Source organism: Sarcophilus harrisii, chromosome 4 (genome assembly GCF_902635505.1).
Source record: "Sarcophilus harrisii chromosome 4, mSarHar1.11, whole genome shotgun sequence".
Taxonomy (NCBI): domain Eukaryota; kingdom Metazoa; phylum Chordata; class Mammalia; order Dasyuromorphia; family Dasyuridae; genus Sarcophilus; species Sarcophilus harrisii.
In genome coordinates this window covers 54,267,158-54,339,246 of record NC_045429.1, presented here as the reverse complement: position 1 = coordinate 54,339,246, position 72,089 = coordinate 54,267,158, and the positions used below count along the sequence as shown (strand labels likewise).

The 72,089-nt window shown below is 34.3% G+C and overlaps 2 protein-coding genes across 2 annotated transcripts in view; both read right to left on the bottom strand.

The window, feature by feature from the left end:
• Positions 1-9,111, bottom strand: part of LOC100933316 (dimethylaniline monooxygenase [N-oxide-forming] 5) — a 14,001-nt gene extending 4,890 nt beyond the window's left edge. The window contains exons 1-5 of the mRNA XM_031968414.1: positions 8,936-9,111; positions 7,091-7,282; positions 6,447-6,609; positions 3,895-4,037; positions 125-324 (exon numbers count right to left, since the gene is read on the bottom strand). Coding sequence (XP_031824274.1) covers positions 125-324; positions 3,895-4,037; positions 6,447-6,609; positions 7,091-7,282; positions 8,936-9,070 — 833 coding nt within the window. The 5' untranslated portion in view covers positions 9,071-9,111. The remainder of the gene's footprint in view (positions 1-124; positions 325-3,894; positions 4,038-6,446; positions 6,610-7,090; positions 7,283-8,935) is intronic.
• Positions 9,112-38,313: 29,202 nt separating this feature from the next.
• Positions 38,314-53,035, bottom strand: LOC100933054 (dimethylaniline monooxygenase [N-oxide-forming] 5-like). Its single transcript, XM_012547622.1, is given in 5 exon segments — positions 38,314-38,665; positions 41,217-41,289; positions 43,698-43,854; positions 44,423-44,611; positions 52,901-53,035. Coding segments are annotated over 5 exon segments (906 nt in total).
• Positions 53,036-72,089: the final 19,054 nt, after the last annotated feature.

Sequence of the window (72,089 nt, the reverse complement as noted above, 5' to 3'; positions counted from 1 at the left end):
CTTTGATCTTTGGTAGAATGTATAGCTTTAGTTCACCTCTAAGGTTGTTAATCGACTTGCTAACTCCAGTAAACAAAGAGGACTCTTAAAAAATAACCAAAATAAAACAATTTTTTGATTATACCTATGTTCAGGCTGTAGACCATAAACATTATGGTCAAATCTTGCATTCAATTTGTTCTCTGCCCAGTTGTTGATTATGGAAGTTGTCAGCATTCTATTGATGAAGCTGTGAAAACGAGTGAAGAGTACAGTATCCAAGGGTTTTCCATTATCCCAAACACGGTTCCATATCCATGCACCTCTCCTTGTACTGAGGAAAACCTGGAAGATAGAGACACAGTTAGAAAATATTTTTGTTTCAATGCTATATTACCATTTCAGAAATTTTATTCAGTTGATGGAGAGCCAAAGTTCTTATCTAGCCCCCTTATTTTTGTCTCCCACCATCTCCTTTCAGAAAAAAATTTAAATACTGCACATCTCCTAAGTTTGCTCCACCACTCATTTTAATAATAACAATAAGTTATGACAACTAGCATTTGCAAATATCCCATTGTATCCTCACAACAAGCCTGTCAGGTAGGTGCTATTATTACTTCCATTTTATAGATGAAGAAACCAAGGTAGACAGAGGTGAAACTATGATCACATAACCAGTAAATGTATCAGACTGGATCTGAACTCAGATATTCCTGACTCCTAAGGTCAGCTAGGTGGTACAGCAGATTGAGCACTGAATTTGGAGTCAGGAAGATCTTAGTTCAAATCTGAATTCAGACATTTATTAGCTGTGTGATCCTGGACAAGTAAGTTATTTCTGTTGCCTTAATGCCCTCATCTATAAAATGAGCTGGAGAAGGAAATAGTAAATTACTGTAATTTCTTTGCCAAGAAAATGCCAAAAGGTGTCACAACGAGTCAGATACAACTGAAAATGAGAAAAATTTCCTGATTCCAGATTCAATCCTTTATATTCTGGGTCATCTATCTGTCACTAGGAATAGTTCCAGCAAGACTAAGAGATGACTGGAAAACTTTATTCCCACAGTTAAAAAAAATCATAACATAAGTGAGTATCCCTGTAAGTTAAAAGTTTCCAGAAAAGGATTTTTATTTATTTTTGAATTCTTAGCTGAAAGATTTGCAAGTACTTTAATAATCCTTGATCCTTGGTATTTCCCTTCAACTGGGGCAAATTACAACTCATCTGTATTTTCACATCACATGTGATCTTTGTCCTTGTCCTCCCATTGATCCCGCATTGAGGACTTGTCTAACGTACTGGATGTCATTCTCCAGTTCTTTAACATTTCATGCAAGACAGTGCATCCCTTGACATTTCTATCAATTAACATTTAGTTTCCTTAAATAAGAAGTCCACTTCCTTTTTTCAACACATATCTTTTTGTTACTTCTTGCATGTAAATAATTATTCCTGAATAATATGTTATATGATATGATTGTTACATATAATTATATGAATCACATTATATATACAATCTATAGATTATATGATATGTAAACTATATATGTATAAATATATATGCATACATATATTTATATACATATACATATGCAGTGGCATATATTTATCAAATATGTGACAGTTCACTTATATCCACCATGCAGCTTTCTTCTTTGCCTTTTGGGACATGTGAAACTTTGACCTTCAGGTGTAGCAGTATTTTATGATTCATAGCCATATTGTATCACCTAGAGAATACTGATGCTTATGGGGGTTCAAAGAGATGCTTTGGGATAATTTGTAATTCTCCAGTGGAATCCAATCTAATCTCTTACTTTCAGCTCTGGATCTAGTTCATTGTCTCCTAAGTTTTATATATTGCTGGATTAACTCAATGCCTAATCAAGAAATATAACCCAGGCAAAAGTTGAACTTGGCCCATTTCTTTTTTCTTATGAGTATTATGAAGTCCCTCTATGAATTTTATTGAGAAAGAAAAAAAATAAAATGAAAATATCATTGAAATATCTTGTTAAATGCACATTTAAAATAAAAATAAATGTAAAAAGAGAAGACCCTGCAGTATTTTGGAATTTTATAAAATCAGAACAGTGTTATCCACAAAAAGAAGCCTATGTCATATAGACATATGTGCCTATCTGTCTGTCTGTCTGTCTGTCTCTCTCTCTCTCTCTCTCTCTCTCTCTCTCTCTATATATATATATATATATATACAAACACACACATATACATACATAAAGTCAAAAGAATACCTTGTCATCTATAGGGAAGCTGACTTCAATCTGAATGCTATTAACATCCCCCAGGATATTGGCAATAATCTTTGTTAAATATATATCTCCCTATTTAAGACTTTACATGATACTGATAATTAAAAGATCATTGAAGGAAGTAAATTGTGCATTTATATCTAACAAGGACTCTTAGATAAAATTACATTACTGGGAAACACTTTGTTAGAAAAAAAATTAAAGTTAACAGAGTCTAATCATTTTTAATAATCAACAAAAATTACTTCATATGTTTCAGGCCATTGGAAGGAAAAGATACAATTTATAACAGTAAATTGGGAAAACCTATCTGAATCCAAATGCATTATTTCTACTTTCAGTGATGATGTGTGATGATTAGGCTATAGAAACATGGTTAAATATGTTTCACTTTGCTCAATTGTTTTCCCTTTTTCTAATTAAATCCAATTGAATGCAGAATGAGACCCAGATTTCACTTTTTAAAATTTGTTTTTTTTACTTTTTTTCATTCTAGCAGTTTTTCTCTTCTGATCTGATTCTTCTTTCACAACATGACTAATTTGGAAATGTATTTAACATGATTGTACATGTATGGCTTATATTGGACTGCTAGCTGTCTTGAGGAAGAGAGAGGAAAGAGGAGAGAGAAAAATTTGGAATTTAAAACATTAGGAAAATGAATGTTGAAAACCATCTTTACATATAATTGCAAAAATTGCTACTAAGTATAAAAAAGTCCCTAAATAGATCACATCAGAGTTCTTATAATTACAAGCAATGTTTTCCTCATTTTTTGGCTTCTAATTCAGTGTTGTTTTTAAAAAAAATCTTTCCTCCTATTAGCAGGTATTGAGACTGAACACAGTCAGCTAGTTGTTTTTGATTGTCAAGATATAGCTATCTTATGCAGAAATTAGGTTCTAAAGCCAGGATCAAGGGCAAAAATCATTGAAAACAAAATGACACTTTCTCAATTCTCTTAAATTATTTATAAAATATAGTAGTTAAGGGAAATTGGTATGTTATAATTGTAACTTCATGTTACAGATTAGCTCTAAGAGTTGAGTAGTTTGGGGTGCTAGTCAGAGCTAAGCATCATGTGCTCTGCTTATCTCTTCCAATTTCATTCCATTTTCCCTTTCATCTGCCCTCCAGAGAGTGAGATCTGAGGGAGTGAGGAGAATTATATTGAGGAGATTGGTTGACAGGTTCTAACTATTATCTATCTCAGGATCACCCTAGTACATTATTTAAACTGTTATATTCTCTCTAAGTTTCTACGTATCTGTCTTTTTCTCTCCTTCTCTTCCCCCAAATATGTACAGTTGAATTCACACAAGTTCAATAATATGTCTCATGTTTTCTACTATAGTAAATCTCAAAAAACTTACCCATCAAATTATTCTTACTGTATTTCTCTTCTGCAAATAAAGTAGGGAAGAAAAATTTCATAGATGGTTAATATTACTTTAAGTTACTGGGAATCCTATCTTATGTTGACCAAATCGTACATGAGAAAATAGGTGAAGTTGTTCAAGATATTTTTCTAGCAGATAAAACCTGGATAACATTATCTGCTTAGTATTGAACAGAAATTTATTTGAGGTGATGATGGGTGAGTTGTTCCAAAGAAAGGTAATTATAAAGCCAAACCTGTTTAGCCACGTGACTGAGCTCGCTTGCCACATCTGCTCCTGAATTTCCAATGCCAACCACAAGAATTTTCTTTCCTAAAAACTTCTCAGGACTTTTATACTCCCAACTGTGAAAATAAAGGCCTTTGAAACTTGTGATGCCTGTGAGGAAAAAACACCAGCTTTCTTACTGCCATCTCAACAGTGGAATCAGAAGGGTTTTATCTTTACTAATCTCTTGGTTTGTGTTTTCTCTTATTTAAGTAGCTAGTCTTTAGACAGTGTTCACAAAGGTTTCTTTTATAAATATATATTGTTAATTTTATTTTCATAGAGATCCTGGAAGGTATGATTATATCCTTGTTTTACAGATGAAGAAATATATTCACAGAGAAGTTGTGACTTGCCCAAGATCACAGTTACTAAATCTCTGAAGCAAGATTAGAATTCAGTCCTACCTGACTCTAAATCCAACACTTTATTCACTGTGCCAAATTGTTGCTTCTATGTTTTCCAAAATGTATTTCTTAATGAAAAGTTAAAAGTTAAAAAAATAAAAAGTGGGAATTGGTTGTTTTTTTTTTTATTACCCATGCAATTTTATGTCCACTTAACTTCATATCCTAACCAGATGTCCACTCAAGACATTTCACCATCTTTCTGTCATTATTACCCCACACAAATCAGTCCACTTGACTTTAGGTCCTGCACTGGGAAGAGCTGTCTTGATTGGTGACAATATAAATTTACCCATTCTGTTATATCTATCTGACCCAAGGTCAGACCATGCTACCTTCCACCTAGCCATCTAGACCATCTTGCTATCTATCCTACCACTGCAATAGTCTCCCTTCTATAACCTTAACATAATGCACACATTCAGCTTTACTTTTGCTCTGGGTTCAGTAATCAAATCAGTAATATTGCTTCTGGCATTCCAGCTGACTATTCTATGGATTAACTTACCATCTTTTGTAACTGACTAGACCCAAAGTCCCTCTCCTAGTCAGCACTCTCCTTTATTGTTCTCTCTCCCTATAGAATGTGGTTTCTTTATAACAAAGGCTGTTTTGCTTTTTTTCTGCAAATGTATCCCAAGGGTTTATCATAGTGTTTGAAATGCTATGTTTAATAAATGGTCATTCATTCAGAAAAGAAGGAAGCAAGTTTATCACAGTCAAAGTTCAATGACAGAGCTTATATCCCAACAAAATATAAATATTTCTTTTAAAAATCTTTAAAAAATCCTTTTTTCAATCCATATATTATTTAACAATTAAAATATCTCAACATAAGGTTTATAGCAATACTGGTTTCCATTAGAATGCCAAAGAAAGCATTTGATGAATGGGTTGTTATGCTATGTTTGAATTATCATCAAAGTACATTTTTTTGTTTTGTTTTGTTTTTGTTGAGGCAGTCAGGGCTAAGTGACTTGCCCAGTGTCACACAGCTAGCAAGTGTTAAATGTCTGAGGTCAGTTTTGAACTTAGGTCCTCCTGAATTCAGGGCAAGTACTCTTATCTACTGCGCCTTCTAAATGCCCCATAATTTATTTTTTTATAAAGTACAACTTTATAAAATAACATTGAAGGAAGACCATTATTATGTACCAATGAACTTGAAAATGATTTTTTCCTGGAACTTTGTATAATGGTGAATAATCAACTTTGCCAGCACAGAAGAATCAACTTGAAGGCAAAACTATTATAATTCAATGATATTTAAAACTCCCCAACTCTGATCATTTTTTTTTTTTTTTAGCAATAGAGATATGAGAACAGCATCTTTAGGTGTGACATCTCTAGGTACCAATCTCATAGGGGAGGATTGTCTCCCAGAATCCTATTGAGGAGTTTTGGAAATGCTATTGTTTCAATGGTATTAATGTCTAAGCATATTGGGAGCTTTGCTCACATCTTCCTTTTCAAAGATCTCTGTACTTAGAAACTAAGGGGCTTAAAGAGAAGTTAGATATCTATTACTTTTCAGAAACCCATTTAAATGGACCTATATTCTTATCAATTTGACTATTCTTTCTAAGGATCACAGCCTATCCCTGCCTACCCATCCTGATATGCTTTTGATAATATCTTCTCATAAGATCACCACAGCAGACCCACCCAATGTGCAGTTATATGGCATAGTCAATAGAATACAGTATTTGGAATCTGTTCTAAAAGCCAGTGCTTTTCTAAATAATTTCTAGCTTCAGAGCTAAGCAAGGAGGCTTGAAACACTATTTAGTCTCTCCTGAATTATGACAACTTTAGAATGGTTGAGAAATAATGTTTGCATGAACACGAGAACTATAAGAAAATATAAGATGTAAAGCAATGGTATTATAAGAAAAGATCTATGTAATTAAAAATCTATATGTAATTATATACATTATATATAGAGAAAATTCTTGAAGTAAACATTTTTATAAGGTAATTTTTGTAATAAAAATTTTACTAATAAAATTTTTATTTTAAAAAGTTATTAACAACAAAAGTGATTAATTTCTTGGCCATTCTTTTGGACAATATAGTATATTTGTCTTGTTCACTGTACTTCTGTGTTACTTACCTGGAAAGTTCTCTAATGGAAAGTAGGGATCATTATAATAACCAGTGCAAACCATGATAGCATCAAAGACATAGGATTCCTGCTTCCCATTGGCATCTACCACAACATCCCATTGGCCAGTGGAAGAGAAATCAGAGCGCTTCTTCACGCTGCATACCTTTGACTGAGAATAAATGGAGAAACTCAGGTTATTTTGCCCACCTTCTTCAGTTTCCATTTTGCAGAATGCTAGGTCTCAATCTAGTACATCACAGTTCTTATAGCGTGAAAAGCTTCATTGCTTACTTGGGGTTCCTCCAAATGTCCTCTTTACTAGAAGAGTAAATTTCTTAGCACAATAAAAGGTTGTTGGTCTGTTGTTAAACAATGATTTCTATGAGCCCACATTGAAAGAACTATAAATTTTAACTCAGTTTCTTGTATAAAATTCTGACTATGTGACTATATTTTCCCCAAAATAAAAGTAGAAGAAAACCATTTGCATGCTTTGTGAGAGGATAATGGGAGAGTCTCAGTTATAACTCTTTGTAGAAAATCACCTTTTTTTAAGGATAAACTGAATCTGGTCATCTCTTTCCTTTCAGTTGTATGGACTTTGTTGATAAACAATATGCATGGAATTTTCATATTCTTTTCTTACTTACTAGGAAGTGGATGTATTTCAGAAGATCAAAGTGCTTGACATACATCTGGAGATACGTCATCATTTTGGAATTATGCAAGTAATTGGGGAAATGATCAGGAAAAGGATAATCACTATAGGCTGTCATCTCCTTGGAAGTGTTGCAGGTTGCTGATCTGTAGACACTGTAGGGCCTTCCAGGTTCATAGTTTTCCTACAGGTAACAAAGGACTTCATTGTATCAATTAAGGAAAAGTGATGCATACCTAATAAAGAACATTCCAAATATGGCAAAAAATGAGGATTCCAGATTTATTACTAAAAGAGGCCTTAGGGAAAACAATTGAAAAATATGTTAACAATCCACTTAACTTATTTGAGGTTTTGGCTCCATTTTCCCATAATTAGAAATGTGTCCTAAGGAAAAAGTGCCATTCAGGAGGGTCTAGGTGCCCCAGTGGATAGAGGGCTAGCCTTGGAATCAGTGTAACCTGATTTGGAATCTCTCTTCTGACCCATATTGGCTGTGTGGCTCTCATCATACTCTTTAACTTCACAGGAATCAGGATTTCTTTAAGACCATAAATTGAAATCACTGATTGTTATTGGTAGAATGAGCTTCCTTCACATGAGTTTCCAAATCTAAAAAAGTCATAGTAACTAGAATCTGTTAAAGTGTGTGGCTGTTAAATACAAAGAACTGTTTCAAGGAGCATCTCTGATTTCCCTGGAATATTCAAATAGGTTATTCATGATGAACTTATCTACCTATACAGACAATGGGGGATTCTACTTTCCATCTGGGTCAGTGAATTTGTTTCACTTGGTAGGAGGGCAATTAGTAATTGCATTAACAATCCCCCCCCCCCCAAGATAATCTGTAGTTTTATGGGCAGTTAGGTGGCATAGTAGATAGAGGGCTAGGTCTGAAGTCGGAAAGACTCCTGTTCCTGAGTTGATATCTGGCCTCAGACACTTTTTAACAATGTGGGCAATTCCCCTCTGTTTCCTTCTTTATGAAATGAGCTAGAGAAGGAAATGACAAACCATTCTTGTTGGAACCTTTACAAATTGTTAAGTCATTAGAGTTGATAGAGACAATAATTATCTAATTTAGCATGGTTCAGTATGATTAATCTGATCCTATGAGGAAATGTTATGGGCCAGAACTTGAAACAAGGTACTAAGTACAACTGATAGACAATAATGCTTCGGTTCACACCTTTAGAGAGCTCTTATAAGCAAGAAATATTTGAGTACTCATTGGAGTTCACACGTTTGGGAGATTTCAGGGTTTAGTATGAGATATCTGAATTCACACCTCCCTTGAAGCTCTTAGGGCTAGAGAGCATGCTGGGAGATATCTCACAATCCCACTCTTGGAGAGGCAGCATAAATAGAGCTTCAGTGAGCCACTTGAGAGAGTTACTTGGGAACATTTCCAGGGGTCAGAGAGGAGCACTCTGGGAGGAAGCCCACAAGCCTTCTCTCGGAGGCAAGAGAGATTCATTGCATCTTCCACCTTGGTGCTGGCTGGAGGTTGAAGAAAGCAGAGGCAGAAACAAAGGACAAAGCTGCAAGACCTCTTAGAACCAAGGAGAGAGAGAGAAGCCTCTAAGAAAACTAACCGGGCTATATATATTAATTTTTCTTAATTTTATAATCTAACACTAAAAATATAGTCTTAAATTCCTCATGGCCCTAGGACTGCCTGACTGTTTTTTAGCTGATGAACAATGGGTGCCAAATTTATTCATAATTTCAATATTTTTTGAGGTTCCATGATGCCTTTCTACGAATATTCTCTGCCTTGTTTCACAACACGTTTCCCATTAGACATCAAGATCAGTAGCAAATTTGAACTTACTTCATATCTCCAGAGTCCTCCAATGTCATGACTTCCTTCAAAGCAAGTGGGTTCCAGTCCTTCTTCCAGACACACTTTAATGGCCCCTAGTCCACTGACCCCAGCCCCAATCACTGCAATTCTTTTTGCTGGCATTATTGTTGGAGCAGGAAGAATGTCAAAGAGGAGTTTTAGTTCTACCTTTGAGGAAAAATACAGGATTTTAGTCTCTTGCACCTTATTCTTTCTTTCAGAATCAATTGCATTTCTAGGCTTTGATGCCTTTTTCCAAAGCCTTCTCTTTTGGGCTCTCTAGAATCTGTCAACAAGTAATGAGAAATTTGAAAATTCTACTTTTGAGTCTTTTTACTTTTGCCTCAGTTAGAAAATAGCAGAAAAGAGAATTTTCAAAAGCAGGAGTTTTGGGTATAAAATGTCCAAAGCATTGGGAATTTTGGCCAATCCTCTTTGAACAAATAGTTGTTGACTTTTTGAGTAATTCCATTGCCCTCAGATGTCTAACCTAATGGTTTTGTAATTATTAATAGAATTTCTAGAAAAATTTGATTTGATTAATACAGATATATTTTTATGCACACATAATTTTTTTGATCCTTCTGGTAAAATGGCTTACTATTGATTTCTCTGAATCATTAAGGATGGTCAATTTAATTTAGCTCCTTTTTTTTTTTTCTTGAGGTAACTAGGGTTAAGTGCCTTGCCTAAGGTTACACAGCTAGTAAGTGTTAAAGGTCTGAGGTTGGATTTGAACTCAAGTCCTCTTGATTCCAAAGTCAGTGCTCTTTCCACTATCTACCATCTAGCTGCCCCCAGATCCATATTTTTCTAAACCCACCTACTTTATAAACTATCAAATTTACTAAATCTTGGTTAAATGACAAATTACAAGCCTCTCTTTTTCCATTGTCTTTCCACATTCCTATTGGTCTGCAACTTTAGATTTTACTCATTTTTTGCCTTAATCATGGATTTGATATTGATCTCTTAATCCCCTTTAATGTTAGTGCCTTCCTTCTAAAATCATGTTCAACCTCTTATATGTGTGTGTGTATACACATGATTGTTGACAAGCTAATTGAAAGCTAGATAGCAAAGAAGTAAATTTCTGTAATTCTAGGAGTGTTTCTGACCTTCTTGTTATTGTTATGTTACATATATGGGCATGGCTATGGGGTGACTTATCAATTACTATATGTATAGGAATTTTAAAAAAATCATCAGTAGGAAATTTCTGTAATTAAGTCTTCTAGGGAAAAGGACAAAATCATGACCCATGTATATTAATCTGACAACACAAGGAGATTAGTGGAGCAAATAATTTAAAACAAGGAAAGCTATGGATTCTTCTTTGACCTTAGAATGTCATCTGTAAGTTCTAGTTTTCTAATGGGTTGAGAGCCATGGAAGTCCTAGTCAACAAGCATTTATTAAATGCTTCCTAAATTTATACTATGCTAAGACCAGGATAAAGCAATGAATAACAGGCTCAGAAATTGTTTATATATTTTGACCAAGCAAAGACTTTATTTAGATTGTGATCCTTGCTGGAATCAGAATATAAAAATCAGTAAGGGAAAGAGCCGAAAATCATGGAACTAACACTTAATGATCCTGGCCTGCATAGTTTCCAGAGGGGAAACAACTCAAATATCTCTTCTGGTACTTATAATAGTAATAAACAGTATATAAAAAGTAATAATAAGTAACAAGTACAGGAAAGAAAAAGGGCATGTTCAGACCTATTGATTTACAATAAGGTAGGCTTACTGACCTAATGACTAGAAACCCAGGATGTCTGTCATGTTCCAACCCTAGCATGTGGATTGAGCACCAGCCCTGAAGTCAGGAGGAGCTGGCCTCAGACATTTAATACTTCTTAGTTGTGTGACCCTGGCCAAGTCACTTAACCCCAGTTGCCTCAGAAAAAAACACAAAGCAAAAAAATAGAAATAAGATGATGTTCACAAAATTTCCTATACACTGGTTTACTTATGTGCATAAAACAATAGACTTCCATTATGAATCATCTTATCCTCTCCAGAGAAAAACTCAAGGCTTAGCATGAGATATCTAATGTCAGGGATAATGAGGAAAAAAGGATTTGAGACAAAGGATATCACTGGGTCTCAGTCACTAGAGAATATGGGTACAGTTGGGTCTCTGTTGTCAAAAGTTGGATGTGACGTGATAAAGCACCTTGAGCTTCCTGTGTAATGATTCTCAGGATTTGACAGTAGGAGAAATGTCCTTCAGAGAGGCTGTCTTAAGAATAAAAATATCCATGTGAATACATCCAACCATTCTGGAGAGCAGTTTGAAACTATGCTCAAAAAGTTATCAAACTGTGCATACCCTTTGATCCAGCAGTGTCACTACTGGGCTTATATCCCAAAGGGATTTTAAAGAAGGGAAAGGGACTCCTATGTGCAAGAATGTTTGTAGCAGTCCTCTTTGTAGTGGCCAGAAACTGGAAACTGAGTGGATGCCCATCATTTGGAGAATGGTTGAATAAATTGTGGTATATGAATACTATGGAATATTATTGTTCTGTCAGAAATGACCAGCAGGATGATTTCAGAAAGGCCTGGAGAGACTTACACGAACTGATGCTGAGTGAAATGAGCAGAACCAGGAGATCATTATATACTTCAACAACAACACTATATGATGATCAATTCTGATGGATGTGGCTATCTTCAACAATGAGATGAACCAAATCAGTTCCAATAGAGCAGTAATGAATTGAATCAGTTAACCCAGTGAAAGAACTCTGGGAGATGACTATGAACCACTATGTAGAATTCCCAGTCCCTCTATTTTTGTCCGCCTGCAGATTTTATTTCTTTCACAGCTTAATTGTACATTATTTCAAAGTCCGATTCTTTTTGTACAGCAAAATAACTGTATGGACGTGTATACATATATTGTATTTAACTTATAATTTAACATATTTAACATGTATTGGTCAACCTGCCATTTCGGGGAGGGAGTGGGGATAAGGAAGGGAAAAACTGGAACAAAAGGTTTTGCAATTGTCAATGCTGAAAAATTACCCATGCATATATCTTGTAAATAAAAAGCTATAATAAAAAAGAATAAAAATATCCAGCACCAAAACATTTTTTCCTCATTAATGCACTGAGATATGTACATTCTTCATTTTTCCACAACATTGGTTTATTCTTCCATGTAGGAGGCCTGTCCTGTGTTTTCCAGTTTGGGTATCACAAATAGGGGAAGGAAGTAAGAAAGAAAAATGAAGGAATAAAGAAAGGAAGGAAACAAGAATTTATTGACTATCTACTACACATTAGGCACCATGCTATATGAAATAGTATCTCATTTGAAATGCTTATAACAATTGTGGGAAGTTGCTGGTAGTTATTATAATATAAATGTATATATCTCCATATACATATGTATATAGATATTATGTCATTATTATATTATATATTTTATAATTTGAAGAAATTGAGAAAGGGGTTAAATAATCTGCCCAAGGACTAGGGAAAAGTAAAAGCAAAAAGGAGACCTTGCTGTTGGATAATTAGCATTCAGTTACCAGAAAACAACTATCTCAAAGTTCCAAACATGTATGTACTAGAAACACTTCTTTGATATTACCAAATCCAAAGAGATCTTCATTGAAAAAAAGGGCAGATTTTACCAAATATACTTGTTACTTTGTATACTCACTACCCGATTTTTATTGGGTATTCTCTGATTTCTTGGTAAGTACCTTTTACTCAATATTTTTGCTTTGCTATCACAACTACTACCTATCTCTTTTACACAATAGTTCTTTCAACATTTGAGGATAACTACAGTGTTTCTTCCCTTTCTCTTTTTCTGTCCATATTCAACATCTCTTCCTTTTTTTTAACAATTCATATTGTGATGATGGTTTCCAGGTTCCTTATCATTCTCATCCCCCTTATCCTGACAGATTCTGTTTTATTACCATTGTTCTAAAAGTAGCAATGAGAATTAACACAATACTGCAGATATAACCCTACTAATAAAAACTACAGTGAGATGATTAATCGCCTTGGCATAGAATCCCTGTCTGGCTCAGTTTCTGAATCTATAAAATGGAAATAACGATACATCATTGGATTATAGTCAGAATATGGCATACTAATTTATATGAAAGTTCTTTGAAAAGTTTCAAGTGGATCACAACCCCAATTTTCATGGAATTAAGATTAGAAATGCCAAAAATAAATCAAATAGTCAGGTGATAGGTCCAAAACTTGAAAGATATATCTGAAATTTATGCTAAGCATCTAGATTTTTTATTTTTGTGCTCAAAATGTGTAATCATCTAAATTACTCAAATCCACAATAGTGGATCTTTATATATTCAGCATTTCTGACAAAGAACTTTGAAGTTCTGCATTGAGATGTGATGTGGAGGGAAAAAATCTACTCTCAACCAAACCAAAAAGAAAGTGTCTGTTGATAAGTAATAAAAATAAGCGATTTTATTTTTTCTGGAAAGTTGATCCCTATAGTTCTTATTAGCAGTAAGTTAAATTAATTAGAAAATGTTCCCTCCATTCCAATACTTAGGGAGGGTCCATAAGGGTCTCTTCCATGATTTGACCTCTTTGATTCATTAGAAAATTCAGAACAAATTTGCTCAAAGTTTATCTCATCAATTCATTGTTTGATCATAGTTCTCCTATGCTCTAATCTGTATTGGAGGGAGAAGATAAAGCCATTCTGTACTGGATTTTAGGTTTTAGGAAGTCATTACTCTAGCATGGTGCTTTCCACCAGTTGTAGAATGAAACCTCAACTAGCATCTTTTAATATGGAAAAAGATCTAATACCCTCTTGTGTTTTCTGGAGATAATCATCATAATAAAACGTTTGGAAAAGTAACTCATGGAATTCATAAAGAGGAGGTTGTGAGAGTGAGGCAAAAGAGAGAGAGAGAGAGAGAGAGCGCGCGCGCGCGAGAGAGAGAGAGAGAGAGAGAGAGAGAGAGAGAGAGAGAGAGAGAAAGAGAGAGAGAGAGAAAGGGAGAAAGAGAGGGAGAGGGAGAGAGAAGAGACGAGAAGAGAAGAAAAAAACAAGAATGTCTGTCACAAAGACAACATGATAGAGGCACATCTGTTTTTCTGAGAATTAAAAGACCTTACATAAATCCCTGATTATTCTGCTAACTAGTGGTGGGAGGTTAAGCTCGCTAAAAATCCACGGTACTTTCTTGATTTTAAAAGCCATAGATGGAGGACTATTACAACTATATTATCACTATTTCATCAATTTTCATAGCTCAGAAATATGTCCTGATGTTAATAAACTATTGGTACAAGAACAAGAGCAAACAACTCTCTCTCCTTCTATAATTACCAATTAATTCACAAGTTCTTCAAATATGGAACATATAGTGAGAAATATTCTTGTAACACCTTCTACCACCCACCAGCAAAATGATGTTAAAGATATAGCTGTACATCATAGATAATAGAAATAGAGAGTTAGAGCTGGATTTTAGAGAAAACATAGCTTATCTTCCTCTTATTTTATGAATGAGGAAACTAAGGTTAAGCAAGTTATTGAAAGTCACATAGCTAAGTATAAATAGAAACAAGCTGAAATGTAGGGATTAGAGACAAAAATTGTTGTCTTCCAGCTTTACAACATAATTTAAGAATGAGCATTCTAAAGTTGAATATGTCTACTCTATTCTTGGTCTTTGGCACATACTATACTATCTGTACTTTTAATATGGAGTGAAATTATTAGATCCAGTATGTTCTTCTTCCTATGTTGGTCTCTGAATACTTCTGCTGTTTTTCCTCTTTCGCTTTTATGAAACTCCTTGTACTTTCTGATCTATTTCTCTGTTTTTTCCTGCCTAAAAAAGGACCAAATCCTACCCCATCCCCTGTGGTTATTAATGGCAGATCATTATTCAACCCAATTGAATATGAAATAAGATTAGAAATATTGTGAATGCCTTTAAGATACTAATTTAGCTCTCATTTATGAATTTTCATACAATGTGAATAAAACATTTCTCTCTGTTATAGGTAATTATACATATATATATATAAAAGAAAAATAATCATTTTCTCTAAATGTTTAATTGCATAAAGTCTTCCCCATATATACACAAATACATATGTATCTATGTGTATATCTATGTATATATAATATATATGTATGTGTATATATAGACATACATCTCTAATATTTAACCCTAATGTCACAAATAGTTTTGGAAATGAAAGCTCATAAAACTCACCTGTGACAAAAAGAAAATTCAGATTTGACTGTGCTGTACCCAGGTGATGAGGCAGATATGAACTTTTGAATTCTTGCAGTGTGAAGACTGGATGTTCTGTTGTCCTCTCTGCTTTCTTCCTTTTGAGCCAGCCAACTAAGTTTCCTTTTATAGGATAGCTGGTATGCAAAAACTCCTCCCTGCATCTCTCTCCTCTTCCCTTTGCTTCAAGATATGTGGTACAGGTGAGTAGATATTGGCGTGCCAGGTTTTTACCAAATCAGGTCAAGCAGAATTTAATCAAAAGTTGTACTTGATGCCAGGGAAATGAAATGGTGTACACTTAGGCATATGACTTTAGCCATTGTAAATGTTTGATAAATAGAAATATTATAGTTGAATTGAACTGAATATTAATAGTCATAGCTGATTCTCGATAATCCTTTAAAGTTTACAAGCCTGTTTTCACATATTATCTCATTTGGTTTTCACCTTAACTTTTTGAAGTAGCTAGTATGAATATGATAAATTTCATTTTAGATATGAGGAAACTGACTCAGAGCTACAAGTACTTCTGGTACCAGAACCAATCCAAATCATTAATACCATCCCAGTAGAGATACAGGAGCCTAAATAAAAGATGATTGCTACGAGAAAGAAAAGGAAAAGAGTATGGATAACTGTGAGAATTTGAGATAAATTTCATTCTTTAAATGAAATGATAAAACGTCTGTAAAAATATAATTACAAAGCAACAGGACCAGTTATTACATAAAAGTTATTATAAAACCTTCACCCTGTATAGCTCATGGACAGAGAACCTATTTTTTCTCTCAAGGGCCATTTGGATATTTATAGCATCATTTGTGAGCCACACAAAATTATCAACTTAAAAATTAGCCATAACAGGCCTGCTATGTTTGGCCAAACATTTAATTAACTCACCCCTAATGTGATGCCTGGAACTGCAGAAGTGCCTTGCAAGGCCTTTTATAGCCCACAGACCAGACGTTGTCTACCCTTGCTCTAGCGGAACAATATCTGTTCTATAATGTTGTCTGACAAGTGGTCATTTAATCTTCACTTGGAGAATTCTAGGGAAAGGAAATCCACTCCTTCTCAAGGCAACCTATTACACTTTAGGACCACCCTAATTATGTAAGAAACTTTTCTTGACATCAAGCCTAAATCTGCCTCTGGGGCAACTTTTACTTATTTTCCCTCAAACTCTAACTTTTGGGGCCAAACTGAGCAGGTATAATCCCTCTTCTAAAGATAACTCTTCAAATACTGAAAGGAAGCTGTCATCTCCCTCACCTGTTCATTCCCTAAAAAGCATTCTCTTCTCTGGGTTAAATATTTTCAGTTCTTTTATGGCTCAAGTTCTCTTTTTTATTATTATATAATGCTTTTTATTTACAAAATATATGCATGGAGAATTTTTTCAGCATTGATCCTTACAAAATCTTCTGTTCCAAATGTTCCCTTCCTTCCCCCCACCCCTAGATGGTAGGTAGTCCAATACATGTTAAATATGTTATAGAAATGTCAACTCCAATATATGTATACATATTCATATAGTTATCTTGCTGCACTAGAAAAGTTGGATCTAGAAAGAAAAAAAGTCTTGAGAAGGAAAAAAAAAATGCAAGCAAACAACCTTAAAAAACTTTATAAGGAATTTATAAACTATATATTATAAAACTATATAACTTTATATTATAAAAAACTTTAAGGAAACATGTCCCATGGACAGGGTCCAGATGTTTTTCTTATCTCATGCTCTATATAAAGCTGAGTTAGCTATGGAATAAATGGACTTATTTTCCATCTCCCACCTGACCCGTGTTTTAGTCAGCTCTTCTTCCAGGCCATTCTCCCACAAGCTAAACTTCTCGATTGTGGCTCTGCTGGCCCCACTGCAACAATTGGGGCCTGAACTTGGGGCCCTAGTGAGAGGATTGTCAGTCAGAGTACAGACCTGTATGTGCAGGAATCTGGATTTCCCCATCAGGATGAGGAGAATCCTCTTAGGAGAAAGGTAAGGGAAGACCCGAACATAAACCCATCACTGGGAGCACATATATGAACAAAAGGAAAGATCTATGGTAGAAGAGGGAAAGGGAAGTTTCATTTTCTCCATAACTCTGGTAGAAGTAGGGGAATCTTTCTAATTCATCAGGCTAATAATGGATATTAGAGAAGATGGGCCAAGTTCACATCAAAAGCCCAGAACAAGTGAGAAAAATTTAATTAGGCAAACAATTATCCCCAAATCAGAAGAGATGTCTTTAGCCACAAAAGTAATTAAGGTAGAAGCTTCCTGTGTCACTATGGAGGAAGAAGAAGTTGTGGAAATGTTACTGAAATTGATAATGCAACATCAAAATATAAAGAGAAGAAAATTGGGAGGACAGTCCCAGGACTTACTGAGTATATCAGGCTTAAATCTATATGTAAAAGCTGCTGTGTGTCTGTATATGTATGTCTGCTTTGCATTCTGTGTTCTATTATAACAGTTAGCAAGCCTGTCAGAGATAAGAATTCAGCCTCTGTGTTGCTGGTTTGGAAAAATATCAGGCTGAATTGTTGGAATTGGAATTCATTCAGAGTAGTAATTCTTTCAGAGTGGCTCTTGGTAATGGTAATTTGGGAGCTAATTTTGGGCTCCTCCAGAATAAGATAGTGCAAGGAAAGAGAATCTTTTTCTCTTTCTCTCCCTCTCTCTCTGGCTGACTGAAGCAGCTTTGCATGAGATGGAGAGAGAAAAGGAAAAAAAAAACAATATATTTATTATAGTGAAATAGAAAGTGTAAGCAAGTAGAAATAACAAAAGCATAAACTGCAAAAGATTAGAGAGTTTGGGAACTTTTGAGAAAACAGAAAAGCAGTGTACTATCATTTTTTAAAAGTCCTGTAAACAAGGAGATTGTAACTTTTCTATGAGAACTCAGGAGTGAGGAATCATGCCAGGAAGAATCTTGAGATAAAAATCCATATGAAGCAAGAATTGGCACTTCACTCTTTCCTGGCTTACAAAAGAGAAGAGGACTATTGGTAATTACTGTGCTTATGAAGCAGGAGAGATAAGCATGGTAACATTATCAAAACAAAATGCTAAAATATTGAAATAGGAAAGATCATGAAGGGAATAATGGCTATTATCAATGTGCTATTTTATCATTGAGACTGAAATATCCAGATTTTAAAATAATACATAATTTAAAGAAAGCCTTATATTCATGAAGTTTGGTAACTACTCCTGAAAAAATTCAGAGACAGGCCTCTTTTTTATATCTTAGCTATCTGATGGATTCTCAAATAATCTGACCCCAGAAACTTGAGACAAGAAGAGATTCATTACAAAATCTTAATGATTTAAAAAGTTGTTAAATAATATTGACTTTGATGTGCTATCGATACCTATACATCAACTTTCCCATCTAATCTTCTCTTTATAAGGATACCCTTCATTAAAACTTTCCTAGAACTCTGTCATCAGAGGCAAAACATAAGCATATCTTATAGAAAAAAAATTATCTGAGGCCTAATTAATAAGAATACTTCCTAATGAGAAGGTACAAGGAGCAATATATAAATTATAGGGAATTACTCAACCCTGCCCTGACAATCAGAGTTCACATTGGAAGCTTATGAGAAAGTCATGAAATGCACCAAAACAGCCTCGTTAAAGCTCCTCGGTATTGTTGAGGGCATCTCTTTCACTAAGATCAAGCAAGAAAATCAAGAGACATTCACAGATTTTTGGCCCATTTGACACAAGCAGTACTGTGCATGGTGGGGGATAGGATGGCAACTAAAGCATTGATTAAACAACTGGCTTTGGAAAATTGCAATGTATTTTGTAAGAAAGCCTTGGCAGGTATTCCTAGGGAAGCCTCTGTAGAAGAAATGGTTACACACACTGCCAAGGTGGGGTCATAAGCTTTTTATGTAGATCTTATGATACAGAAATTAGAAGCCTTAGGTACAGGGCCAACCAAAGGAAAAAAAATGGACAGATGTGTTATAAATGTGGGAAAACAGGATATTACAAGGTTTGATGTTGGGAAAATTCAAAGAAGGGAAAAACAACTGGGGTCCTGTCCTTATTGTGGCAAAGCTTTTTGTTGGGCTGCAGACTGCACATCAGGAAACAGGTAAAGGGGATTTGCCTCAGCCTCCTGAACAATAATAGGGGCAGCAGCCATGTTAATACTCTCATATCGACCCAGTCAGAATGGGAACAGTATACTCAATAGTTACTGTTCTGTTAAAACGACAACCCCCCCCTTTCTCTACTGCTTCTACTGAGAGATAGCAAATACCTCCATTATCTCAGAATACTGTTGCCATTAATTTCTCTCTATTGTATTTTTAGTTTTTGCAGTGTTGCCCATAGTATACACTACAGGGGAAATTGTTACCATAGCATCCATATACACCATTACAGAATCAAGGACTAAAGTATCTTTCAGAGACTCTGTTGCCATTCTTTTCGTGATACAAATGCCCAGAAGTATAAACATTTGCCAGCTGAAGTGAGTAGAGTGACCTCATGTTTATGGGATTAGCTAGGTACCACAGAAACTTCTGCTCAGGATTAAAATGGAAGGAAAGTGGTTTGAGGGCCTTAAAAATACAGGAGCTGATAAAAGTTATTAATAAGGACCAGTGGCCTCTAGACTGGCTGTGGAACATTCTGATACTAACATGTGTGGAATTGGAAAAGTGCAGAGACCATTACAAAGTGCCTTGTTGTTTATGTGGGAGCATGAGGGACAAATAAGCTGTATAAGACCATACATTTTAGCTTCTTTCCCTACTGTGCTATGGGAGCGTGCTTTACTATCACAAATAAAAGTTATTCAGACAGAACCAAATTTATCTTTAGGGCTACTGCTGAGCTGCCAAGAGCTCAAAAGGTAACCATTAGAAGGCAGGATTTAAAAGCCCTCAATTATTTTCAAAAATTACTGGGAGACATAAATTGGATCCTGTCTTCCTTAGCCCTTGCACCACGTGAATTACAACCTTTATTTGATGAGGATCAAATCTTATTATCAAATCTCTTCATCTTATGAAGAGACCCCGTTTTCTCACACCAGAGACAGAGCCATAACTAGAGAAGGTGGAGAGAGCCATTTCCAAAGCTATGATTACCTGTATTCAATTGAATCAGGAGGTTATAGTAATTATTATCCCTACATCTGGTAGCCCTTTTAATGGTATATATCAAGGACAAAGGGTTTTGGAATGGATGAGTGGTCCCCCATCAAGGAAAATGCACTCGTACACCACATGCAGAATAAATTACCCAGGTAGCTAGAAAGGCCTGCAATTGAATGGTCACCAACTTAGTTGCTTATACCTTTCCTATACTCAGGAACCAAATTGAGAGTTTGTCATCAGATAATATTGATTGGCAGGTGCTTCTTGTTCTATATCAAGGTAGATGGGCTTATGAGTAACCCCTTAAAATGGGTAGAGTCATGTCCCTGTGGAAATGGACATTACAAACCATCATTAAATCAGAGCGTCTGCTAGATGTCTTAACTATTTTTATTGATGCAACTAAGGATCATTGTGCTGTATATAATTTTCCTTCTTTAAACTTCCTCCAAACTTTATAGACTCCTTATGTGTCTAATTAAAAGAATGAGATATATACTAACTTAGTGGTACTACAAAAATTTCCCCAGCCTGTTAATATCATTCCTGATGGTGGTGGGCCTCCTAAGGCAAATAAAAAGAGCCAAAATTCAACAAATTTTCAGGAGCAGGGATTAAAAGGCATTTGTAAAGCACTTGAATAAAGTCTAAGCCAAGATTCCAGATCAGAGGTTACAATTTTCTTGGTCCTATGAGAAGCAAGCTCAGGGTTCAGCACGTTCTTCATGAGAGACCCTTCAGTGATGGTTAAGGCTGCTAGAAAGTGAGGTAGAAAGGATAAGATTTGGCTCTCACGGGACATGGTCCATGTGTTTCTTATCTCATGCTCTATATAAAGCTGAGTTAGCTATGGAATAAATGGACTTCTTTTCCATATTCCACCTGACCCATGTTTTAGTTAGCTTATCCTCCAGCCCAGCCTTCCCTAGGTTAAACTTCTCAGTTGCGACTCAGCTGGCCTGGCTGCATCAGGAAATCAGTTACTTTGCCTCAGTCTTATGACCTGTACAAGAATAAACAGGCAGGAATGAACAGGGTAGTTGTCCCTGTCTGATACAACATGCAATAGATAAGAAAGGATGGTTGATTGAAAAGTACTATCCTATAAGTACTGTTCTTACTCATGTAAGCCATTGATGAATAATGGATTAAGTGAAAGAAGTAAGAAATCTAGAAAGGACACAATGTTAAGAATGGATATCATGTTCCTTTTGCACAAATACAAATCTAACAAAAACACCAAAAGAAATTAAATGATTCAATGGAATTTTAGAAAAGTTAGTATGATACTCCTCAGGAAACTACAGAACAGGCTTTTACAAATAGTATATTTATTTCTTAGATTTGGATGATGTTTTTACTTATTTTCTTAAGCTTTACTTTATTTTTAATTTGTGCACTAAAACAAACATCTCTATAACATAGTATGAAAAAAGATTGCTTATAAAACTGCAAATCTACTATGTAGAATTTGCTATTCCTTTCAAATGTACAAAATTATCATGTTTCATTTTTTTTCTTTCCCAGTCTGCCTCTTCCCCTGCCCCACCCCCCATCTCTGGCTTTAGAGATAGTTATAGTTGCCATTAGATACAAATAGGTTATTCTCTTTATAATTCTATTTTTCAGTTTTTTGGGGGGATACAGATAGAGATAACAGATATAGTAAGTCCTATACAGTTAATTTGGATATTATAGTAAAAATGTCTTATGAACAACTTCAAAAGAATAAGTTAATATTGCTATTACCATATACAATGTTCTTTTGGCTCTGCTCATTTCATGCTTCACTATTTCATGCAAGTCTTCCCATGTTTTTCTAAAACCATTGAGCTCATCATTTTTATAGCACATTAGTATTATGTCACAATCACATACAACAACTAATGGAGTTATTCTCCAATTGAAGGGCATCCCTGTAATGTCATCACAAAAAGAGCTGCTTTAACCATTTTATAATGTATTTGTTTTGTTTATTTTCCCTTTTCCTCTAATTATGTTTGGAAATAGAATGAATAGTATTATTGATATTGCTAGATTAAAGTATAGGTAGTTTAATAACTCTCTGGGCATAATTCCAACTTGCTTCCTAAAGGGTTAGGATTAGTTCACCAATAATAAATTACTATCCCAATTTTTCCACATCTACTCCAATATTTTTCACTTTCCCCTTCAATCTGGTAGGTATAAAATATCTTAGAGTTTTTATTTGTTTTTCTCCAATTAATAATGATTTTGAGAAATTTTTTCACATGACTATAAATTGTTTTGATTTCTTCATTGGCAAACTGCCTGTTCATCTATTTTGATTAGTTATTGATTGGGGGAATGACTAGAATTTTTATAGATTTGACAAAATTCTTTATAAATTTTAGATATGAGACTGTTATCTGATAAACCATCTATTAAAACTTTGCTCCAAGTTTCTTATTTCCTTCTGATCTTAGTTATATTTTTTACTTATACAAACCTTTTAAAATTTAATATAATTGAAATTATCCATCTAACACCTAACTTTGCTCTTTATTTTTTGTTTATTCATAAATTGTTTACCTGTCCATAAGTCTGATACTCTCCACGTTCTTCTAATTTTCTTGTAAAATCTTTATACCTAAGTCATATATCCATTTTAACCTTATCTTGGTAAATGTTATGAAATATTGATCTATACCCAGTTTTTGTCACTCTACTTTCTAGTTTTTCCAACAGTTTTCAAACAAAATAATGAATTATTATTTCCAAATCTTACATCTTTACATTTGTGAAATAAGGTTTAATGTTTATTTAATGTTCTAAATTGTATGTCTGCTCTATTCCTTTTTGTATTGATCTATCTTTCTATTTCTTAGACAATATAATTGATAATTACTGTCTTAGAGTTTAAGATCTAGTATTGCTAAACCTCCTTCCTTTATATTCTTTTGTTATTTACTTTGATATTCTTTTTGTTCTTCCAAATAAATTTTCTTATTATTTTTTGGTGACTTAATTAATTTAATAGTGTTGAATATATAAATTAGTTGGCGCAAAAATGTCATTTTCATTAAATTGGTCCTAGTTACCCATGAACAATTAATATTTCTCCAATTATTTAAATCTGATTGTATTTGTGTAAAGCTTTTTTAAAAAATAATTTTGTTAGGTAGTGCATGGGATTTTTTGGCAGCTATATTATTTCTAAGTAGTTTATATTGTCTAGAGTTATTTTAAATGTTTATTAAATTTTTCTCTTCTTTCAGAGTTTTGTTTGTGATATATGTGTGCTAATGATTTATGTAGATTTATTTTACAATCTGCTATTTTGGTAAAGTTATTGTTTCAACTAACTTTTTTTGTTGAGCATTTGAAATTTTCATCATCATATTATCTCTGAAAGAGATAGTTTTATTATCTTATTTCCCATCTGATTCATTCTATTTATTTTTCTCTCATTTCTATTGCTACAATTTCCAAAACAATATCAAATAATAGGGGTGACAGTAAGCATTTTTGCTTCGATCTGACCTTATTGGGTTTTTATCCACCTGACAAATAATGCCAGCTGATTGTTTTAGATAAATTCTTTTAATCAATTTAAGGAAAAATCCAATACTTTCAATCCAATACTAGAAATGAGTGTTGGACTTTTTCAATAGTTTTTTTTTTTCTGTCTATTGATGTAAAATTGTGCTATTAAAATAATTATTCTAATAGTTTCCCTTATGTTAAATCATCCCTTCATTCCTGGTATAAATCCCAGTTGATCATAAATATATAATTTTTGTAATATAGTCTTGTAACCTTTTAGCTAGTATTTTATTTAGGACTTTTGCATTCTTATTAATTAATCAAACTGGTCTATAATTTTCTTTTTCTGTTTTTACTCTTCCTGGCTTAAGGATCAGTTTCATATTTGTTTCTAGAACACAAAAAATTCTTACAAACAAATGTAAGCAAAGAATGAAGCATATCTATTGCTGATCATAGTTCAGTAAATTTATAACTAATAAGGGTTATTTGAAGAAGAAAAAAACTGACCAAATAGAATTCAAAGAATGTGTGTATCAAATGACAAATTGGTACAATTTTATATAAAAAAACAACAATGAGATACCCAAACTTGTTGGATCTAGCTAAAGTGTCACTAAGGGAAAATTTATGTATCTTTCTAAAATATGTTCATTAACAAAATAGGAAAATAAGAAATCCATGAACTATCATGTAGCTCAAAGAACCAGGGAAATAAAATGATTGAAGAACTCTATATTAAAATAAAATTAAAATCCTGAAAATTAAATAGATGAATAAATTTAAATGATAATTACAAACTAATGAATAAAACTCAAAGCAAGACAAATTTTCAATTTTCATTTAAAAATAAAAGAAATATGACTACTTTTTGTCAGAAAAAGGAAAATAATAGAGGAAGGGCCAATAAAAGTGTTAGAATTTTTGCCTATTTACATGCCAAAAAAATCTGAGAATTTAAAAGAAATAGATGAATGCTTATAAAAAATACAAAACATCCAGACCAACAGAACAAGAAAAAGAGAACTTAACCAAATTTCAGAAAAAAAGAAATTGAGCAGGTCATAAACCTCTAAAGAAACAATTCCCCAAGCTCAGATAAATTTGATAAAACACTTTGACACTTCTTTGAATAAACTAAAAATATATATTTACCAGAATAAATAGAAATAGGGACCTATGATATCACTGATATAGAAAGCAACTCTTGGACATGTAAACATAAGAGTCTCAGAGTTGCCTGGAACACTGGGAAGTTAAGCAAATTGCTTAAAGTGACCTAGCCAGTTATACCTATATACCTATATCATCCTACTTTGCAGATGGAACAGAGGAGCAGCATGGCTAAATGTACAAAGACTTGACCTCAGAGTCAAGATCTGGATGCATTAGAGAGATTGTTTATGGGCCATACCAATGCAATAAAAATTGTCGGGAGCAAGATGGCGGAGAAGGCACACGCAACTTTCTAAGCTCCTCTCATTCCCCTCATAACCAACTATTTTATCCAGCCTCAGAAATAGCTCTTCACTGCTTAAATTCGTGAAGATCAGAAGCATACAATTTACCTGCTGAAGTCAATCTGGAAGATCGCCAGGAAAGGTTTGTCCTGAGGGGCCAGAAACAGACCAGCACAGGCAGGGAGAGGCTAGCCTCCTGAGCAGACCAGGGGCGGGGGTGATCTCTGTGGCTAGAGAAGTTATAGAGACCACTCTGCTATAGGCTAACTGCTCTGCCTTTATTACAAAGCAGTAAACTGGCAGAGAAATTAAAGCCTGGAACAGAGGGTACTCTAAAAAAACGCCAGAACCTAACACTGGCTGTAGCTACTCAAACCCAGAAGTGACTCAGGAGACTAAAACGCAGCCCTGCAGCCACGTCCTGCAGTTCGGGGCTTTTGCAAGGGCAGTTACAAACCCACACGGCAGGGAGGCACAGCCTGGGCAGCATCTAATCAGCACAGTGCGGGGCTCGGCCTGGGGCAATAGAAGTTCCCCAACAGGACTGTGCTTCCCAGAGCAGAGACATGTCCTGTCCTGCTAATCCATTCACTGCTCAACTGCTAATACCCACAGCCCCAGGGAGGGATTTGGCTTGGGACAGTGAAACTTTCACTGCTCAACATCATTATCTCACACAGTAGGGGTTCTTTACAGGGCACTTTCCCAGCTCTGCCCTCAGGCCTGAGTTACTTCCCCAAGGGGAACTCTTTCCCAGAGCACCCAGTACCTCACTGCTTTATGCAGCCAGGCTAACAGGACAGCTACCCATCCATATACCTTTCACTGCTCTGCAGAGGAAGCTGGTAACCTCCCGGCCCTGAAGGCAGACCCTACAGGCTTTAACAAAATAAGTAAGAAAATCAAAAGGACGATTGATAGTTTCTACTCAGAAAGAGAACAGCTTTTCAACCCTGAAGAGACTAATAGCAGACAGTCTCCAGACAATTGTGGGTCCCCAATACAAAAGGCTCTCTTAGAAGAGACTATTAAAAACCTTAAAAGAGAACTAGAAGAAAAATAGGTAAAGGAAAGAGAAGCTATGCAAGAGAGTATAGAAAAGACATATAACTCACTAAAAGAAAAATTTGACAAAGTGGAAAAGAAAACAACTCCCTGAAATGTGAACTGGAAAAGGTAAAAACTCCCAAGAAGTGCAGGGAAACAGAATTTGTGAATTGAGAAAGAAAAATAACTCACTAAAAAAAATTAGTGAAATGGAAAAAATTTCATAGAGCAAATGACTCATTTAAAACTCAATCGGACATATACAAAAAGAAGTAAAAAAAGCTAATGAAGAAAATAACACGCTAAAAATCAGAACTGAACAAATAGAAATGACTGACTCATTGAGACAGGAAGAATCAGTCAAACAAAACCAAAAAACTGAAAGATTGGAAAAAAAATGTCAAATATTTACTTGAAAAAACAATGGATCTGGAAAATAGATCAAGGAGAGAAAACCTAAGGATCATTGGACTACCCGAAAAATATGATGAAAAAAAGAGCCTAGATACTATTTTACAGGAAATTATTAAAGAGAACTGCCCAGAAGTAATAGAACCAGAAGGTAAAATAGGCGTGGAAAGAATCCATCGAACACCTTCTGAAAAAGACCCTAAAATAAAGACTCCGAGGAATATGTAAGCAAACTTCAGAATTTTCAGATTAAAGAAAAATTCTACAAGCATCCAGGAAAAAAACAGTTCAAATACCAAGGTGCCACAATCAGGGTCACACAAGATCTGGCGGCCTCAACATTAAAGGATCAAAGGGCCTGGAATTTGATATTCCGAAAGGCAAAAGAACTTGGAATGCAGCCAAGAATAAACTACCCAGCTAAGCTGAGCATTTTTTCCATGGAAGAAGATGGAATTTAATGAAACAGAGAATTCCATCTGTTTCTAAAGAAAAACAGACTTAAACAAAAAAATTTGATCTCCAACAACAGGACTCAAGACAAGCAGAAAAAGGTAAAAGGAACTCTTGAGAACTGTATTTCTGTTGTGGATATACATAAAAATCACATGTATAATTTGATTTTACTGATATAGCATAAAAAAGGGAAGTAGAAATGGAAAGGGGATAGTGTCAGAAAAAGGGGAAAGGGGAGATAAAAAGAGGGAAACTTCATGTTCGATGAGGAAAGGAAACCATCATATCTGAGGGAACTTAGAGAGGGAGGAACATTGTGTGAACTCTTACTCCACAGAGTTGGCTCAAAGAAGAAATAATTGACACACTGGTTTTATAGAGAATCTTCTCCACCTCATTAAAAAGTGAGAGAGGAAAAGTGAAAGGAAAAGAGTAATAAGGGAAGGTACAAGAAAGGGGAAGGAATCTCAAAGGAGGAGGGAGGGATACCAAAGAGGGAGAGCGTGACGCAAGTGGGACCAATAAGTTTATACTATGAAGTGGGGAAGGAGGGCAAGAAAGAAAAGCAAATCTGGGGGATATTAGGGATGGCAGGAAAATAGAATTAGTAATTTTAACTGTAAATGGAATGGGATGAACTCCCCATAAAGAGGAGGCGGATAGCAGACTGAACAAAAGTCAGAACCCTACAATATGTTGTTTTAAAGAAACCAACATTTAAAACAGGGAGATGCCAACAGAGTAAAGGTAAAAAGGTTGGAGCAGAATCTATTATGCTTCAGGTGAAGTCAAAAAGAGGGTAGCCATCCTTATCTCAGATAAAGTAAAAGCAAAATTGATCTTAATTAAAAGAGATAAGGAAGGAAACTATATTTTGCTAAACGTACTATAGACAATGAAGCAATATCGTATTAAAACATATATGCACCAAGTAGTATAGCATCTAACTTCCTAAAGGAGAAGTTAAGAGAGTTAATAGAAGAAATAGACAGCAAAACTATAATAGTGGAGACCCCAATCTTGCACCTCAGATCTAGATAAATCAAAAACAAATAAGAAAGAAATTAAAGAGGTAAATAGAATATTAGAAAGACTAGGTATGATAGATCTCTGAAGAAAACTGAATGGTGATAGAAAGGAGTATACTTTCTTCTCAGCAGCTCATGGAACCTACACAAAAATTGACCATATATTAGGACATAAAGACCTCAAAATTAAATGCAGGAAGGCAGAAATAGTAAATGCTTTCTTTTCAGATCACAATGCAATAAAAACTACATTCAATAAAAAGTTAGGTGTAAACAAATCAAAAAGTAATTGGAAACTAAATAATCTCATCTTAAAGAATGATCGGGTGAAACAGCAAATTATAGACACAATTAATAACTTCACTAAGATAATGACAATGGTGGAACATACCAAAAATTTGTGGGATGCAGCCAAAGCGGTAATAAGGAAACTTATATCCTTAGAGGATTACTTGAACAAAATAGAGAAAGAGAAGGTCAATGAATTGGGCTTGCAACTTAAAAAAGCTAGAAAAGACGAAATTAAAACCCCAATCAATTACTAAACTTGAAATTTAAAATTAAAAGGAGAAATTAATAATATTGAAACTAAAAAACTATTGAATTAATAAATAAACTAAGAGTTTTTTATGAAAACCAATAAAATTGATAAACCTTTGGTAAATCTGATTAGAAAAGGAGAGAGGAAAATCAAATTAGTAGTCTTAAAATGAAAAGGGAGAACTTTCCACCAATGAAGAGGAAATTAAAGAAATAATAAGGTGTTACTTTGCCCAACTTTACGCCAATAAATTTGATAACCTAAACGAAATGGGTGACTACCTCCAAAAATATAGGCTTCCCAGATTATCAGAGGAGGAAGTAAATTGCTTAAATAGTCCCATTTCAAAAAAAGAAATAGAAAGCTATTAATCAACTCCCTAAAAAAAACCAGGACCAGATGGATTTACATGGAATTCTACCAAACATTAAAGAACAATTAGTCCCAATGCTTTATAAACTATTTGAAAAAGTAGGGAATGAAGGAGTCCTGCCAAATTCCTTTTATGAACAGACATGGTAATTGATACCAAACCAGGTAGGCTGAAAACAGAGAAAGAAAACTATAGACCAATCTCCCTAATGAATATTGATGCTGAAATCTTAAATAAAATATTAGGAAAAAGACTACAGAAAATCATCCCCAGGATAATTCACCATGATCAAGTAGGATTTATACCAGGAATGCAGGGCTGGTTCAATATTAGGAAAATCACATAATTGGCCACAATTAATAACCAAACTAACAAAACCATATGATCATCTCAATAGATTCAGAAAAAGCATTTGATAAAATCCAACATCCATTCCTATTAAAAACACTTGAGAATATAGGAATAAATGGATTTTTCCTTAAAATAATCAGTAGCATCTATTTAAAACCAGCAGTAAGCATCATATGTAATGGGGACAAACCGCAATATTCCTAATAAGATTGGAGGAAACAAGGTTGCCCACTATCACCGTTATTATTTAATATTGTATTAGAAATGCTAGCTTTGGCAAAAGAACTGAGAAAGATATTAAAGGAATAAGAATAGGCAATGAGGAAACCAAATTAATTTTGCCGATGATATGATGGTATACTTAGAGAACCCCAGAGATTCTACTAAAAAGTTATTAGAAATAATCCACAATTTTAGCAAAGTTGCTGGTTATAAATAAACCCACATAAGTCATCAGCATTCTTATATATCACTAACAAAATCCAACAGTCAGAGTTACAAAGAGAAATCCCATTTAAAGTAACTACTGATAGTATAAAATATTTAGGAATCTATCTGCCAAGGGAAAATCAGAAACTTTATGAGCAAAACTACAAAAACACTTTCCACAATAAATTAAGTCTGATCTAACTAACTGAAAAAATATTAAATGCTCTTGATTATGAGCAAATATAATAAAGATGACAATACTACCCAAACTAATCTATTTATTTAGGCATACAATCAGACTTCCCAAAAGTATTTTGATGACCTAGAAAAATAAAAAAAAATTCATATGGAAAAATAAAAGGTCAAGAATTTCAAGGGAATTAATGAAAAAAAAAATCAAACGAAGGTGGCCTAGCTGTACCAGATCTAAAATTATATTATAAGGCAGTGGTTACTAAAACTATCTGGTATTGGCTAAGAAATAGACTAGTTGATCAATGGAATAGGTTAGGTTTAAAGGACAAAACAGCCAATAACTTTAATTATCTAGTGTTTGACAAACCCAAAGACCCCAGTTTTTAAGATAAGAATGCATTATTTGACAAAAATTGCTGGGAAAATTGGAAATTAGTATGGCAGAAACTAGGCATTGATCCACACTTAACACCGTACACCAAGATAAGGTCAAAATGGGTTCATGATCTAGGCATAAAGAACGAGATCATAACTAAATTGGAAGAGCATAGGATAGTTTACCTCTCAGACCTGTGGAAGAGGAAGGAATTTATGACCAAAGAAGAACTAGAGATCACTATTGACTACAAAATTGAAAATTTTGATTATATCAAATTGAAAAGTTTTGTACAAACAAAACTAATGCAGGAAGATTAGAAGGGAAACAAAACTGGGAAAACATTTTTACACTCAAAGGTTCTGATAAAGGACTCATTTAAAATACATAGAGAATTGACTCTAATTTATAAGAAATCGCTTATCTCCAATTGATAAATGGTCAAAGGAAGAACAGACAATTTCAGATGATGAAATTAAACTATTACTACCATATGAAAGAGTGTTCCAAATCACTATTGATCAGAGAAATGCAAATTAAGACAACCTGAGATACCACTACACACCTGTCGATTGGTTAGAAGACAGGGAATGATAAACGGAATGTTGGAGGGGATGTGGAAAACAGGGACACTGATACATTTTTGGTGGAATTGTGAATACATCCAGCCATTCTGAGAGCAATTTGGAACAATGCCCAAAAGTTATCAAACTGTGCATACCCTTTGATCCAGCAGTGTTCTACTGGCTAATACCCCAAAGAGATACTAAAAGGGAAAGGGACCTGTATGTGCCAAATGTTGGTGGAGTCCTGTTTGTAGTGGCCAGAGTTGGAAAAATGATGGATGCCCATCAATTGAGAATGGTTGAGTAAACTGTGGTATATGAATGTTGTGGAAATTATTGTTCTCTAAGAAATGACCAGCAGGACGAATACAGAGAGGATTTGAGACTTACATGAACTGATGCTGAGGGAAATGAGGAACCAGGAAATCATTATATACCTCAACAAACGAACTGCATGGAGGATGTACTGAAGGAAGTAGATTTCTTCAACAAAGACAAGATCTAACTTAGTTTCAATTGATCAAGGATGGACAGAAGCAGCTACACCCAAAGAAAGAAACACTAGGAAATGAATGTAAACTGCTTGCATTTTTGTTCTTCTTCCCAGGTTATTTATACTTCTAAATCCAATTCTCCCTGAGCAACAAGAAAACTGTTGGTTCTACACATATATTGTATTCAAGATCTACTGTAACTATTTAAATGTATAGGACTGTTGCCATCTTGGGGAGAGGGTGGAGGGAGGGAGGGGAAAAATCGGAACAGAAGTGAGTGCAAGGGATAATGTTGTAAAAAATTACCTTGGCATGGGTTCTGTCAATAAAAAAAGTTATTTAATAAAAAAAAATAAAATAAAAATTGTCATGTACATTGATTTATTGACTTAATGCTTTCACAATCAAGCTAATATTTGTTCATTATTAAAGATATAGAAAAATGGTAACAAAATTAATTTGCAAGAATGAAAGGTTAACAATCTCAAGAGAAATTGTGAACTCTTAGTACTTATTTGACAGCACGGAATGAGTGAAGAAAAGGAAGTTATAGTTTTGAATTTCACTTGGAACAATTTTTTTAAAAGGAAAGAATAATAGAAAGGATCAGAGCAGATGAAAATTCTTTTAATTTTGGAAGGAGTTTTTGGAAAAACAAAATAGGATTTCAAACTCTTTCAGAGGGAGGAGGAAGATCTAAAGTACAGAACTACTACTCAGTGTGAATGGAATGAAGATCATAAACAACAGAAAAGGAATGAAGCAAGCATTTATTAAGCACTAATACATGCCCAATATTGTGCTATACTTAACAAATAACTCAGTTTATTCTTACCACACCAGGTAGGCATCCTTATTTAACAGTTAAGGAAACTGAAGCAGTATTTAGAAATAGAGCAGAGTGGGAATATGACCTAAAATTCCACAGAAAAATGCATACAGCAAAAGAAGCTCCAACTATCTCAAGGAAAAACTTTTATATGGCCCCAGGCTATTTCTGGCACTATTCATTCTTTGTTCTGCTTCTTTATTATATACTTATTTACACTTTGTATTTTAGTATCTATTTATATTTATTTATAGCATTTATACTTTTGTTTGGTATGAGGGATCCATGATGTTACTTTTTCTTATTACTGTCCAGTATGACTGGCCTCTTGTAAATAAATTCTTCCAATTAACCTAATTAACCCTAAAAACCAATTAATTCTCAAGCTGGTACGAACCCCTCTTTTTTTGGTATCTCAATATTCTCTTTGAGGGCATGTCATTCTACAATCGACATAAGTAGTGCAGGATAGTTTGCCCTCTTTACATGTAGGCAGAGGTTAACTAATTTGCTATGTGAGGCAGGATTTGAATTCAGGCCTTCCTGATTACAGGTTTAACATTCTATTAACTGTTTCTTTGCCAAATGATCTTTAGATGGGAAATAATAGAGATAAAAGAATAATAGAGCATTAAAGTTCAAAATAAGGAGATACTAAAGGGTATCACATAGCTGTTCCTGATAAGTTCCCAGGTTCCCAGGCTGAGAATATTGAAAAAACTGAAAGATGTATTTATTGAACCATTGGTCAGTGATATTTGAAAAACCATGGAGGATAGGAGCATTGCTGCAGGACTGGAGAATGGCAAACTTAGAAAAGGGAAGAAAATAGAATTTGAAAACTATGGCTCATGAGCTTAATTTTAATTCTTGGAAAAATTTAGAAGTTTTATTAAAGGGATGTTTGTGAAAATTTAGGAAGTGAATCGAGCAAAAAGAGCCATATCTATCAATAAAAAACTTGATGCCATTTTGTACTACATTAAAAAGGAGAATACAGAATGAGTTTGAGTCTGTTATGAGGGATTCCTATAGCTGGGCTCTGAATAATTAGCTTGTAAATAGGATTGTTCTGATTATGGTGCGATCCAACAGCTAGTTGGAGTTTGGGGTGCTATGTGAGAGATATGTTTAAAAGTTTTCTAATATTAATTCATGTGATTTTTTTACCTTGTGTGTAGATTTTGTCTATTTATTCCATATCTAGTACATCATTTTTTTTTAGGTTTGGGAACTGGAAAAGTTTACAGAAATTAAGTACCCTTCCTTTTCTGGTCATGTGACCCAAAAAGTCGATTCTTATCTGAATGATGGTGGGTAATGCTTATCAAAACAATTAATAACTAGCCATTTTAATTACATAAATTATAGATAATCTGGCCACTAGCCAGGTGATTAATTAGAATAATTCTTTGTGGTTTTGTATGTGAATAATGTAGCATAGTAACCAAGACTTAGCTAGTATCACATACAATGGAAAATTAGAGACATATGCATTAAAAAGATAGAAAAAGTTGTTCACTGATGCTATTAATATTCTACATAGTTTTAAGAAGCTATAGCTCTAAGGCAAGAAAAAAGAAATGAAAGGAATAAGCATTAGCAAAGAAGTTAACTATTTGGTGAGGATAGAAAGGTATAATTAGATAGTCTCAAGAGATTCAACAAGGAAGGTAATCAAAGCTTTTTAAAAGATATCAGAATGTAAAATAGAATGCCTCCTTTCTTCACCTCCCCCCAATAGCCACCATCCTATATAACACTAAAAGAAACTGGGAGAGATTAATAGAAAGATAAATACAATTTATAATTACTAGTGAAATATACTGAATATTTAAGCATTAAGGCATGCACAAGGAGTATAAGAAGATATCTCTAAAAACAATTTTAATAGAAATAATGACTCAAATACTTAGAGAGAAATATCCCATTTGTAGCTGAATTAAGAGATGATGCTGAGCTATGGGACAGTGGTATGTCCATCATGAAATCTACCTTTATGAGGGCTCAGCAGTATTAGGTGTCAGGTAAGATCTATAACTGGTCTGAGAGTCTCCTTATATATACCTTGTAGGACTAAATATATTAATGGAGGTGAGATAATGCCACAATTTTGTAAAATCCTAGTAGTTCAATAAAAATGACTAATTTTAGTAAAATAACATGATACAATCCTCTGTACCCCCCCAAATATACTGTTCTTATCTGCAAATTAAAGCAACTGTGAGGTTCTACCTCTCATCCATCAGATGGGAAAGATGGAGAAAAAAGAAAATTGATAATTATTGAAAGGGTTTGGGGAAATTGCGCACATTAATGTAATATTGATGGAGCTGTAAATTGCCCAGTCACTTTGGAAAGCAATTTTGAAACTATACCCAACAAGACACTGAATCATATATACTTTCAGATCCAATAATACCATTACTAGGCCTGTACTCCAAAGAGATCAGAGAAAGTAGTAAAAGACTTAGATGTACAAAAATATTTATAGCAACTCTTTCTTGTTTTAGCAGAGAATTGGAGTGTGTATCAATTGGGGGAATCACTTGTCAAATTATGGTATGTGGTTATAATAAAATATTATTATAGTATAAGAAAAAACAAAAACCTGGTTCTTGAGAAATTTGGAAAAGTTTGTATGAACTGATTAAGGGAAAAAAACCAGGAAGAAAATTTATAAATAATAATAATATAAAGGAAAAAAGACCTTGAAAGACAATGAACGAATGATAGAAGATGTATTAAGCACTTGCCATGTGTAAAACCCTGTGTTAAGTACTAAAGATACAAGTAAATACTTGAAGATAATGTCTTATCTTTGGGAACTCTATATTCTGAAAGAAAGTTTCAATTATAAGTCAGAATTAAAGTTCCCATATGGATATGGTAGCAAAACCGTGTCTGCTTTAATGTTATTTCCTATTTACATTTTTTTCTGATGTTGAATCATTTAACATTGCCAAGGATTTCAAAGGCAAAAAAATTTTTTTCTGGATTTTCAATAGCTATGGCTGCAGCATCTGAAGATGCAGCTAGGCTACATCTCTACCATAGTTGCTTCTTGGGATAATGGCATGGAGGATTTGGCTGGAAGCAGGGTATATTGTCTGGTAGGTGCTGCTACTCCTGGAGCTCTTGGGCTTTCTTTCCTATTGGTGGCAGTTGGTTAGCAGTTGTGATTGGTGGTAGTGAGGAAGGCTGACCTCTTCCTCCACAGTTATAGCTTTACTTATTAATGGTAACTGGACTTGAATGAGAACAAATCTGATGGTCTGAGATTCCCAAAGCTCTTGGGTTTAGGGTTTTAGGCTATTTCTAATAGGATCTCTAATAGGATGTGTAGGTGATAGTAATGGTTGGGTTTACTCCTTCCTGCCTCTCTTTCAAGGTTGTATTGTGAAGACTGACCTGAATATCGTGGAAATGGCAATTGATTGGCAACTAGTAGTGATGGCTGACCCTTTCTTCATTGGAGTTGTTTCCTCAAATGGTGACTGAAGGCATTGGCTTAGATGCAAAAGTGATGATCTGGATTACTGATGTTTCTGGACTCTTGGTTTTATTTGCTAGTTTATTGCAGTTAGTTAGCCTTTGGTGGAAGTGGCGTCCAGGCATGTGGGTCCTTTGTAATTGCTCCACTTGATGATGCTATCTCCTATTTCTCCTTTATGTTACCTTGAAGCTTCAGCTAGACTAGTTTGCTTAAAACATATTATCAATGCAATGACCAATTTTGATTCCAGAAGACTGCTGATGAAGCATCCCCACTTATTGACAGAGAAATTATGGTCTCTAGATGCAGAATAAAGTGCATATTTTTACATAAGCCAATGTAATAATTAGTTTTTCTTGACTTCATATATATGACATAGTCTTTGTATTTTTTTTCAACTGGGGAGTAGAAAGAGATAGGATAGCAAAATAAAAAAAAAAGAAACACATGGTTACTGAAATTTTTTTTAATTCACAGAAGAAAATAAAAGGCAAGCCAGAAAAAAAAATCTCAAAGATAAGGACAGCTTTTAAACTTTCATGTTGAAGTAATTATTAGATGTTTTAAAATAAAAAGCAAGCTATATCAATAGATAATAACAATTTCAGTTATAATATTCTTTTTATGTTCTATCATATATGAAGAAATGCCTATTTTATTGTCATTTGCTAAATTTGTAACTAAAAATCCCTCTAGAAATAAACACTTCCCCTCTTCTAATCTCTGACAAAAAAGCCCTTTCTTTCAGTACTATCCTAGGTGGTGCCACATTTTAGATTCCATCCTTCTCTACAAGACAGGCAGTCTTGGATGCCTAAAATCTGGATATCTGAGTCTTGGGATAATGGAGCAAAAGATTCTTTGAGAGGAAACGCCAAAAGTAGTTGACCAATAAAGTGAGCTTCTGTCTTTTTTTTTTTCCACTTAAGAATTATATCGTGGTGATTTGTTTCATTTACTGTATACTTATAATGATTGTCATTTTGTCATTGTTGTGTTTTTGAATGGTCTTCATCCTGATTTAATGAAGTAAATTAATGCAGTAAATGAGTATAGGTTAACCCAAGAGAAGGCATATTATGGTGGAAAGAGCATTGCTTTTAGCCTATGGGGATATAGATTCAAATACTGGCTCTCTCATATGTAAATCACGAGGCCTAGGTTTGTTTATCTGTAAAAGAAAGGAGCATCTAACTCCAAGTTTATGATTCTAAGATTTGTTTTCTTTCCTATTGGATACTCCCTAGAATATAGCAATATAGATATAGATAGAACTGTAAATCATACAGTTCCTTTAAACCTAGAAGAGATTGTGAGTGAAGTATGTAAAAAGCCACTGGTTCATCTTGGTATTGACATTGATTATTAGAGTGACTATGTAAATCATAGAACTCTCAATTTTAATTTCCTTATCTGTAAAATAGGGATAATTATATAGAATCTGAGAATTTGAGTTACAAGGAAACTCAGGGAGTATCTATTTCAACAGATACCTTCACAAAAACTGTATCTTTATCATATTTGACAATTAATTATCTATCTTTTGCCTGTAGAAGTGAAGAAAAGTGAATTATCCTGTCCAAAGCCATGCAGAAATCAAATAAGATAGCTTGGATTTGTATCCAGGTGTAATTAGATTGCAAAGTTGATTGAATGCTGAATCTGGAATCTGAAAGAAGAGTTCAGATTCTTAATCAAATACAAGAGAAAGGCATTTACTTGTATCCTACTTTCCTCATCTACAAAATGGGAATAATAATAGTACCTATATCACAGGATTGTTGTGAGGATCAAATGAAATAAAATATTTAATATGCTTTGCAAAATTTAAAGTACTAAATAAAAATTATCTATTATGATTATGATTTTTAAAGGAATATGGTCATACTATAATGCAAGGGAAATTTCTTGGGTAATATCATTCAATTACTATTGAGAGTTTCTATGTTATTTATTAGGTTAAATCTTCACTGGACTCCGATTAATTTTTACAAAAGTGGCTTACAGACCAATGAAAATTACTGGTAATTTGAGTGTTAATGAAAAAGGTAAGTTTGGACAGATTCCAGTGTGCCTGGAATCCCTATTCACACTTCTCCCCCTCAAATGCATTTGTAACCAAGACATTAAAAAAATGAGAGAGAGAGAGAGAGAGAGAGAGAGAGAGAGAGAGAGAGAGAGAGAGAGAGAAAACCTCTCTTCCCAGAAACTGGGGGAAAATCCTTGAACTAGTAGCTATAGACTTTAACTGAAAACTATTTTGTGAGCTTTGTAAATTGCATGAAAAATGTTATCATTGTGAGATACTTAGTTGCTATGGTTTAGTCAAAATTAAATAGAAAACAGCAGTTACCTAACTATTGCTTAATGACCTGTGTTACAGGTCACCTGTTGAAGATGATGAGAGTGCTATTTACTAATTACTAAAATAAAGAAAAATAAAGCTAGGCTAAGGCAGACTTTTAACAGCCAAGACAACTTAGAGGATGGAGGCTGGTTACAGTTGAGAACCCGTGTCCTCATAGGTTTGATAATTCGTTCCCTTTCAGTGAGGATGGCTGCCCTCGCCCCAGCCCATTTCCCAGGTCCCTGCAGGCGGTACTGGTATGGGGTGCAGGGACCAAAGAAAACTTCCAAGGCCAGCTTGGGATCACTGAGAAAGAGAGAAAACACATTTGGTTTGACACCGATTTCAGAAGCAATTTCATCCATGTATTCAACATATGGTACTCGACTAGTATCACGTGGGCTTTGCAAAAACCTAAAACAAAAAGAGAAAGGAAAGAAGTCCTAGGTCAGAGGTTTGCTCTATGTCCTCTTTCTCTAATAGTTTCCATGAATAATATATAAAGGTTGGTTAGTGGAGCTCTACAGTTTGAGGGAATGAATAAAATTTACCCCCATGTCAGGGTCTCTAAGAAGTTATAAAATTATCTTAAGCCTTAAGCAAAATGTGTTTTTGGTATCTTTAGTCAAGTCAAATCAATAAGCATTTATTTAAGTGCCTACTATGTGCCAGGCACTATGTTAAGTGTTGGGGATAAAAAGAAAAGCCAAAAATAGTTTCTGTCTTCAAGGAACTCACAGTCTAATGGGGATGGTTGTGATGACAGCATGAAAGCAATTATATTCGAATAAGATATGACATATAGATAGATAGGCAAGTAGATGAGTGTACAGATAGATATGGATAAATTAGAAATTCTTTCAGAGGGAAATAATTATAAGAAAGATTAGGAATGGATTCTTGCAGAAAGACTTGAAGGAAGTCAGGGAACAAAAAAGTAGATGTAAGGAGGGAGAAGATTGCAGGCATATGCAGCATTTGGTGAAAATACATGGAGTTTGGAGATGGAGTCATGTTCAAGGGACGGCAAAGAGAACCATTATTGGATTTTAGAGTTCATGGAAAATGCCTTGGAAATAAAATCATGTTAGTATCATTCTGAATCATTCCTTTGTTCTGCACTTTAATAAGCAAATTCTACTCTCATTTTAGATATGTTTAACAGATTTTGAAGAATGATCAGTTCACTCACTCCTATATCATTTTGCTTGTCTTACCTTGCTATTCTCAGCAAAACAATGATGCAAGATTACTCTGAAGAATTTATGATGAAAAATCTAATCCAGATGAAAACATACTTTTTAAAACTTTATTTTTACTAAAGTTTTCTTTTTTTGGGGGGAGATCTGTTTTCTTTTGCCACTGACTTTTATGGAGATGTTTTACATAACTTCACATGTACCTTCTTAATCTGGGTGGGATGGGGAGAGAGGAAGGGAGAGAATCTGGAACTCAAAAGTTTTAAAAACACATGTAAAAATTGTTTTACATGTAACTATACACACACACACATTTTGTTTGTCTTAGCTGTTATGTATGGAATATTGCTTCAATCCTTTCCCTCTTTCATTCATGAAATCATAGATTGAGGAGATTGAAACACACTAAATATATTGTACCTTGCATTCTAATAAGGGAATGTATTAGGAGATTTTCCAAAGCTGGAGATTCTGTATCTTTCTATAGAATCTTGACTCCAGGGTTAAGAAGTGCTATATTGAAGTTAGCCATGAATGGGACTCTCAGAATCCACTTTTAGTAGGCAGAAAGGCCAAATACCATTAATATTTCCTTTCTTCCTGACTTTTGTAGTGGGCTAAATTACCCAGATCTCATCAAGGACTGCTGGGAGTTTGTTTATCTGACACCATGTCAGCACTTAGAATTCATTCAGGTTAGTCAGAAGGCAGGACATTCCATGTGGTCTATTTTCTTGGTCAGACTTTTTTCTTGTCACTCATTTTTCACATATTGAGCTTCTTTACTTGACTAAGACAGATGTTACTAATTCTCTTCCTTCCGGGGAGATGGAAGACCACCAGGACTTATTATTTGTCTTGTTGCTATGACTTCTAAGAATCCCAGAACAATTAGCTGATCTACCAGTGTAACCTAAGGGCCTAAGTACTAGCCATATACTTTAATAATTCACCCTTAGAACTTCCAGGCCTTTCTACTTGCCCTGTAGCTGAACTTTCTTTCCTATTTCATAGCCCCAAATTAGATTATGAGCTCCTTGAGATCAGGGACTGTTCCTTTTGCTACTTGCATACTCAGTATTTTAGTTGTTTAGATATTTCGATCATGACTGGCTCTTTGTGACCCCGTTTTGGGATTTATAAAGAGTGTTTTGCCTTTTTTTTCTCTAGCTCATTTTTATAGATGAGGAAGTTGAGGCAAACAGGGTGAAGTGACTTGCCCATAGCAAGTAAGTGTCTGAGGCTGGATTTGAAGTCAGATCTTCTTCACTTCAGGCTTGGCATTTTATCCACTGTACCACCTAGATGCCCCTCTACTCACTGTTTGATTTAGTACAAAGTACTAACTTATCTAGTACTAAGGCATCTAGTACTTACACAGAAAGTACTTGAAAATGCCTTTTCATTAATTTATTTTTTATTCATAGAACTCATTTCAATGGATTTGTAATTTTTAGAAAGAGTTAGAAATTTCTGCAGGTCTGTTTTTGCTAGCCTGAATTAAGTATTTCCCTTCTTCTCAAGTCTGTTATCAAAGATTCAGTCTTCAAGTAAATCTAAGCTAAGAAATCACTTGGACTTTAATAATTTTGGTGAAATAATGTACAAAGTCTTTTAAGGAGAGGACTATTTTAATGGAATTGTCCTGAGGGCAGAGCTCTGAACATATTTCCAACCGCAGTTGTCATAAGGAGTAAATATAACTTAGAACTAACAAGCAGAGAAAGCAACTTTAATTGTCCTTCATCAAACATAAAGTTTCTTACTGTTTGTTTAGCTTGGCTCTGGTCCGTTTAATGTCTGCCATCATACCTTTCTGTGAAGGTAATTTGTTCAATCCTAGGAAAGGAACAAAAAGAGAAAGAATCTAAGCAGGATTGACAGGAAAAATACTTGAATGAGAAGGAGATTTAGGAGGTAATTGTTATCACCTAAAAGCAACTCTAAGCCAAAGTTCCCATGTGGGAACTCCTAAAGTAGGAAAGGCAGCATTTCCCTATCAGAAAGACATTATCTTCCTTATCATGTTGCAATAGTTCATTCACAGAGTAGTTTAGATCATAGAAGAAAAATAATTAGGGGAAAAAAGCTAAGAGATTATGTCTTCTAACCCCTTTATTGAATAAATAAGGATACTGATGATCTACCAAGTAAATTCTGATAGAAAAAAGATGATATATGAAGAATAGAGATAAGAAACTTTGATCTTCACAGGAGACAAAAATCCAAGAAAAGAGCTATTAAATATATCTCATGGTCTCAGATGTCAATAAACAATATACAATGTATATGTTTAAAAAAAGTAAAAAAAAAATCCTAATGTAAGAAGGCAAATTTCATTTCTTTCCACTGATAATTTACAAGTAACATTTTGAGAAATATCACTTCAGATTATTCCTGTTAATGATGGGAAGCTTATCTAAAAGAAACCATACTCATTTGAAGAGATCCCTGTGGTTGTCCAATTGCCAATTCAACACAAATAATATAGAGACCTGCCATCTTCCTGGACTATATATAGAGATTTCTACTGTGTGTTGAACTTGACTATCACTTTTCACTACTATAGATTAACTAGGAAACTAATTTGTTTACTTATTTATTTTATCAGGGTTAGCCTAGAAAGCATTTATAGAGATTATAAAGTCATGGGCATAGAATCAGTGTTAAGAGAACTGATGATATTTTCATCATGGTAACTACTTGAAAGTACAGCTAAATACCAATTAGTGCAAATGATGAATTCTGTGAAGTGTCCACATTATTAAAATATCCACTAAAATTTTCACCATTTTTACAACTTGTAACCTTAAAGGGTTTCCTGAAATAGTTAGCAGTTAAAGGACTTGTCAAGAACTACATTAAGTTTGAGTCAGAGGTGGGGTTTCCTTCTAGGTCTTCCCAGCTTTAAGGTCAGCACTTTGTCCAGTACACCATTCAAAGTATGAAGTATCTAAGATCTTTGGGAGCTGGAAGATATTTCATAAACTATTTTATTTGCTGCGTTTTGAGAGGCCATTTTCTTTAAATCATTATGAACTGACCTTGAAGGAATCTCTAGGGAAACAAAAAAAAACTTCCTAGAGTTTTAATTAATAAATGGCTTAATTGTTTTATAGAGAGACAGCAGAACATTTGAAAAGATGAGTTTGAAGACAATTGCTATTATAATGCAGTCCTGGAGCACTAGACCTGGAATAAGGAAGACCTGAGTAATTCTTTAGGGGAGCCTTTAGGGGTCCTCGGTAAATAAGTCCCTCTTGGAATATAAGTTGCCCTCTGAGGTTTTTTTGAAATAGTTTTTATACACACCATATAAAGTAGCATTGGGATCTTTGAAAATGTAGATTAGACAATTACATTATGTTAATATATGTATGTATACATATATACATTATATAAGATAAAAATTAGATAATATATCTGTTGTTTTGTTGTTTGGTTATTCAATTGTATTTAAATCTTTGTAAGTCCAAGAACCATTTTTTTGTTATTGTCCAGTCATTTTCAGTCATGTCTAACTCTTTGTGATCTTATTTGGAGTTTTCCTGACAAAACTACTGGAGCGACTTGCCATTTCCTTTTCCAACTCATTTTAATAGTTGAGGAACTGAGGCAAACAGGTTTAAGTGACTTGTACAGAGTCACACACTTAGTAGTTGAGGGAAGATTTTAATTCAGATTTGTCTGACTTTAGGGCTAGCATTCTTTCCAGTGAACCACCTGGTTCCTTCCCTCACTGCAGACCTCAGTATGCCAATATGGTCCTTTTTTTTTTTTTTTTTTGGCAAACACACTGGACTGGTTTGCAAGTCCCATTTCCAGCAAATTAAAGCAAACAGAGATGAAATTACTTTTCCAGTCATTTTTGATATTGGATTTGAATGCAGATCTTCCTGAGTCAAGATCGAGTGCTCTGTTCACTGAGTCATCTGGCTGCTACATATTAAATAAATAAATATACACACATATACATTATATATATTTTAAGTGCATAGTATATATACGTATATATGCATTTTAATGTGAGCATAGCCATAACTATATGTTTGCAGGTACTAGAATAAATCTGAATTTGTTAAGAATACAAATAATATTTTTCCCCATGGCTTTGTTTTACTATTCAACTGCTTCAAACCACTGGCAATCCAAAATATTGATCAATTCTTGTTTTCATCTGTGATAGAACACATATAGAATATTTTTAAAAATTGTAATGTCTCTTTCTAACCTTATGGGTATCTTACCTGGGAAGTCTTTTAGTGGCAAATTAGGGTAATGGCCACTGCAAACCATGATGGCATCAAAGATGTAGAATTCCTGCTTCCCATCAGCATCTACCACAACATCCCACTGGCCAGTGGAAGAGAAATCATAGCGCTTCCTTACACTGCATACCTTTGACTGGGAACAAAGGATTAAACACAGATAACTTTGACTCATATTTTTATAGAATTCTAGACCTTGGTATGTGATTACTACCATCTTTTCCTGAACTCTTAATTGAGATAATAATATCTATAAAGGTTCAGGGATTCTTAATCTGTTTTGTGTCATGTATTCCTTGGACAATTTGGTGAAGACAATAGATCCCTTGTTGAGATGTTTTTAAGTCATAGGATAAGATGCAGAGGATTAGAAAGAATATCAATTATTTTGAAATATTTGAATATTTGAAAATTTTTTAGTCAAGTGATTTATGTACACAGGTTAAGAACCTTTATTCTGGTCTAACATTTCCTTGCAGAATTCATTCAAAATGGAACTTCTTCACACTTGAATTCTGAAGTTTCTCTAGATTAATGAAAAATTCCCTCTATGTTCTATGATCTGGATTGCTCATGGTCTCATTATTAGTTAATTTGGAAAATGAGTAAATTAATAAAATTTGAGCTTATTCTCTGTGTTTATGAGTCTATTTATACTCCTGTGAGCAAGCTGTAAATTATGTATTCATTCTTTCCTTACTCACCAGGAAACGAATATGCTTCAGAAGTTCAAAATGCTTGATGTACATTTGTAAGTATTCCATCATTTTGGAATTGTGCAAGTAATTGGGATAATTATCAGGAAAAGGATAATCACTGAAGGCTGTCATCTCCTTAGATGTATTGCAGGTCAGAGATCTCTAAATACCGGGTCTCCCTGCTTCTGCTTTTTCCTACCCCAAAATTAAAAGGATTGTCAGTGTAAAGAAAGTACCAAAATGGCTTAAAAAAATGAAGCTCAGTGGTCTGATACTTTCCCTGCAGGAGACAAAGTCATCCTTCTCATATATAGTTATCTATATTAGTGGAAGAAATGTCACAGGACAAATAATTGAAAATAGATAATACAGATAATTCATTCAGGTAATTTGAAACTTTAGCTCCTCTTCCCTGTGCTGGGAAACATATGTAATTGCTGAAATGGCTCAAAGGCCTACCTAAAAGTCAAGAAACTGGCTTGCCTCCTGCTCTGCTAGGTAGGGTAACATGGAAATCATTCAATGGCAGAGTGGGAGGGAGTAACATCATAATTAAGCTTCCTTTGTCAATTATAATAACAAGTGACATTTATAGAATTCTTTAAGATTTCTAAAGCCCTTTAAAAATATCACTTCATTTGATCCTCAAAACAACTGTGGGAAGAGTGTACTATTACAATTTTTTTGTACATGAGGAAATTGAAGCAGAAAATGATTAAGTGACTTGCCCAGGATCACACATCTTCTAAGTGTTTGAGCCAGAATTCAAACTTAGGTGTTTCTAACCTATGCCCTATTTAAAATCAAAGTTCTATTCATTGCACTACCTAGATAGTGGAAAATATAGCATGTAGACAATTCACAGGTTATATTAGGAACACTTCAGCAGAGTTTTCAGTGCTATTTTCAGAAAAAAATGGAAGAGACAAAATTGGTTACAAGGATTATGGATGATTGTTTTAATTATCTCTATAACTCTCTCTTCCATTTTCTGTACAAGGAGTAGTTAGTCGATAGTTTAGACTTCCAGAAGCAAAGCCAAGAAAACAGAGTAAAGTTAGGAAGCTGTTCTAGCTCTTCCAGTTTCCCTTGAAAGCCACATGAATGAAACCTCTCTCTAGCTCAAGATAGACTGAAAAAACTTCAAGAAAGGTCAGTCTCATTGACATGAAAAGGGTGTTCAGTTCAGGTCAGATAGACTCTGGGAAAGTGGTGAAAGGGTCTTAATCATGGCAAATCAGCAATTAGACCCTCAGTTCTGGTTCAAGGAGCAAATCAGTAAGGCAGCTTCCAGTCCCATTTCAGAAGGAAAACTCTGGGAAATCAGGCTGTTTCCTGAAAAGAGAAGGCAAAGCTACACCCTACAAACACAAGCTCAAAGCCATGGTTCAGAGCTAAATAGGGAGCTTGGGGCAGTATCTCCTTTATCCCAGGAGCACAGCTCCACCTTAAAGATAAAGAAAGAGGAAATACCAAAAGAAAAGGAAAGAAAATGAGCAAGAAATAGAAAAGAACCTTGACCAAATAAATCTACGATGGTGACAAACTCAGATATGGACTAATTTATCTCACTCTTTGAGATTTCTTCTGTGGACATTCTGTCCTCATCTGAATTTGTGAAAATCAATCAAACTAAAAAAAAATGAAAAAAGGGAAGAAAATGTGAAATATTTCATTGGCAAAACAGCAGACCTGGAAAATAGATTCAGAAGAGACAATTTTAAAAATGATTGGCCTACATGAAGGCCATGACCAAAAAAAGAGAACCTGAATAGCATTCTTTAAGAGATCATTAAGGAAAACTGTCCCAACAGAAGAGGAAATAGTCCTTGAAAGAATCAATTGCTTACCTCTGGAAAAAAAGATCTCACAAGGAAACTCTAAGGAACATTGCTGCAGAAATTCTAAAACTATAATCTCAAGGAAAAATTACTGCTAGCTGTCAGACAAATAATTCAAATATCAAGGAAGAACAGGCAGGATTATTCAGGATTTGGAAGCTTCTACAATAAAGGATTGTAGAGCCATGAATACCATATTTCAGAAGTCAAAGAACCTAGGGTTAATTACAATCAAGAATTAATTATCCAGCAAGATTCAACATCATCTTTCAGGGAAGATATGAAGCTTTGATTAAGTAAGTGACTTTCAAACATTTCTGCTGAAAAAACCATAACTAAAAAGAAAATTTAATCTATAAACACAGGACTCAAGAAAACCATAGGAAGGTAAACAGGGGACAAATATATATATATGCACACACACACATGTATACACATATATGTATGTATATATATATTGTATATATTGTATATATATATGTATATATATATATACACATGTATACACATATATGTATGTATATATATATATATATATTTAAAGGTTAAATTGTTTACATCCCTAGATGGGAAAACAATATCTATAACTCTTGAGAGCTGTATCTGTCACTGGGGCAGACAAAGGGGAGCATCACATGGACTGAGAATGTGGTTGTGAATGGACTCTGATGTGATGACATCAAAGAAAAAGATATTAAGGGGTGGGAAAAGGTCTGTACTGGAAAAAAAGAGGAAAAGGGCGGCATACTGGGACAGAAACACTAGAGAAAAAGGTAAGAGAAGAGGGAAAGGGTTGATAGAAGATAAGGTAATGGGTAGAATTGGGTTGAAAAATCACTAGTAAGAGAAAGGGGAGGGATAATAGGATATAAGGTAGTAGGTGGGGTGGGTAAAAAAAAATACGGGACTGAGGACAAGGTGAAAAGAGAGAAGAGTTTATACAGGGGATAAAACAGAATGGAGGGAAATACAGAGCCGATAATCATAACTGTTAATGTGAATGGAATGAACTCTCCCATAAAACGGTAGCAAATAGGAGAGTATATTAAAAACAGAATCCTACAATACATTTTTACTCTTGTAAACAATACATTTAACACAGAGAGACACATACAGAATAAAAGTAAAATGCTGGAACAAAATTTATTATGCTTCAGCTGAAGTAAAAAAAAAAAAAAAAGCAGGGGTAGCAATTCTGATCTCAGATAAAAAAAAAGTAAAAATTGATCTTATTAAAAGAGATAATGAGGGAAAGTGCATCTTGATAAAAAGTACAAAAAAAATGAAGCAGTAACATATTAAATATGTATGCACCACGTAGTAGAACAGGCAAATTTCTAGAGAAAAATTTAAGCCTGTTACAGGAAGAAATAGACAGCAAAACTATTCTAATGGGGAACCTCAACCTTCCCCTCTCAGAATCAGACAAAAAACCCCCCACAAAATAAACAAGAAAGAAACTAGGAAGATTAATGGGGTCCTAGAAAACATAGATATGATAGATTCCTAGAGAAAATTGAATAGGGACAGAAAGGAATACATTTTTTTTTTCTTGACAGTACATGGCACCTACCCAAAAATTTACCATGTATTAGAACATAAAAGGCTCACCATCAAATGCAAGAAGTCAGAAATAGTAAATGCTTCCTTTTCAGATCACAATGCAATAATGCAATAAAAATTATATTCAATAGAGCCAGGGAAAGGTAGACTAAAAATCAACTAGAAATTAAATAATCTAATTGTAAAGAATGAATGGGTCAAAAAACAAATCACAGAAACAATTCATAATTTCATTTAAGAAAATGACAATAATGAGACAACACAGCAAAACCTGTGGTTTGTAGTTAAAGTGGTTCTTGGGGAAATTTTATCTCTCTAAACAGGTAGCTCTACATAAATAAAACAGAGGAAGAGGAGATCAATGGTATGCAACAAAAAAAAGCTAGAAAAAAGAACAAATTAAAAATCCTCAATTAAATACCAAATTAGAAAATTTGAAACTCAAAGAAGAGATTAATAAAAGTATTAAACTAATAAATAAAAGTAAGAGTTGGTTTTATGAAAAAAAAAACTAAGAAAATAGATAAATCTTTGCTTAATTTGATCAGAAAAAGAAAAGAAAAAAAAAGAAATTACCAGCATCAAAAATGAAAAGGGTAAACTTACCATCAAGGAAAAAGAAATTAAGGCAATAATTAGGAGTTATTTTACTCAACTTTATGGCAGCATATCTGACAATCTAATGAAATGGTTGAATATTTACAAAAATATAAATTTCATAGGATAGCAGAAGAGGAAATAAAATACTTAAATAGTATTTAAGTAATAATACTTTCTAAAATATTTAAAGTAAATGATTTAGAAAAAGAAATTGAACAAGTCACTAATGAACTCCCAATGAAAAAAATCTCCAGGACTAGATGGATTCACAAATGAATTCCACCAAACATTTAAGAAACGAGTAATTCCAATACTTTGTAAATTATTTGGAAAGATAGGTAAAGAAGGAGTACTGCCAAATTCTTTCTATTATACAAATATAGTGTTGATACCTAAACCAGGAAGGGCCAAAACAGAGAAGGAAAATTATAGACCAATCTTCCTAATCAAAATTGATGCAAAAATTTTAAATAAGACATTAATAAAGAAATTACAGCAACTTATCAATAAGATAATCTACTGTGACCAAGTAGGATTTATAGCAGGAATACAGAGCTGGTTCAATATCAGGAAAACTATTACCATAATTGACCATATCAATAACAAAACCAACAGAAATCATGTGATAGTCTCAAAAGTTGCAGAAAAAGCTTTTGACAAAATACAGCATCCATTCCTATTAAAAACACTAGAATAGCTAGTCTAATTATTGTTAGTAATTATATGCAGTTCAACATTTCCCCCCTAAACTAATTTTCTTTTATTTTTCCCTAGTTGGGATCTCCTGAAGGATCCCTAGATCCTTCAGATCTAGAACTTGGAATTTTTTTTTTATGTAGGAAAATACTACATACTCTGCTTGGGTTTAGTGCCATGAAGAACATACTCATTTCAAAGTATGGGGTATAAGGAAGGGCAAGGAGGGACAGGATAGGTTAGATGAGGAGCTGCTCCATTTTGCCAGTTAATAGTTTTCTATTTTGATTATCTTTTCTTGATAAGTGGGTGCCAGGTTCTATGGTTTCTGTGCTTTAGAAGAACTGATTGTTAGTTATCAGCACTTTCTGAATTTTATATTCTGAAGTCAAGATAGTAATTGTATCCTGCCCCCTACTGCCTCTGATTAAGTACTATAACCAATTTTTTTTTTGCAAAGTATCTTAAATTTTTGATAAAAATTTACTTGACTAAATAGTATTTATTGTAGGTTTCGGAACTTTTATTCATGGTTACATATGTGTTTCTTTATTTCATTGATATGTAACATAATAATAACAATAGCTAGCTTTTATATAGTTTCTCCTATTCAGGCAACATGCTAAGTGATTTATAAATAATCTTTACTTACAAAATAGTCTTACTACATTACCTTCCCAGAGTTATTTTTTTTAATAACAAAGGATGAAAAAGAAAAAAGATTTTAAAAAATCAACTAAGTAAAACTTACCAATTCATTAACGGCATAGTATAATAAATATTCCACAACCAAAATCCTCCCCCTTCCACCTTTGCAAAAAACGGAAGATAAATTTTCTTTTTTCATAACCAAGTGTGTTCATTATAACAACACAATATTCAACTCTTATTTCTCTTCACATTGTTGCTTTCATTACATAGAATTTGGAGACTTTTCTGAATTCTGTTCACTTTACATTGCATTAATTTGTGTCATTCCACACTTTATATTTTAGTATTCATTGTTTCCTATGACATGATGAAATTTCAGTATTTTCATGTACCATAGTTTGTTTAGTCATTCCCCAAATAGGTGTCTACTTTGTTTTCAGTTCTTTGCTACTCCAAAAAGCATTGCTAAAGATATTTTGGTGTATGTGAAGCCTTCTTTTCTGCTGTTGGCTCTAGCAAATGGATCTCTGAGACAAAAGATATAGGAGTTTGGGGAGCTTATTTTTAGCATAATTCCAAATTGTTTTTCAAAATAGTTAGAACAATTAATATATCCATCAACAATATAATAGTGTACCTGTCTTCACAAGTCCATCTAACATTGATTATTCTGTTGTTTCTAACATAATGGTTGTAAGGGAAATATTTTTATGATTTGAAGCAGTCTTTGTAAGTTTACAATTTTAAGCACTAATTCATACTTTTTGAGTACATATTTATAGGAAAATGGACTTGACCGGATACATTTGTTAGTGATCGCCTTGAAATACAGGTGACTCCCCAAAATTGCCTCTAGCATCACAATTTGAAAGTCTCAATTCTGTGGCAATTAGCTTTTCTTATAATTCAACTCTCACAGCTATACGTTTTTACTGGAAAAATCATAGTTTTGACAATATGGACTTTTGAAAGCAAGGCAGTGCTTCTGCTTTTTAGCATGCTATTCAGATTTGCCATAGCTTTCATTCCAAGGAGCAAAAGTCTTTTAATTTCTTGGCTACAATTATCATCTTTAATGATCTTTGAGCCCAAGAGTATAAAATCTTGACACTGCTTCCATTTCTTCTTCTATTTGCCAGGAAATGATGAGACCAGTTTTCAAGATTTTAGTTTTTTTTGATGTTAAGCTGCAAGATAGTTTTTACATTCTCCTTTTTCACCCTTAAGAGGCTTCTTAATTCTTCTTCAATTTCTATTACCAGAGTGATATTATTTGCATAACTGAGATTATTGATCTTTTTTCCAACAACCTTAATTCTGGCTTTTAATTCATTCAGCAAGGAATTTCATATGATGAAATTTGCACAACACAGCATCTTGATGTGTAAAAATCCTTGTTGGGTGCCAAAATGTAATGTTCTTCTCTAAAATGTAATGTTCTCTGTTGAAGTTTCTTGGGGTCTTTAGAAGCAGACTTCGTTTCAGTTCAGTAATCAAGTAGCCAGGGGTTAAAGTCCAAATCCTTTATTTTTCTCCTTCAAAGGCTTGTCTCCTTCACTTGGGGCTTGGCTAGTTTTTCTGGAGGCCTATCTTTCTCCTTATTTCCTGCCTGCCTTCTCTGGCTTCTGAATCTCCCCGACTCTGCAAGGTTTGTGCTTCAGCCTCCAGCCACCACAAAGGTGGATGATGGAATGAATTTGTCTCAACCTCCAAGAGCTTCTTGTGCACTTGTCCTTTTGGCCCTGAGAACTTCTCTTATATGTTCCACACTGGGTATACACCAATCATTATATCACTAAGAAACCATTATTTGTTGTAGGATTAAATCAATGCTAAACTAGATTTAACCATTGTCTCCTCAATTCCACTTAGTACTTTGTTTCAAGTTCTGGTCCATAACATCTCCTTGTAGGATTAAATCAATCACACTGAACCATGCTAAATTAGATAACTATTGTCTCTATCAATTCCACTGACTTAGTACCTTGTAAGAATCCTTTGTTTTAAGTTCAGAGTTCTGGTCCATAACATTGATGTACTCCTTTTCTGATCTTAAATCAATCAGTTGATCCATGATTAGTTCTAATTGTTGATTCTTTGCCCACATACAGGTTGTTTAGGGAACAAGTAAGAGGATCTGGTACTCCCATCTTTTGAGGACTTGCCACATTTTGTTATGATCTGCACAATCAAAGCCTTTAGTGAAGTCAATCAAGCAGAAGAAGATATTTTTCTAGAACTCCCTTGCTTTCTCCAAAATATGGTGAATGTTGACAATTTGATCTCTAATTCCTCTACCTCTTTAAAAACCAGCCTGCTTTGCTGGTAATTTTCAGCTATTGCTGAAGTCTATCTTATAAAATATTAAGCAAAATCTTGTTTGTGGTTCGGTAATCTAAACATTCCTTGGAATTGTCCTTCTTTAGGATCTGTTCAAATCCTCTGGCTACTTTTGAGTTCCCAAATTTGCTGGCATATTGAGTGCAGCCTTTTAACAGCATCATATCTTAGGATTAAATAGCTCGGGTGGAATTCCATCACCTCCACAAGTCTTATAGTTAGCAATGCTTCCTAAAGTTCACGACTTCATTCTCCAGGATGTCTAGCTTTAAATAAGTAACCATATTGTTGTCATGGTTAATGGTGACATAAAGATCTTCCTTGTGTAGTTCTTTTATGTATTCTTGCTACCTTGTCTAAATCACTAAATCACTACAATTTGTCTATTATCATGCTCATTTTTTTCTATGAAGCAAGCATTCTCTTAATAATTTTGATTTTCTTGAAGACCTCTTGTCTTTCCCATGCTATTGTTTTCTTCAGTTTCTTTTTATTAGTCACTTAAAACCTTTTATCTTTCCTTGATACTATTTGGAATTCTTTATTTAGTTAGATATCATAATAAAAATAAACTATTTCATGTATTTCACTATTCTTTAGGGGCAAGAATTATTATTTTTTTTTCCTTTGTAAACTCAGAGCTTAAAACAATGCTTGGCACATAGGACGTGCCTAATATATACTTGCTTATTGGTAGATTTTTAGTCAATTTGCTTCTCTGATAATGGAAGGTAAAAAATAAAACCCTCACATACAGATAGATGTCAGACTTTAGCAAAAAGTTGAAATTTACCTGGTATCTCCAGAGTCCTCCAATGTCATTGCTTCCTTCAAAGCAGGTAGGTTCTAGTCCTTCTTCTAAACAGCACTTAATGGCACTTATATCACTGACCCCAGCTCCAATCACTGCAACTCTTTTCACTGGCATGACCTTCTGTATCAGAAATACAATCAAAAAGGTCTTTTAGTTCTATTCTTTTAGAAGTAAATTTACATTTTATCACTATGTTATTTATCCTGTATTTCAAAATTTCATTAAAATGAGCAGGCTGTTTATGCTATTGCTAGATTCAGCTGAAACTCATGCACTCTCTACTTTTAGACTATCCTTAGAACCACTTGGTAATATCAAAGACCACTTGTCAGTTCTTTTAGAATCCATGCCAAATGTTCATAAGGACTATTTGTGTCCAACCTGTGGCAGAGCATTTCGAGCTCATATTGGTCTGCTCAGCCACAGTTCGATATGCTGTCATTTGTCTCTAACCCAGTGATGTCATTTGGTCCTCTTTGAGAACTTCTTTGACAAAAAAGGACAACAACAACAACAACAACAACAAAGAATCCCAAGAAACTCAGCTCCTGACACAGCATGCTAAAAACAATACTACTGAGAATTTCCAAATAAAGGATAGGCAACAACAAAAATATCTAAAATTATCAGAGTACTTAACAATTTTTCTATAGTTCTTTGTTATTTCCAGGATAAAAATTATACTCTGACTCTGACCCCTACCTTTTCTCTTCACATATGAAATATTTGTACTGATAAATAAGTCTGTTGGTGTTATGAACATGGTCAGGACTATAATAATCACCTAATTTATTTGATTACAACTGTTCTAAATGACAACATAGGCTTTATTATTTTACTTTTAATTTTAGTCAACAAAATCTTGATTAAACAAATAGACTGCTTTATTTTTAATCATGATTTTTTGATTCTTACCCAAAGGACAAGTTCTTAGAGCCCCATTGTACTTATAATCTTTTTATGGACCTAATTCCCACCCCAACCTGTACTTCCCCATCTCATACCCAATCAAAACTAGTCATTATTATTTCATCCCTGCCACTAAGTTACTAAAATGGAGATTGGAAATGCTATAGAAAGTATGCTATATTATTTTTGTAGAGGAAAAATATAGATCATAAATTAGATAGATTCAGACTTGTTGAACTCAAAGAAGAGGTAGTAATGGTTCCTCATCAGCTTGAAACTTTGTGTCTGTGACTTTGAAGAGCATGGCATTTTCACATCCAAAGCATTGTTAAAAATGTTCAACATCTCAGGGCAAAACAGATTCTTAAACACTTTTTTCTTTCTTTTAAAAAAAAATACAAAATAAGAAAAAAAAAACTAAAACAGAATAAGAAAAATATAGAAAAGCAAACAGATAGAAATATTATAATATGCCCAGCAAAAAATCAAAAAGGATTCAAGATATGTAACAAAGAATTTTGATATATAATAATAGAAGACATTGTATTCATAACTGTCCATCTTTCAGTTTCCTTCCTTGTAGTTTTCTTCTGCTTTCTGCTGTGTACTTATTCTTTCCCCCCCTTTCCTTTCCCAAGCAGCCTGCAGTTAAAGCAAGGATATATATATATATATATATATATATATATATATATATGTATATATGTATATATGTGTATATACATACACATACATACACACATATATACCTCTACACACAAAATCACACAAATATACATGTATATATACATATATTCACCTACATACATACACACATATACATATACACATACATCTAAAACAATATCAACATGGCTGATATATAATGTAAATTTCTCTCTTGATTGAATCTTTTTAAAGTTTGACTTTGAAATCAATGATTAGTACTCCTACTTTTTTCCCTAATAAATCTTATTCTATCAGGAGTAATGATCAGATTATTATTATGTTTATGTATATCTTTTACTTCCTATCCATGCTAACTCTTCTACTTCACTTCTTCCTGTTAACTTGCCTTGCTATTATTTAATCTCCCCGCCACCTCCATCATGGAATCTTCCCTTATCTTCTTCCCCCACTATTTCCTTCCTTCTTTCCCATTAAACTATATACCTTTTCCCATTTACACACCCTTCTATACTCAATCTTATTCTATTCCCTTCCCCTAGACACTCATTATATATTTTACCTACCTAGTAGAATATCAATTACTCAAAGAGTATATAATATTGGTCTGGTAGTCAGCAGTCTTCAAATATAATTCTGACTTTCCCTTGGGCTTGGATATTCTATTAAGATGTCTGAGCCTCAATTTTTCCATCTATAAAATTAGGACACAGGATTAAAAGATATATAAAGTCCCTTCCAGCTCTAAAATTCTCTAGAAATTTCTTAGGAATTTCCCTTTTCCCTATCCCAATCATGGATTAAAGATTGAGTACTTTATCTGTCCCACTCCTGCATTGACTTTTGTGAGTTCAAAAGAGCAATTTGGCTATGGCCTCTGGAACTAGGACTGGCATACCAGTACAACTGGTCAAGAACCTAAATCACCCAACTTCAGTATTTACTGTATGATCTCATGATCTGACATACCTGAGTCCTATACCTGTGATTTCACAAGTTCTATAGATTAGTAGCAATAACATATAACAACAATAATAATATGATATTGATAATAATAATAGTGTTTATATAGTGCTTACTATGTACCAGACACTTTACAAACATTATCTTATTTACTTCTCACAGCAATCCTGGGAGGTAGATACCATGATGATTCCCATTTTACAGGGGTGGGGGGGGAAACTGAGGCAAGTGACAGTGAAGTGATTTGGCTAAGATTATGCAGCCAGTAAATGTCTTAGGTTAAATTTGAACTCAGACTTTGCTGACTCTAGGCCAAATAGTCTTTGCACTATGGGACCCCCTCACTATTTCTACATCCAGTGGTAAAAAAAAAAAAAATCTTTGTAGTTAACAAACTTGTATCATCCCACAACCACATGAAGTTTTAGTAATGGGAAAAGCATAGAATGATTCTAGAGTGCTAGCATTAGAAGGGAGCTTAAAGATAATGAAATAATGAAATTACAGTTCTCTGGACAGGAGCTCCTCCTCCTGAGAATCTAAGGTGAAGTTACTGGCCCAAGGTCTCATTGTCACAATAGTAGTAATACTGGGTGAAATTTCTTAGTTTAGGGAAAATAAATATACAGAGATCCTTCTAGCTTCAAAAATTAATTTTTAAAATAAGCACCCCCAAAGTTGGAGTTTTCAATTTGTTACTTTTTTCTATATATTTGAGATTCAGTGTTATTAATGTAGATAGTTGTGGTCTTAAATTAATCTGATTTATTAAAAGTTTCAAAATGTTTCTCTATAATCATCTCTGCTCACCCCTCGTAAGTGTCTTCTATGTCCTTATCTATTCTGGACTTTTAATTTCTCGAACAAAGGAGGAAAAGGAGGAGCAAATTTTATCCCCATCATTACTTTAGTTCAATACATTAAGCATTTATTACGGATGTTACTACCAGGCACTGTGCTTTAAATATTATTTTATCTTATATGAGGACAAAAGGAAATAGTCCTTGACCTCAAGAAGTTACTAGGGGAAAACAATAGGTATTCAGTTAAAGAAATGGAAAATATGTATAAAGCAAATAGAAATAATTTGCAGGGCAAGAGCAATAATATTTGCCTTTGGTTCCACTGAAAAACAAATAGATCCATGTTAAGTGAGTTTTTGACCTCTTTAGTTCCCAAACTTCCTCTCACTTAAGGATTTTGTATACTGGATTAAATATTCTTGTTATGGTATAATAATGGACATTTTTCTATTATGCAATGATATAACTATAAAATTACATTAAATTTGCATTCTTTCTACAGTTTTAGAAAATAGAGTTGTTCAAACTAACCTGGAGCAAAGGTGTGTCCAAGAGCACTGGATAACAAAGACTAGAGCTTCTGGGTGCTTGCCACTGGAGGATGTGTTGCTTCTACTGTTCTCTCCTACACTGAGCCAGCCCACCAATGTTAGATTTATATGATGCTTAATGCTGCAAAAACTCCTCCCTGTGTCTCTTCTCTGCTTCTGGCTTTAATAAATGGAATATACATGTAGAAATTTATCATGTCATCAGTCTTTTTCCCTTTTCTTTTCCCAATCGAGTCAGCTCAGATTGAGAACCAGAGTGAATCAGCTTCTTGTTCTACTTCCTAAGTTTTCAAAGGCCTGATCCTTAGCTCCAGAGTTCAGGAACATTATTTCATCCTCTTAACCAGAGTAAACAAATTATTTTATCCTAGCTAAACTCAAAAGAAATTGATGAACTAAAATGTCACTTCATTAAAAAAATATTCTTAGTAATGTAACAATCAAGGAGATATTTACTCAGTTGTTCAAGACATTTCCTTTAGCCAGGACAAAGCCAACTTAGGAAATGAAAAGATAGCTAAAGCATTTCATAAAGGTGCTAGAAGAACTGACTTCGAATCTCATATCTTATATTAATGGGCTGTATAGACAAGCAAATCACTTAGGTCTTCCAGAATCTCAGTTTCCTCAATTGTAAAATGAGAAAAATAATAACTATACTATTTACTCTATAGGGCTCTTATAAGGAAGGTACTTGGTGAGCCTTACGGTATCCTGAAAAAGGATTTTTAAAAGTTTTTATTGATGCTTTTAAGAGATGTCAAGAAATCATTACAGATGATTCACTCATTATTGCTACAGACACAAATTTGTTGGGACATTAGAGTTTTTCACTGTACCATTTTCTTATGATAAATTTGTGCTGGATTCCTTTCTTTTCTCCATAAACTGACTGAGGAAAGGCTGAATCAATCTGGAGAGAATAATGGGACTTCAGTTATTTCTAAGAATAAAGCCCACACCTGAAGAATTGAGGTTAATCATAATTTTAGGTAACACGATCAATGTTAGCAAATATTTCAGGATAATAAATGAGTGGAAATTATGTTATTTTCTTAACTTTGGGACCTGGAAAGAGTAATCTCTTACAGAAGGATCACCCCACCCTAAAATCAATTATAGGAAACCAATAGCGTTTGAGAGAAGTTGGTAGTGTGAATGAAAATAGGGTCATTATCTTTTTCTACATTCTACTTCTGTCCCATGAGACCATGGGACTGAATGTAGAAGGTCTTTGGAGTGAAGCTTCAGCCAAGATTAGCTCCATGTACATGGTACATCTAACTTTAACAAAAAGGATGTCAACATTGGCTTTGTCTTTTCTTACTTGAGCTCCTTTAGAGCAGGAACTATTTTTGGCCTTTCTTTTCATAATTATTGTCAAGTTTATGATTAAGTGTTTAATAAATGCTCACTGACTGACTGACTGACTCCAGGGAGTTAGTGTAATACCAGTCCTTCCTCATGCCTTCTCACTCAGATCAGAGGTACTTTCCCTGAAAGGCTAGAATGGTTGCTGTTGAGGATTATAGGAAATGGTAAATAGCTGTAACTTAATAGGAAAAAAGAATTAGTAAAATCCCATTCCAGGGTCTCAGTCCTGGTATCATATAAATGACCTTGAGTTTGCCAACACATTACCAGTGGCACATAAACTCTTGCAGATTCTTTTACCATGTTGGAAAGGTTTTGAGTAAAATCTGTGTGTACTTTACAGAAATCAGCCTAAGTAGAAAACAGCACATGAGTAGATTAGTCATTAATTAATCTGGCCATACAATCTAAGAAACAGCCAAATGAAAAATCATCTTTGGCCCTCAGTACACCATTTCTTCAAAGAGACAGATGGAAAATGGGGAAAAAGTGTCAAGATACAATTTTTAGTCTATATCAACAAACTCCAGCTTTTCTCTTTTACTTGTTTTGTGATGTCATAACTCATTTAAATTCTCTGAGGTTTAGTGATCTCATCTATAAAATAAGAGAATTGGGTTAGTTGATTTTTGCAGTGTTTTCAACTCTCAATGAGGTTAAATTTTTTAAAAAATGTATTTATTTAGAAAAAAGAAAATGAAAAGATCATGTGCACAGCAGCACCTACGAGAGGATTGAAATATGAAACAAATTTCCATTTCAAGAAAGCATATTTTATAAATACTATCCATTGTATTCAAAACTGCCCATTTTTTGCTTCCTTGTAGGTTTTTTTTCCTTTGTTGTGCACTTTTTACTTATTTTTTTCCCTTTTCTCCCTTCTACTTCCCTCAAGCAGGCTACAGTTAAGTATATGTGTATATGCACTATGTACACATCTACACATCTACACAATACATATCTACACATGCATATAAACATACATATACAGATATCTATATTCATATATACATAGATATCTATATTTGTACACACATACATATATACATATATATACATTTACATTCATATACATCCATGTAAGATTGCAGTATGTTTATTTGTCTTCTATTTTTTTGAAGGTGGATAACATCATTCTTTTTATGTCCAAGTCTTTCCATATTTTTTCTAAATGCAACAAATCATGTTTTCTATCTCAATGAGATTCTATGATTTTAAGATGCTATGATTCAGATGTAATTAGGAAACATTCAAATCTGCTCTTAGATACTTATTAAAGTGATCCTGAGCAAGTCCCTTCCACACTCTGTGCCTCAGTGTCCTCATCTATAAAATGAGGTTAATAATAATAACATCTATCTCCTGAGGTCATTGTGAGTAACAAACAAGATGATATTTTTAAAGTCCTTTGCAAACCGTAAAGTGCTATACAAATACTATTAAACCATAGTTAATTATTTCCAACTATAAATGATTAATTACTGATGGGAATTGTATCAAATTCAAGTCATATATATAAACAAGCCATTACCTTGTTAAAGACAAGTTCAAAATTAATATTGTACTAGAAGAAAATCTAAAGGTGATTAAAAAGCATTGGAAACAAAAGCATACCTTCAATCTGACCGATTCAAATGAATTAATATTGAAAAAATGAAAACTCAAAAGAGGCACTTACTAAGCTCTTAGTGTGTGTCAAACACTGAATCATGGGGAAACAAAAAGAAAAACAAGACAAAACAAAAAAAGAAAGTCCCTGCTCTCAAGTAGCTTGCATTCTCATAGTAGAAATATATATATATGTAGGGTTGGTAGCTGGGGAAGAGCATTTTTTTCAGGAAAGTCATAAGGACAATGAAGAGATCCATAGAGTAGTTGATAAATATGTCCTTTCCAGGAATGATACTGTTAAATTATTGTTCCTACAGATTGAGGTGGGGAATGGGAGAAAGGAAGAGAATGAAGGACTCAGTGACATGATATGAAGATGTTTAGGAGAAAAGAGTATGGGAGAGCTTGACTGGGCCAAAAAGAGTTAAGATTCACCAGTCAGAAGCCAAGGAACCCAGGATAGTTGCTGGAGTTGCTGTGCCTGAGTTGGAGTTTGGAGCAGGGCAGCATGAGGTGGGTGAGGGTAGGTTTGGGTCATTTTAGAAAAATGGTGTACCTTACGCCCATGAAAAATCAATAAACTTGCCACTTACTCCAAAGCTTAACCCATGGAAAAGAAGATAAAAAGCTTTTCTCCTCTTGGCAAAAAGATAGAGGACCAATGGAGTAGAATGTTGCATGTATTGTCATTCATGATTAATTTATTTGTTTGTTCTGCTCCAAGGTGGGTTAAATGGAGGTTGAATGGGATAAAATTGGCAAATCACTGTGAAGTTGACCTATTTACCCAAAAGCTATTAAAAAGTATCATGACATATGGAGAGAGCTGGATCAATGAGACCTCACTTCAAAGTTCTGCCTCTCTCACATACTCTGTGTCACCCTGAGCAAATTACTTAACCTCTCAGATTCCCCCAGTCAACCTTCTGAGACTTATCAATTCCAGAAGAGGTGTGGGTGTGCCATGATAGAGTATATTTCCTCATTAAGGAATTCCTTATATCAGTGAAAGCACAGATCCCATCCAGATACAACTGTTGCAATGAGAACAATAGAGCATAGAAATATCAGTCAGCCAATGCTTGATCTTTTTGCCAAAGTAAAGAGAGAAGGAAGTCAAGTATGATATCCATTTAGAATACAAAATCATTTGTCAAACTCTGAAGATGGCAGGACAGCATGATCAGTATTATCTTAAAAAGCAACACGAAATAGTGAAGAAAAATGTAACTTCAGAAAGCTTAACCTGAAACCCAACCAGTCATAATCCTTAGAATATTCAAATATGAAGTTTGTGATTATAATTATAATTGCTATTGTAATTATAGCTGTTGCTCTTGTAGAGCTTTAAAGTTTTCAAAGTGCCTTACATGTTGATCCACACAATCACCCTGTAAGACAGATGCTTTTTACCATTCCTATTTACAGGCTTGCTTCCACTATAAAAGTAATAATTTTGTGGTAGTATCATATATTTAAGTTAGTGAAATTAGATCCAGGAGAACTTCATTTAGTTCCAGCTCTATTCCTTGTGTGTCTGTTTTAGGAAAATCAGTTTTCTCATCCAACTCTGAGTTTTTGAATCTTTGTAAATGAGGAGTTAAAACTAGAACTTTTACCAATGGCTCTGAATGGATCTCTGATTCTTAGAGCATCCGTTATAGCCATGAGTGCAAGTAGCTGAAGTGAAGATCTCTCATAACCATTGACTAAAGTAGATTAAGCCTGTAGACCTAAGTTTTGGTTTCTTAAAAATCATGTGGTAGGGGGGAAAGAAAGATGTATAGCCTCTCAATATTCTAGTTCCTAATCAGGGAATACAACCTATATAACCAATCAGAATATATATGAGGGGTATTGGGGGTGAGTCTTGGCTTTTTCTTGGGGTACTATGTATAAAAGTTGCAAGTGTGCACTGGGTGGCGGCTCTCTCCTGGCTCTGAACACATCCCTTTTGCTCAGAGTTGGATGACTGCCTGGCTCTTGTGAGGTCCTAATAAAGCTTTTGTTCTCTACCTTAAGACACTGAGAGTTTAATTTTGGATAAAATTGTCCCACACAGTCATGTTCCAGAAGTTTCAGATGTTTTTGCAGGGTCATGAAAACCAAATCTCAGAATTATAATCTATCACATTTGTCAGGAAAAGTAGGACTTAAAAAAAATTCTGTTATAGATCATGAGTTGGGATTGGTTATTTTGTTACATAGGTGCTGCTATTTATAATCCTGAGTGAGATGGATCTTTGTTATTTATGAACCCAAAGAGTAACGATCTGGTCTTTAAAAATAAATGAATGAAAATAGGGGCAAACTGCATGTTGAATAGATAGCTTGAAATATCTGACAAGGAACCAGAAACAGGAGAGCTAGGTTAAGGCTTGAAGTGTCTAGATCATTTTAAGAATGGTATTGCCTGGTAGTTTAATAAAGAGTTATAATTACTTGGTGTGTTAGCATCTACCTGTATATACCTCTGCTTTTGGGGATGCTGAGGCTGGAAGATCATTTAAATTCTGGGACACTGAACTGCAAGAGGACAAATGTCAATCAGATGTCTGCTCTAAGTTCAGAACCAATATATTGAGCCTTTAGGACTTGGAGTGGTGGTAGTGGTGGTAGGAAATGGACCAGATCAGAATTCTGTAGAGATCGGCTGTAGGGTCAAGCCTATGAATGCCTCTGCACTTTCAGACTGCTTGGGAATAGGGAGAAATAATCTCAATTAAGAAAAAAAGAAAGTAGTGCTAAAAATTTAAGGATAATTAAGTGGATAAATATACTTTCTAATCTCTCAGTTAGTTACAACTAAGAGAAGTCTGGCTATTCATGAGTGTGATCTAATGACCAAGGTATCACTTAAAATTTAATAGTATTTTATTTTTCCAAATACATGCAAAGATAATTGCACATCTGCAAAACCTCTGCAAAACCTTGCACTCCAAATCTTTCTCCCTCCTTCCTCCCATCCCCTCAGAGTCCAGTTACAGTGTGACTGATTATTGTTGATAAGACCAATATGATCCCAGAATGATTTGCCACAGGTCAGGCACAAATAATTATATGAACAATTCTATGAACATTGGAGGTGGATTTCTCTAACTTTGTGCATCTCATGTTTCTTCTGAGCTAATTCAATTCTGCTTTGCTCATAGAACACAGCACCTTCTCTGATGAGGGCACACCATGCTGGACAGTACCATGCCTATTAAGGGAGAGGTCAATTCTCCGAGAGCCTCCACAGCTGTGGATCATAGCATCTGAATGAGTTGCAGGGCAGCCTTTGCTGACCCAGGTGTTGAGGACTGGGAATGAGATAAATTGGAGGCAGAGGGAAGAGGAAAGAGGTCAGAAATGCAATGGCCTCTCAGTCAGAGAGGTCAGAGAACAGCAACTGCCTCTCAGTCTCCTTATATCATTCTCTCACACGAGCAGATCCATTCTGCATGTCTGGGTTGGATCTCTAGTAGCCACTGTCAGGTGGCTCCCATGTATTTCAGCAGCTCCTGTGTATTCCAACATGTGACAGTGTGTCCTGTGTCATACAATCAGCTCTAAAGTTCTTTAGAGAGACCTGAGAGTGTCCTTGTATGTTTTTTCTGACCATCTTGCCCTGTGTGAATTTTCCCCAAAATAATCTTTTTGGCAAGCATACATTTGATATTTGAATGATGTGCCCAACACACAGCCCAATAGAATCTTGCTCTATGCAGTAGAGAGCTGGAATCCTTGGCAGTTTAGTTTGAGAAAGGACCTTACCTGTCAGATGATCTTCAGAATCTTCCTGAGACAATTCAAATAGAAGTGATACCAGCATGGCGCTGGTATATTGTCCCGATTTCACAGTCATAAACAGCCCAACAGCACTGTAGACCTTTAATTTGGTAGTCAGACTGATATCTCTTTTTTCCTATACAAGAAGCTTTTATTAAATGCCCCACTATGTGTCAGGCACTCAGTGCTGGAAATACAAAGAAAGGCAAAAAATGGTCTCTGCTCTCAAGGTACCCTCATTTTAATGGGAGAGATGACATATAAACAATGATGAACAAACAAGTTATGTACATCGAACAGTCAGTTAGATGAATTGGCTTGGACATGGTTACACAAACACAGCCTGTATTGTAGTGTGTACATGGTTCTTTTTCAGTCATGCCCAATTCTTTGTGACCCCATTTTTGGGTTTTACAAACTCCATATTAAGGTCCCCTGATCCAAGAAGTAATAAGAGGATGTCTAGTTTTCAGTTTCAATCAATCTATAAGAAAGCATTGTGTTATATTAACAACTAGTAAAACTGCTGAGCAAAACCTTCCTACGGATTCATAAATCAGTGAGTTCTTAGAGATAATAAAGAAAGATTAGTGTGATCACCATTATGTAATTGTGGTTATATGCGTAAATATTTGATGCCAAACCACCAAGTTTAATGCTCTCTATAGTACTGATGTTTCATGAGAAATGGAAAAGAAACTTCATTAATTATATTTTTCAGTTCTATCATCTCTTATCCAAGTGAGTTCTATTGATATTTCCTCAACCATTTGAAAATAGCACAGGCTGTTTTTGACTTCCTGACTTAGGTGCTTGGAATTCTTAGGAGATTTTTACCATAGAAATATCCCAGGTCATACCTGGTGCATATTTCTAGTCCAACCCATTAAAACCTATGTAACCCCAAAGTACATCCAACATAAATATAAGCTACAAAATAAAAGTTCATTTGTACCATTTTTTAAAAATAGGAAAATACCCTCAAAATGCAAATCTGGTTTGTTATCCATACTGGGAATGAGTATTTCCCTAGATTATAAGTTATTAGTTGTGATACCTGAAGGAGGGTATTAGTTAAAAGAGATTAGGGCAACAGGTGAGAGGCAGAAATGGAGATCAGTAGGTAGTAGATGACATAGAAAAGAACTCCAAGGAAGCAAAGGATAAGGAAATGGAAAGAGATTCTAAGAAGGTGAATTTCTTGCCAGTATATGGGATAACTAATATATAAGAAAAGCAGACTTTTGGCATTTCAAGAAGGAAAGTAAAAATACTCTTTCCTCAACTTTTTATATACCTAACCTAAAAGGACTTTTTATCCGAAAAGAAAGTGAAGGGAGAAAATGGTCTTATAAAGCTAGTAAATACCATATAGGAATGAAGGGGCTGCAGTTTCTAAGGAAAATATAGCAGTAATCCTAAGGTTTTCTGACCTTACAGTGCTGTTGTTCCAAAAATCTGTCTGCCAATAATTCTAAAGTTTTTTGGCCTTAGGATAGTCCTATAAGCATTCCTGATTGTTAGATAGATAATATGCGGGTCAATGATAAACAAGTTCTTGAAACAATAGTGAATAGATCATCCCTCAAACCTACCTATAAGCCATAAAATGAGCAGATTAGTAACATGAAGCTCTGGTCTCTCTCTGTCCTATAAATTTATCTTTTTTCTCTGAGTTCTTTGCTGAATTCTTTTGGAACTTAGCCCACTTCAATTGGTGATACAATTGCAATAAACTTTGCCCCTGACTTGGAGATGGGTTCAAGCCTGCAAATTCTTTTGAGATAAATTGCAACACTGCTCTGTGACCCCAATATTTTGGGGTATCCTTTTGAACCACAACAGGAATAGCAGCAATAGAGAAACTCTTAGATTGGAAGGGAAACAAAAAGAAGCCGGAAAGAAAACTTCATGTGTGAGATTTCTAAAAACAAATGCATAAAATATGGGTAACAAACAGAGTAAACTACAGATATTAACCTATGGAAGCAAATTCACAGTGTGAGTATTTGAAATTTAGCAGGATAGGACTTAAGACTAAGAAATAAGAGGAATAAAATGTATTTTTGAATAGGAGATGGGGTGAAATATTATATATTCAAAAGAGACAGGAAATTGTGTATGATAGATTTATAATTTCATTATAGAAATTCTTGTTTTATTTCTTAAGTTCAGAATAAAATAAAATTTTTGAAAAGGAAATATTCTGCTGGTGAACATAGGAATGAAGATCAAAGAAAATGGAAACAGAGGCACTATTGTTACCAGAGTATATTACAGGTCACCTGCATGAAAATAGGAAATGAATGAAAAATTCAGGAAAAAGATAAAAGATATTGGCTACATGGAGGTATGAAATAGTAAGAATGGTAGGCATATAGAGATGTGCTGGCACTAACTCAAACTAGCACATGAGAATCAATTGTTAAATTTTTAGTGTGAGCATTTATATTTTAGAAATCGGAAAACATTATAAATCACTAATTTTCTTATTTTCTAGAGTAAGAAAATGATGGAGAAAATGTTAATGCAGGTTAAACTTAAAAGTGTTCTAGGTATGTTAAAAGTTTTCTTTAAAGTTCTCTCCTATGGAGCCATCTGAGTACAGTGGCAAGATAAATCAGGATGATTGGTGATGACTCTGGAGGCAGTGGGAGATCTTAGCCTTTTAAGCTAAGATCCTTCCCAGGTTTGAGTTTGTCTGAGGCAACTTAGATTAGTTATTAAGGCTAGGTTAGAATGAGGCAAAAAAATGGCTTCTTTTATTTACTCAAAAACATCAGCAATAACAAAAACAACAATCTGGAAGGAGAAGAGTGATCTGGGTTTAAAGGAATAGTTTTGGCATGATCAAATTGCTCTAATTGAATCCCAAAGGATTTTTATCAAAGACTGTTCTTCCATTGTTGTATTTCAAGAAGTAAAAAAAGTGAAACTAGATGGAGGTAAAGAGTTAATTGTTTCAGCTTTTAAAAGAAATGATAGAATAAATGAGATGAGAAGAGAAAAAATGGGCAAGAATATCTCATACATTCCATAAAACACTATATATATATATATATATATATATATATATATATATATATCATTTGAAATTGGACTGGGAGTATAAAGAGAGAAATGAATGAATCAGTCCCTAAGCATTTATTAAAGACCTTCTGTGACACTGTTTAAGTACCACATATTACTTTTTTTATTATAGCTTTTTATTTACAAGATATATACATGGATAATTTTTCAGCATTGGCAACTGCAAAACCTTTTGTTCCAATTTTTTCCCTCCTTCCCCCATCCCCTCCCCCAGATGGCAGACAGACCAATACCTGTTAAATATGTTAAAGTATAAGTCAAATACAATATATGTGTACATGTCCATACAGTTATTTTGCTGTACAAAAAGAATCGGACTCACAATTAACCTATGAAAGAAATAAAAAATGCAGGCGGACAAAAATAGAGGGATTGGGAATTCTATGTAGTGGTTCATAATCATCTCCCAGAATTCTTTCACTGGGTGTAGCTAGTTCAATTCATTACTGCTCCATTGGAACTGAGTTGGTTCATCTCATTTCTTTAAGATGGCCATGTCCATCAGAATTGATCATCATATAGTATTGTTGTTGCTGTGTACAATGATCTCCTGGAACTGCTGAACTGGTTCAGCATCAGTTCATGTAAGTCTCTCTAGGCCCTTCTGAAATCCTCCTGCTGGCCATTTATTACAGAACAATAATATTCCATAACATTCATTTCCATAATTTATTCAGCCATTCTCCAATTGATGGGCATCCACTCAGTTTCCAATTTCTGGCCACTACAAAGAGGGCTGCCACAAACATTCTTGCACATACAGGTTCCTTTCCCTTCTTTAAGATTTCTTTGGGATATAAGCCCAGTAGTAACATTGCTGGATCAAAGGGAGTACCACATATTAAAGACAAAATGACAATTATGACAAAAATGAGAATTAGACCTCTCTTCATCTCCTGTAGGAGACATTATATCCAGCAAGGAGCAGACACTGATTTTCTAGAGGAGAAATATCACATATCTCATGTGGCCCACAGTACAATCTGTGAACCAAATTCAAATATCTTATGAAAATTTCTTTATTTTTTATCTAATGGAAATACATTTTTATTTTTATGATATAAAAAGTTGAATATCTAACAATGATCTGAAGCAGATCTAGATTACGGGAGATTCATAGAATTTTGTTATATTTTCTTTTGTTTAGTTCTTCTTCTTGTTTTATAACAGAGTTAGGGTTGATATATTTTGTAGATCTGTCATAGATTTTCTATGCACACAAATGTAAGAAACAAAATATCTTACCAAGAACTCCACTGATTCACTGATGAATATGGGAAAGATATATTTTACATTCTTGCAAGAATGGGTGCCTAGATAAGTAGACTGCAGAGGCAGCATTTTATTTCCTATCCTGAAACACAAAACCCTTCCCTGGTTGCTTATTAATTGGATGTTATCAATGTTATAGAAGTCACCAAACAAGAATCTCTACCCCTTCATTACATACCCCAAAGGAGCTTCCATTCTAGAGGGGGAAAGTAATAGAGGAGGGCTAAGGGCAAAGAACAAAAGATTATTTTCAAATCTCAGGCCACCCTCAAACACAAAAGTTAGTCTCTGCCTTCAAGGAGCTTATTTTCTTTTGGGGGAAGATAAACTCTCCCCTTGATTATTCTTTGATGTCCCTGTGGGTTTCAGTTTTCTTATTTATTTCATTTCTCCAATTTGATTTTCATAGCTGTGGAAACCAAAATGCCTATCCATTTCACAATTTCCTTTTTTTTTCTTTTTAATAATTTGGTTTCCATATCTTTTTCTAATCCCTCAAATATGGCTAATTTTTACATCCCACTTCATAAAAGTCTATTTACCCCTGTTCAGATCTCCTTCCATGAGATGGATAATCCCTGAATTCTCTGCTAATTCTTCTGATAGGACTATACTAGGAGTGAAATGCCTTCCAATTGTAACACATGTTCCTCCTCTTCCTGCCAGTAACTTTTTCTAGAGTAATGTATTTTCCTATGTTATTCTGCTAGTGGCATCTAACTATATTCTGTTATTTCCTTTACTGCTTCTCTGGTGTAACTTATCCAATAATATTTATTCATCAGAGTAGCAATGACCCAAATCCAAAAGTAGATTTCTAGCCTTGACTTCATCAGTTGCTATTTTTGACTTAATACTTCCTGATTCAGTCTTTCTTACATCATTGAATGCCAAGATAAAAGGAACAGCCAATTGGACCAGTGCTCAGGTGCCCATTTAGTTCCTGGGCAAAGCAAGTTGGAGAGTGCTGCCTCCACAATACCACCCAAGGTTTGCTTGGAGTATGCTCATCTGAGAAATTGCCACAGCTACCCTCAGCTACTTTCCAGTCTTGGGTACGTACTGCTACAGTCCCTAGATTTTGAAATCTTTTATCATGTCATGAGAGGCAAGTTGATTGATTTCCAGAGCTGAGACTAATATAAAGCATTGCAATTCCCCCCAAGAATGTTATTATGGGAACAGGAGGAATTCGTTCTCATGTTTTCCATACCCAAAGGGAATGGTATTATCTGGGCATGGGATAACCTGTAGTACAAATATAGAAATTGTTTTTTTGTTCAGATTCTTTACAGAGTACTTTATTATTTCCACTTAGACATTGGTGTCTATCACTTGCCTTACTCTTTAACTTGATTCCATATCTTCCCAAGAGTTCTATACCCATTACATGAATGACCAACCAACTTACTCTTTGATTTGCATCTTCTAAATATCTAGCTCTTCTTGATTAGGACATAATTGTACCTACTTGTCTATGCTAGTCAAACCTCTACAATTCTATAATCTGACAAGCATCAAACTGAATTGTTTATGGAATATCTTTTTAAAATAATATTAACCCAAATCTTAATGTGATGTCCTCATCCTAAATCCAAAATACTTATTGCAGAAGGAGAGTAGCATTAATCCTATATTACCTTTCTCCTTCACGGAATTGATGGTCTTCTTACAGGAAACCTACTCAGGCACTGGATAGTTTAGGGTCCTTTCACCAAGTTCTAGTTCTTTCCTAAACAAATGGGGCTCAAAGTCTTTTGGGATATGGGGTGATAATATCATCTTCTGAAACTACTTACTGAGAATAGAATTAAACTGGGTCATCCTTTAGGGTCCCATTTGAACTGATTGAGGATCCAGTGGCTTGAGTTGGATCTCTAAAGCTGGTCAATACAGTTGTCTAGTGCTGATCATTTGAAGGTGAATTACTTAAAGCCTAGAGGAAAACAAACTTAAGAGAACTAGAGAAAGTGTGTGAGAGAGCTCTAAGAGCAGAACCCTCATTCTTGGGAAGTGTGCTTATATCTTCCCTGAAGATTCTGTAAAATACCCAAATGCAATTTTCAGAAAGAGGGAATCCTATCAGAATAACAGAGGTATACACAAAATCCTTCATTAACAAGTCTTATTTACTTGTCAAAAGTAGGATATTGAAATACAGAGATTAACTCAAACTTCTACAGGAAGCATATGTGTAAAGTCTCTCTGCTGGTATATTTTTTAAAATATTCCCTTTCTTTTGCCAACGTATGAAGTAGGATGAACTGGGAAAAGCCAATAGATTGCCCAACAGCTTTTCAATATAAATTATTCTAAAGAAAAGATGTTTGTGTCATAGTTCACTGTACAAACCAATGTTATTCCCACATTAGTAACAAACTTAATAAAAGTGACTTTCCCATTGATATAATAAAATATCCCATAAGGTACATCCCTCTAAGAAAACTTGAATACACTAAAATCCTCTTCTTTAGATCATATTAAAGATGTTTCCTCTTTAGTTTCAACAATCAATAACATAAGTCATGTCCCACAGATAGTTGGATCAATTGTTTTTACACTTATGTAAGATCCTTTAAAGACTTTAATTCATACAGATATATACATACATATATATATATAGAAACAGATGACTAAGTCAAATCATTCATTTACCTAATTATAAGATATGACTACATAGTTTCAGCGCAAAAGCAGCAAAATATTACATACCTGAACTGTGCTTATAGCTTCTATTGACCATTTATTATGATTATAGAAATTTGCTATAAGAGGAAAAAGCAGGGACTTGGTTGTAATAGCTAACAATTTCACTTTATAGCTAATCCAGCACTTCATTTGAATAATTTAAGGGTATTTCTCTCAAACAGTGGCTTCCTAACTTAATTCAGATAATCATTCCCAAATTCAAAATTCAAAACAATATCAGTTATAATACCAAGGGATTTTGATAACACATTTCACTAATCAGAGATTGTAGATTCTAATCCCATGTGCTCACAGAGCACAGCCAAAACTAGATGCAAGACTATCACATTGAAATCTTGCTGTAGGTACTTCAAGAAAGCACATTTGTTATCATATTCATTAAACAATGATACCATGATGAACTTCATAAATATTAGAAAATTTGCTGAGTGGATTTTGAAATTACCATTTTCAGAGAATTTGCAGTTAATCAAAAATCTAACAAACTTCTCTTAGAAGTCCCTTGCATTGCTAAGCAGTAGAACCTTTGATATAGCATCACAAATGACTTTGCTTTAAAACAACCACAGACTTGAAAAAGAAAAACAGACATTCAATTATTAACACCATGTAAGGGCAAGTTATTCCTTTAAACAGTAGAAGCAATTAATATTAAAGGAATTTCATTTAGCCAGAGAGGGGGACAAAAAAGTGTGAGCTCCAGGGAGTGGGTTTGTTTTCTCACTTCTAAGGAGCAGCCTTACCCATTGAGGGAAGGGTGGACTAAGCCTTTACCTTCCCAAGGCAACAGATCATGCAAATAATTAATTTACAGTTTTGAATCCTAAATCTCAGATTAACAACCAAAAATCACAATCAAAAACTACAGGTAAAGAGAATGAAACTCTACACAAAGAATCAAGCTTTTTTCCAAACCCAGCAAGTACACAAACCAGGAGAATGGATCCCAGAGCAGGGGCTGAGTCCACCTCCCCTTCCTATCCAACCCTATTTTAGAGTCCCTGAGGAAGACAGGGAGAGGCACTGCTAAAAATCAATTTAGCTCCATGGTGCCACCCTTTGGGAAGGTGGGCCAGTCTGAAATCCAAGTTATGTCAAACTCCTGAGACCCACTTTCTACAGGGGTGTCACCCTGTCATGTCCTGCCAGAAATCCCACCTTCTTGGGTCAGCTTATCATAGTACTTTTCTTCCTATAAGGAAGCTTTTGGGGTGAGCTAGGATAGCTACCTGTTGGAGGTGCCAAGTCCCTTTCATGATTCAGCCAGCCAGCTAAGAACATGGGATGTTTTCTTTCTCCTGGCAAATGGTAAGTTCCACTAAGGAATTTTCCCTTTCCATCATTAATTATTAAAATCCCCTTTCTATGTTCACACACTCTATTTCATATTTACCACTCCTGATATCTATTGCATTCCTCCATTTTGTCTGTAACCTCTTACCTAAATAA